The sequence below is a fragment of the Streptopelia decaocto genome (assembly GCF_964273445.1).
Source record: "Streptopelia decaocto genome assembly, chromosome: 6".
NCBI lineage: Eukaryota > Metazoa > Chordata > Aves > Columbiformes > Columbidae > Streptopelia > Streptopelia decaocto.
In genome coordinates, this window is record NC_138660.1 from 26,228,299 (window position 1) to 26,297,789 (window position 69,491).

At 50.9% G+C, this 69,491-nt stretch overlaps 3 protein-coding genes across 3 annotated transcripts; 1 reads left to right on the plus strand and 2 right to left on the minus strand.

The window, feature by feature from the left end:
* Positions 1-12,940: 12,940 nt before the first annotated feature.
* Positions 12,941-39,694, plus strand: SLCO2A1 (solute carrier organic anion transporter family member 2A1). The gene is made up of 14 exons (XM_082056941.1): positions 12,941-13,393; positions 25,280-25,417; positions 27,503-27,665; positions 27,902-28,117; positions 29,969-30,067; positions 31,630-31,763; positions 32,727-32,808; positions 33,674-33,838; positions 34,942-35,131; positions 36,911-37,064; positions 37,681-37,850; positions 37,990-38,054; positions 38,191-38,311; positions 39,023-39,694. Exons 1-14 carry the CDS (start codon positions 13,304-13,306, stop codon positions 39,141-39,143), a joined length of 1,908 nt encoding a protein of 635 aa, XP_081913067.1. The 5' UTR covers positions 12,941-13,303; the 3' UTR covers positions 39,144-39,694.
* Positions 39,695-41,794: 2,100 nt separating this feature from the next.
* On the minus strand, positions 41,795-51,858 carry SRPRB (SRP receptor subunit beta). The gene is made up of 7 exons (XM_082056942.1): positions 51,704-51,858; positions 51,512-51,606; positions 50,014-50,091; positions 47,847-47,929; positions 47,578-47,714; positions 46,647-46,701; positions 41,795-43,653 (listed from the first exon to the last, which is right to left on the minus strand). Exons 1-7 carry the CDS (start codon positions 51,822-51,824, stop codon positions 43,443-43,445), a joined length of 780 nt encoding a protein of 259 aa, XP_081913068.1. The 5' UTR covers positions 51,825-51,858; the 3' UTR covers positions 41,795-43,442.
* A 2,221-nt stretch (positions 51,859-54,079) lies between these two features.
* TF (transferrin) lies at positions 54,080-69,303 on the minus strand. Its single transcript, XM_082057229.1, has 17 exons — positions 69,145-69,303; positions 67,131-67,294; positions 66,806-66,914; positions 65,254-65,445; positions 64,927-65,062; positions 64,453-64,508; positions 63,006-63,175; positions 62,700-62,886; positions 61,515-61,669; positions 60,706-60,799; positions 59,427-59,462; positions 58,609-58,767; positions 57,309-57,453; positions 56,357-56,421; positions 55,582-55,766; positions 54,573-54,759; positions 54,080-54,321 (listed from the first exon to the last, which is right to left on the minus strand). Exons 1-17 carry the CDS (start codon positions 69,185-69,187, stop codon positions 54,284-54,286), a joined length of 2,121 nt encoding a protein of 706 aa, XP_081913355.1. The 5' UTR covers positions 69,188-69,303; the 3' UTR covers positions 54,080-54,283.
* Positions 69,304-69,491: the final 188 nt, after the last annotated feature.

Sequence of the window (69,491 nt, forward strand, 5' to 3'; positions counted from 1 at the left end):
GCCTATCCCCAGATTTTATTGCACCCTTGGTGTCTCCTCTGAGAGTTTTCTTGGCTGGCAGGGCAAGTCCATAACCAGGGTGGTTGATGTCCCTGTTCTTGGGTGTTCCCCCACCTCTTGGAGGGGCAGCAACATTCAAGGCAGGACACTGAATCCTAACCAGAGACTGTTCTGCCCAGCCTGGTTCAGGCTTTGGATGATGGTTCATGTGGACAGGACCAGGAACCAGGGCCTTGTGACTGGGCTGGAGCTCAGCACCAGGGGACTGGGACCATGCATGTGGTGGCCGGTTGATACTCCATTGACCAGAAATAGTCTCCTCTTCTCTTTCAGCAGGATGTTAATCTGTGTTTGTGCTCCCCACCAGCAGCCAGTGCCAGCAGCCTCTGCAGGGGTTAACTTTTCTTAGTTTTGGGTGAGTTGGGAACCTGCTTCCTGCTGCTTGGATGGCCTGAATGAGATCTACACTGCTGTTTGTGGAAGCAGAGAGGGGCCCAGCCAGTCTTAATTCCTCCTGGCATCTTCTCCTCCCACCACAGCTGCTTCATTTGTGCCTAGGCTGAGTTTAGAGTCGGTGCTGTTCATCTTAGAGCAAATCTCCTGGTGATGGAGATGGGTCTCCAGGTGCCTTTGGCCTTCTGTTGGCATCAGGAGTCATCGAAGAGGGCAAGTTGGGTCCCTGGAAGACCCCAAACACCAGGGCCTCTGGGGATGGGAGGAGGTATCCTCACAGCCTGAGTCATGCGAGAGAGGAACTGTTACTGGGCTCCACCTATTCCAGCTATGCTGCAGCCCCTGCCTCGCTCGGGCGAGCGGGGGACACGGCTCAAGCCCAGAGATACCGCCTATGAGCGATGAGTCAGTCATTGTCCAGAGAGTCTCTACGGGACAGACATCATGAGGTCTTCTTTCCTTGGCTGTCTCCTCAGCAACTGCGTCCTACAGCTGGCCTGGCCTCCCCTGCTTTGTTTGCTTCCTCCCGTCGCTGGAAGAGGAAGCATCGATGGTGCCTCTCGGTCTATTCTACCTAAATTTAAACCGCTATTTTTGTGTTTGCAGTCTGACTGTGTCTTGTTTTAAATTAGGAACAACAAAAGCCACACGAGGAAAGGTGTCATCTGACGTTTGGTGAGACAAGCCATCGTGTGATGAAGACCTTGTGCCAGAACAGCCCCATCCCACCCTTGGTTGGTCATCCTCTCTGCGAGGGACGAGTTTTTGTTTCGTACAGCAGCTCCCCAAAGGAGCAGGGAGGAGGCAGGAGCGGGATGGGATGACCCGTTTCTCTTCCCAGTTGAGCGTTTCCAGTCAAGAGGCTCTTTGAGAAGCGTGGCACAGATAACACAGACGGACGCGTTTCGGGAAGCAGTTCCCAGAACTGGGTTGACATTTCTCACTGCTGCGACCTGGACCAAGGGCCGTCCTTGCAAAAGAAAGAAAAGTGAAGGCCAGGGGTCAAACAACAGGAACAGGCATTGAGGAAACGATCCCTTGCTGAAATTAATGAACTTGCAAGGGTGAGATGCTGTTCGGCGTGAATCAGAGATTTTCCTTTCGCGGTGCTGAGCAGGAGGGTGTGGGGTTTCTGGCATCTCTTTGGCCTCATGGAGGAGGGGGATGAGAACTTCAGTGGTTCTTCATAGAAGGAAGGACAGCATGCAGGACAAACCCCACTCACATCATCCCAAAGGCTGTATGTGGAGGGCTCAACAGCTGGCCCCAAGAAATGCGTTGGTGTCCATGCAGACTTACATCATTCTTACCAGGCATTGACCAGCCCTGCCAGGTGAAGCTACTCCTTCTTAACACCAGCTTCATGAGGAAAACATGAATAAAAAAGAAAGCTACACAAGCACTGTGCAATTCTAAATACCCCCTTGGCCTTTGCCATCCCACCCATGTGGTGGTGGTACATGGTCCTCCCTTCAGGTCAGGAGCTTAAGGGAGTTTCTTGTCTAAAGAAGAGCATCTTGTGTCCCTCTCCTTTTGTTCAGGGTGCAGGGAAACTATTTAAAATGCCACTTGCAACCACTTCCAAGCGGGAACATGCAGTTTACTCCCTGAGCTGTCAGGTCACTCTTGAAATCACAGAATCACAGGATGGTTTGGGGTGAAGGGACATTCCCAGCTCCCCCAATGCCCCCCCTGCCATGAGCAGGGACATCTGCACCAGCTCAGGTTGCTCAGAGCCCCGTCCAGCCTGGCCTGGGATGTCTCCAGGGATGGTTCATCCACCACCTCTCTGCCCAACCTGGGCCAGGCTCTCACCATCCTCAGGGGCAACAATTCCTTCCTCATGTCTGGCCTAAATACGATTGACTTTGGGTGGTTTTCAGTGAACTGCCGTTGGCCTTCTACATTGGAACATACCTCCCCTTAGGATTCCTCAAGCTCCCAGCTCTGTGCTGAGATGTCAGAGGGCTGCAGAGGGGTCTCTGTGCGGCCAGCCAGTGTGGGTCCTCTTGGTGGGATCTCAGCCGTGCCTTTTGCTCTGGGGTTCAAACTTAATGGCAGGTCCTCTACCTAATGTTCAGCCACAGCTGTCAGATACAGGCTAGGAACACAATGTTCCCGATTCAAAACAATGAATTTCTAAGGTGAGAAAATTCAGCCCTGTCAGGAAGTGGTGTCTGTCTTGGCCAAAGGATTTCTTTCAGGTAGGAGTGGTCCATCATGGCTGTCAGAACAATTTACTCATTTCCCCATAAAAAAATAAATATTTATCTTGTGTTTTAGGGTGAAGTTAAGCAGCCATGGCAGAGACATACCTAACTGAGAAGTCAATCAGTCCTCCGATGGGATGGATCTGAAGCAAGCACCAGTGAAGTGTGAAGACGTGCTGTGAGTATCACCAGAGCTGACAGCTCTTCACCAGACGTGTTTATCTCTTGATGCTCAGCTTCCGTGTTTGTGTGTCAGTCAATGATTGTTACCCCTCTTGGAGCAGCTATAAATAGTCAAGTTTTCTCTGCTGATTATAAATCTAAGCTCGGCTGGTAGTGCTGAAACCCAAGAGGTTGTGTTGGCTGGACTCGGTCCAAGGATGCGGTGGCTGAGTCACTCGTGCCACAGTGGGACGGTGGTCCACGAGGCACGAGGTGGTCAGGGAGCAAAAGCAGTTTCTCCATCAGGCTGTTCCTGGAGGGATGTTCGAGTGTGACGCACCCGCCGTGGTTTTCAGGGAACACTTGGGGCAGCTTCTTCTCAGGGGTACTGAGAACTTCAGACGCTGGCCAAAAACCTCGGTCGTCTGCTTAAAAAAAGGAAAATGAAAGTGGGAGAGGAAGCCCTGCTGGGGCTCAGATCTCTGGTTCTTCACGAACAGCAGCACGCCAAGGCTCAGGTCCACCACTTCTGCAAACCCCGCTGTGATTATTCTCCATGGGGTGACACACATGGCTGTATCCTGCCATCAGCGTGCCCTCAAAGCATCCAGATCAAGAGTTGCTAAGGGGAGGGAAGTGCTGGCTGTGGCAACAGGCTGGTTTGGAGCCCATAGCAATAGACCCCAAGCATCTCCCCAGCCTGAGGTGCCTCTGGGAGCTCCTTAGCTTGTCCTCACAAGATAAAGCAGAACAGGAAAGAAAGGATCCTGTTTCCAACCTGTTGGACTGTGAAAGCCTTTTTCTTTTTTGTCTTGTATTTAAAAAAATAAAAAGGCACATTTTGTTTCAAATGCAAAACTTTTAGTATGTGGGAAATAAAAAAAAAAAAAAGACATTTTGGAATCATCAGACCATTTTTTAAAGGAAACAGTGGCAGATTAGTTTGCTCCGAAATGATTGTTTAGGAATGTGAGCTAACCCTACAGCACGAAAAAAGCCATGATGGAAAGGAAATGTTTTGATATTGTGAGAGGGAAATGTTGCAACTGACCTGAGATTGAAACTTCCCTCTGTTGATGAAGCTTTTCAAGAACAGGGTTTTTTGGTCTAGATTTGGAATGAGAGAGATTTGAGGTTTATCGAGCTCTCCAGGTACGAGAAACCTGAGACTACAGCAAAGCCGGACTCAGAACCTGAATTACTTTATTTTTTGCCCCCACTTGGACTAAACCGGATCTCACTGGATATCTTGCCCCTGCATTTTCATTAAAACAGGTTTTTTCCTGACCTGTATCTATGGTGACTATTAGGTTGGCACAAAAGTAATCGCTGGTTTGGACCATGAATTTTAAGTCATTATAACTAGGCTCAAACACATCTTTATTAATCAAAATAGGAACCATTAAAATCAACACCTTTTTGCCAATGACAAATAAGTTTATTTATTCCTGTAGTGTAAAAATCCGTGCTTCGGTGTTCAATGAACTCTTGGAAAGCATTTTCCGCATCCTGCTGGTTGTGGAAGTGTTTTCGCTGCAAGAAGTTGTTGAGATGCTTGAAAAAGTGGGAGTCAGTTGGCTTTTTGTTTAACATAATTTCCGTAGTTGAAAATAAATATAAAATAAACAGCAAGTACGAAGTCAGTAGCAAAAAATAACATAAAGCGAGAAAAGCACAATAAAAAGATGTATAACATAACCACATTTATTTAAGACTATGTTCCAATATCAAGCGGCAAATTTCAACAATGCAAAAACCGCAATTCCTTTTGCACCAACGTAATTCTTGGGTTGGTCTCCATCACCCTGGATGTGATGGTTGGGGGTCTCTCCATCCCTCTCGGTCCATCCATGTGTGTGCTCGGTGGCTCCTTCCCTGCCATGGGAGCGGCTTGAGAAGGATGGAAACTGTGATGGGATGAGTCCCATGTGCATCAGCAGAAACAAAATGTCATTTCCATTGGAAAATATTTCAAGGTGTTTCAGCCTTTCAAGATGAAACAAAATCTTCCCTTGCAAAGTGTCAGTTCCAGCCATTGTTCCATTTCGACTCGACTGTTCCAAAGAAAACAAACACATTTTGACTCGACATGGCTAATGCTGATACCAGCTCAAAACCAGCCCTTCCTACCACACAGTCAGAGTTGGGAGAGGATCTTGTCGTGGTCAAAAACCTTCTTGCTGCTTTTATTCCAGCTTCTCCAGAGTTTCCAGCACTTTTTGTAGGACGGGTGTTGCAGGTTTCCATCCTGCCCTGGGTGACGCCCAGGTCCTCTTCTTGGACTGCAGACTGACATGGAGCCAGAGGTGCCAGCAGGAAGGTATGGCCAAAACTTCACCTTAATTTGGGCTTCTATCTGTTAAATGCCAACGCTGAAGTGAAGCCCATGAGAAGAGGAACCCTGCAATGGTATTTTGGTGAAGCGCATGTGGCAGCGGACTCTCCTTGAAAATGAGGATGAGGAGGGGGATGAAGAGATCTGACCCTCTCTGGGCGCGTAAAAATGGTTCTGTCAAAGCAAATTATCAGTAGAGCTCCACAAAACATGTGTCAGCAGGAGCTGGGGGCTGCTCAATCTCAGCATCTTATTCACCGCCGCCCCTGCCTCGCTTCCAACCAGAGAAGAACAGCTTTTATTGGTTTGTTTTGGGTTGGCTGCTCGTTGAAATTCAGGCTGTTTTATGTAGTGGGTTGACCCTTACACGGCGACAGCCAAACCACAGGCACATGGCCTCACAGTATCAGGGAAATTTGGAAGATTTTGAACCAAACAAGGAGTTTTTATGAAAACTCTGAGTAGTTGGAAAAAAAAAATAAAATTAGATGATTATGCAACTTTATTGGCACTCTCGTTGCATCATCGTTAAATAAGTCAATATAGAGTATAATAAAAATATTTTGCTGCATATTAGCAGAGATGGAACAATCTTCCTTGCAAACACATAACTCTCATTCCGTATTTAATAGTGCCCAGAGCTTCAGGACTTGCAGTGGTATGAGCACAGTCTTGTGGAACGAGATGTGCTGAATTCACTCTCTTTTATCCTCTTTTTATTGAATTTAAACTTTTTTTCCAGAGGGAAGTGGACAAGCATCCAAACTTCATGGTTTAACTGTCCTTACCGCAGTGTCAGGAGGGATCAGATCGGAGCCATGATCTCTGCACAACATTTGGACCAGATCCTTTCATGTAATGGAGTAATATTCATTAAAACTTTTTAGTACTTAATTTCTTGTTTTAATTCCATTCAAATAGTGGCTCCTAGAGCCCTCTCATGTCTTTTTAGAGGTGGCAGAGCTGCTAAATGATTTCCAAAATGGTCAATGTATCCAACAAACATCAGCTCTTCAAGGAGGTGAAGATTTCCACTGGGACATGATGGATTTGGGTCTCCTCATCTCCAAAACCATGAAGCCTGTCTCGGTCCTTTTGTCCCATCACGGGGCTTTTGTGGGAACTCTGGTCGTGTTCATCTCTTGTTTGTGAGAGAGTAGAGACTCATCACCAGGAGTGAATAAGTTAAGAGGGTGTCTCATCGCTCATGGTGATGCATCTCACCCATCTTCTGCCAGAATTTCATAACAGAAGGAGGAGGCTGCAATGGGAGCCATCCACCAGCTCTTCTCCTGGAGGGCATGTTACGACAGGACAAGGGGTGATGGTTTTAAACTAAAGGAGGGAGATTCAGGCTGGACATGAGGAAGGAATTGTTGCCCCTGAGGGTGGTGAGAGCCTGGCCCAGGTTGGCCAGAGAGGTGGTGGATGAACCATCCCTGGAGACATCCCAGGCCAGGCTGGACGGGACTCTGAGCAACCTGAGCTGGTGAGGATGTCCCTGCTCATGGCAGGGGGGGGCACTGGGGAGCTGGGAATGTCCCTTCACCCCAAACTGTTGTATGATTGTATGGATTGCACCCAACAGAGCAGTTCTTGAGGTGGGTGATGCTGAGATGTTGCCTTATTCTTCTTCATGCTGGGATGTGCCACCATCCAGCAGCCAGGCCATGGGACATCCCTCTGGATGGGAGCCTCCTTGAGCTGCTCCGGATCTGATTCGGTTACACATCTCCCTCTCGTCCCTTAGGATGGTGTCTGTGTAGACCTGCTACCAAGGGTTTAACAACACACCTACGAAACAGCAGGATTTGGTGCTGCTGGACGGAGTACTTTTGGTGTGAAATAACAGATTTGCCCCGCAAACAATTTCAAGCCTGGCAAAGTCTCTCTCTCCTGGCTATGTACGTCCATGGAGGAACCAGGGTTAAGGAATTTTACAAAAATACTTGACTCTCTACCTTCTTAGGCTGCAGAAGTCTTGCTTAGGGGCACTGTTCCTGAAATATTTACCAACTGCGCAGTTTATTGGCAGTGGGCAGAGTTAAATTAGACTGTCTCATCATGATCACTCAAAGCGATTTCAAGGAAATATAACCCTGCTTTGAATGGCGCAGTCAGATCCTTGTCTGCCCCATTTAATTGCTTTTACTACAGGATACTGATGCTTTAGATTGCAAATCCTTCGAGGCAAGGGCTGTCTCTTTGTTCTGGGTTTGCAGAACACATCCTGCAGTGAAGGCCCAGGGCTCTGGCCTGACTACAAACATCTGGTTATCTTAAATTCTGTGCTCGGTGAGTGCCAGGAGGGCTTGAGGGTGGTGGATGGAGGGTGAGAAGGTTGCGGGGTGCTGGGTGCTGACCCCTGGTATTGCCCAAACCCACACGGCTCTGGGGGATGCACGTCATCTTCCACCCCTGCGGTTGCTCTGATTTATGGTGGGACAGCCCTTGTTGTGCGTGCAAACAACAGTAGCTGGAGGGGGGGTGTGTGTGTGTGCGTAATAAATAATCTTAATTCCAATCTCCCATCTCTTCCTTCTACCAACCATCATGGTTTCTGCGCTGCAACGTGATGAGCAAATGGCCCCAAACGTGACACCTGGGGGCTGGCGTCCCCAAAAGCAGTTACAGACAAAGGAGAAGGCAGGAGGGGTGGCTGGCTCAACAGCGACCCACCAACATAATCCACACGTTGGGTCAACTCCAGGTGAACTGGGGAGCCTGTGGTGTGTTACAGCAAAGATTCAATTGATGGTGAAACTCAAGTGGCTCAATTATAAACAAGACTCACTTAAAAAGGCAGAGGAAAGGAAAGGGGCTGTTTGAGTGATGTGATGTGATGTAAAGCCTCACCAGGGCTCATTTAAAAGCATTTCCTTGACTCCTCTGCTCGCCTATAGTGCTTTTAGAAGTGGAGGAGCTCTCTGCTTTCTTCTCTGAAAGGCTCAGCCTGCCAAACTCGCAGCCTCCTGCTTTCCAGGCTCTGCAGTCATCCCTGCAAGACTTGCCTTCCAACCTATTCCTCCAGAACGCACTTTTCTCCTCCTCTTGCCCTGCAAGAGTCTGGATTAACTGGGTTTGCGCATGGGATGCAGAGCACCACAGAGTTGCTTAACGCGTGAGCTAATCACCCACGCAGACAAATATCCTTCACTTCGGGTGAGCTGGTTGTGGGCTGGTTAGTGCTGACACGCACCTCTGCCATCATCCTCAGTGTGAGTTACCTGCTGTCGCGTCCCATTAGACCTCACTCCTAATCTCTGGGCACAGCTGGCTTCCCCGCAGGGCTGGCAGTGGCCTCGGACAGAGGGTGGGCAGCGTCTTGTCTTTCTCTGGGACTCAGCTTGCTTGTCCCAAGAACCCCTCTCCACTGTGGGAACAATGGTGTCCCCTCCTGAGGGCTGGATCACCTTTTTGGGTGATGGTGAGCCACACTCCATCCTGGGCTGTGAGCCAGCCAAGCCTGTTCTTCAGGTACGGCTGTGTACCTCCCTCTGACCAGTATTTCTGCTCCAGATCAATTATACCTTGCTGGTAAATGAAACCCGGTCTGTCATGGGCTATAATTTCCATCTCAACCACGGGCATTGGCAGGAGCCGCTGGTGCATGCTGCCCGTCCCATCCCCATCGGTTCCCAGCCCCGGCTGTGCCGCAGCACCAGCCCGGAGGGATAATTGGAGCTTCCAGGGGGTGGGTTTGGTGTGCTGGTCCTGCAGTCCCAGGGGCCGGCTCTGGGAACACGGGAGGGGTTTTGTTTTCCATCTGCATTCCCAGAGCGATGTTTGTACTTGCAAGTCTGAAACCCTCCAGGAGCCCTGGGGCTCCGTCTTTGCTTCCAGGACCAGGGTGCAGCAAGTAAACTGGGGCTCAGGTGGCTCTGGGAAGTTTGTTTTTAAGTGGTGCGAGGTTCCTTTCGCTCCCTTCCTAATCCTGCTTGCGGCAGAACATCTCAAGATATAACCTTGAGGGCTGCTGGTTTTATGAGCTGTATGTCTGGCTCTGATCCTGCCTTTGTTCCTTCTTCTCTCTTGTGAAGCCTCCACAGGTCTTCCCAACACGATTGTTTGTCCATCCTCACGTCTCCTCCCATGGCTGATGTCTGTGGTAGGATCTTCATCGCTGCTATGTTTGAAAAGACCAGAAATTTGCTTGGATCACATCTCCCTCCCTCCTTCTGCTGAGCCAGGGGGTCCTGAGGTCCAGGTCCCTTCTCCACCTTCTAGTTTTACCCAATAACAGGGTTTCCCAGGCTGGGGGATGATACAGGCTTGCTGTGGGCTTCCCTGTTATTCCTGCCACCAAAGGGTTTAGTAGGCAGCTTAGTCTTCTGGATCCACACCTTTGGATCTGGGGAAATAACTTCTGACCTAGCAGGAACCAGGTTCTTTGGGATGTCTGACCACACAGTTCACATTTTGCCAGCTCCAAGATAGGACAATGACTTCCTCAGCCCATCGTTCCCTTGGCTCCAGGCAGTGGATGGTACTTCAGGCAGGTCCGTCTGAAACAAAATACCGAAGGCAAAATTCCAAGTCTCAGTCCTAAGTCATTGATGAGGAGGCTGCTGGGAAGGAAACACCTTCCTTTAAGAAGGATCCGCTGGTCCAGCTTTAAACATAGCAGGGATTGTCCTACTGTGCATAGCACAGTGAGAAATCATCTTCCATGCTGGGATGCAATGTCTCTTCAACCAGTAACAAGCCTTCCCGGGATCCAGGAAGATCCCAGTTGAGCCTCAGTTGAGACTTAGTTGAGTCTCAACTCCCAGTTGAGTCTCAGTTGGACTTGATGATCCTTACGAGTCCCTTCCAGCTCCAGGTTTTCTTGATTCTCTGGTAGAAAGAAGGAGAATGGTGCGGGGAAAAAGAACTGTGGTCATGTTGAAAGAGTTTGACCCAATCACTTCTCCAGCAGAACAAAAAGTGGCTTTTGAGGGTTCTGATGTTCTGCGAACAAGGTGAGCATCCCCTGGTAGCAAAGAGGGACCTGCCCCAGTTCCTGCATAGCTACACGAGTGTAAGTTTGATCTGCCCGTGGGAAACATGCCCGGTGTCAATTGCTGGCTTGTTTTGGATGAGGTGGTGGGGTAGAGGAGGAACTCCTGATGTCCATGGAGACCCGTGGGCCTGGTTCAGCTTCGCTGGTTCCCAATCAGCTAGTGACACTGAGATCTTCTCCTTCCAGCCAAAGTCTCGGTCAGGGGAGCGTGACTACTGGAGGGGGAACTCATTTCAAAGGCTGAGAAAGAAATGCAGCACCAGGAGCCATGTAAGAGGAACCAAGCCCTGTTGATGTGTGATCTTTCCTGCCAGGCACATCAACCGTATCATCCTAACAGAGCAAGATGAGAAGAATTTAAAACTAAACTCGCCTCCCCTTGTCAGCGCCACCATAAATCATTTTCCTCGTGCACGCTCGTCTGCAGGACGAACCCTTCCTTGCCAAGGCTGTAACCCTGCGGGAATGAAAGTGCAGCAGAGAATCCTCAAAAAAGAGGCAAGAGTCCTGTTTTTTCATGTGCAACTCATTTTGTTAATCCCGTTGCACAATCTAGTGTCTAAGGTCTGTAATCTAAAAGCGATGTCAGTATAAGAAAGCTGGAGCTGAATTTGTGTCCAAGGGCTGGAATTTCTCTTCCAGCAGGATAAAAGCTTGGGAGATGTCAGCAGCGCTCGCTGATGGTCCCATCTAGGTGGACAGAGCCTGCTCAGGATAGACCTTTGCTGTTCTGCAAAACAAAGTGACTGTGCTGGCCACGAGGAACCTCACAGAGATGCTGCAGAACACCAAGTGCTGGAATTGTACCTTAAATTGTACCTGTCTTAAATAGCCAAAACCATCATGACTAGACTTTAAAATTCGGATTTCTCAGCTTTTATTTTATTGTTTACTACAGCTAGACAAGCTGCCAAACCTTGGGCAATGTTCCTTGCTTGGGAAAATGTTCACTGGAAGGTTATTGACCAAGACGCTGCATGGCGCAGGTACGCAAGGTGTGCAGCCCCATGGGGATGTCCCCAGCGCTGTGAGTAACCCCCAGCTGGATATTAAGTTGGTGTTCTCTTCCCTTAACTATTGCAAGAGCTGCAGGTTGAGAATGTGGGTTGCCAGCATGATTTCTTCATGCCCTCTACCAAATCGGCCCCGCTGGGGCATCTCTCTGTGTTGAAGCCCTAGGAGGGGTTTGCTGGGGGGTGGCCAGGTGTGGGGGCTGCTTGGAGACCCAGGTCCTTTGGTTTGGAGCACGTCAGGGGCTGCCCCAGCCTCTGTCCCTTCCCTGGCCAGCCAAGATGTGGGTCGGTTCCCACCAAGGACCCACATCCCCATGGGCCAGCCCATGAGGGTGTTTCCCAGAAGCTGCACTTTGGGAGCTCTGATTCCTTTTTGACTTGTAGATTTTTTTCTTCCCCTTGCAGGGGGGAATAACCCCATCGGCACAGGGTCTCCAGCCCCATCCATAGGATGTGGCATCAGGGCAGGGGCATTTCTGCCCGTCCAGGCACCACACCAGCTTGTCGGGCATCACGCCTCTTCCCCGCTACGTTTTGCTGCGTGGAAGATAAATTTGTATGGAAAAGTTGAAGTTAGTGGCTGAAACAGCTGCTGCGTGGAGGTGGTTGTTATAACAAAGTGAGCGTCATGGGTCTGTGCAGAATAAACTGAGAAGACAGGGATGTGAGCGAGTGGGTCAGGCATCGCCTGAAAAATGAGCTCAGCGGCACGTCGGGCTCACGGGGAGGACGGGAGATGAGCAGAGATGTTGGCTTGCTCAAGCTTTTCTGTCGGTGAGGCTGAAACTCTCTGTCTCTTGCTATTGAGTGGTGGATAAAAGGGCTCGGCTAAATCTGACAGGAGAAAAGGGACTTTTCACATCGCGTCCTTACCCCAAATCTAGGAAATTTGGGCATGGAGTGGAGAAAGAGAGATGGGAAAACAGGTTGCTTTTCATTTTTTTCTCCATTCCTAGACCAGTGATACCTATCTGTGCCTTCCAGTGGTGCTTCTGGGACAAGGTTAGGAAACTGGGAAGCTGACAGCCAACATCAGCTCTTTTTATCTTATCAAGGCTAATGGTCACATTGCTATCAAGACAGTGCTGGACCCCCGAAGATGCTGAGCTGGGGGTCCTGTTGCAGGACAGCTCAGCAATGCTGGAGGAAGGGAGCACCCAAGGAGCCTCTCCCATGGGTGCAAGGCACCCTCTCGTGGTGAGTGGCCCTGGGCAGGACACGGGTGTGCCCATGGGTGCCCATCGAGGGGGACTTGGCTCCTTGGCATCATACCGGGCTGTGCTGGGATTTGCCTTCTCCAGGTTCAGGGCAACCACTGTTTCCCATGGGTTGCCCCCACCTCTCTCTCCTCTCCCTGCTTTTATGCAAGGGAAATAAATAATTTTGACAAAAGAGTTGAAGCTGGCTTTCCCCCCAGCTGGGATCAGCCTGCCCTTCTCCCTCTGGCACTTTCCCTCCCTGTGAGGAGCCTGCAAGATAAATCAATGCTTTGCATAAACAAAGCCCCAGAGAGGTGTTTGTGAAAAACCAGCACTCAGGAGGTTTCACAAATGCTGGTATTTCCGTGAGAGGAAAGCAGGAGAAGGATTTTTCTCTGTAACCCCTTACCCCAGGGAGGGGTTTCTCTGTCTGGCCACCGAATTTCCCCCTCTCCCACCACCTGGGAGCCAAATCTCGGTTTGCTGAAAGGTGCCTCCCCTTCCTCTCGCCCCTCCAAGTCTCTTTTCCTGCGGGAAGGCTGCGCTGCCTGCGCCTTGTCCTGCAGCCTCGGATGCGAGCGCAACAGAGGGGAGCTGGGTGTCCCTACGGGTGGGCGAGCACTGTCACCCCACCACTGTCCCCATCCCCAAACTGGCGAGCCCCGGCTCCCACCTGCTCCCGGCATGCTGGTTTCCTGCGACTTTAAAGTTCCCTCGGCACGCAAAGCAAAAGAGGGAGGAGAAAGGGTTTCATCATCGCTCCTGGGAGCAGACTTATAAAAACTTTGCGCTCCGGCTGCCCGCCTCACTTGCGGGCTCGGAGAGTTTTCGGCACGGACCGTGTGTGCTGCCGGCGGTGGGACCGGCTGGAGAGGGACGGCAGCCCAAGCACAGCCCAGCTATTCGGGGCTCCCCAGGAAGCCGCCACAATGGGAGTCCACCCTGAAGCCAGCAAACCCCCAGCTGACATCCCCAAAAAGTCCAGCACCTGCTCCCGGAGTATCTTCTGCAACATCAAGGTAAGGAGCGGTGCCTGGCAGGGATGCACCACGGCCCCGGTGGGGAGCAGGATGCTCATGCAGGGAGCGACCCCCATCCCATCCATCCCACAGGTCCCCACATCCCCGGTACGAACTGCCAGTAAAATTACGGGTGTTTGCTAAGATGCAGAATTTGAATCCCAACTCCTCGGGCAGTCCTGGATAACGCTGCTGAGGTCCGTCCCGCTCGCTGGGTTTTGGGGTGGTACCCTGCGTGGTGCGGGGCTGTTGTGCCCCGTGGAAGCGGCGTGGGTGGCTCTCTGTGGGCAGCTCTCCGTGGGCTGCGGAGCTTCTTACCCACGGCGTCCGGTACAGAGTGTGCTGCTGCTTAGGGAATGATTAACCACATCCTGGTGCAAAAAGAAAGCACTGCCCTATAACAACACTGACCTTGCTTTAAAAACCGGGGTGAGCAGGGCATTTGGAGGGACAGAAGCGAAATCTTGGCGGGTTGAAGTGGGTTTTCTGGTGTTGGTTGCCCAGTTACTCACCTGCCCCTATTAGCAAGGCAGGAGTTGTCACCTTAAAACCGGTCCCTGCCCGAGCTCCAGGCTCCTGAGATCACCGCCTGCATGAGAAAACACCAGCCACCCAAGTTTTAAACCCTGCTGACCATTGCGCTCTTCACCGCATATTTTTTCCCCCATGCAGCACAGTTTGGCCCATTTTTGGATGGGCACCGAGTCTGTTGCGCATGCTGGTTCCCACCCCTGTGATCTCTGCCTGTTTTCACCAGGATTACCCAGGCTGGGGGCGATTTTTGTGCCTCGTTCAGCAGCACTGCCGCATGTCGGCATCCACAGCAGCCAGGCGCAGTTTTGGGGAGCAATGGCTCCCGGCAGCATCTGCCCATGGGCAGAGCAGCTTCAGCTGTGCCTGGAGCCAGGGTGTGATTTGCCATCGGTGCTGGTGAATGTAAGCCCGTGTTTGCCACCAAAGAGGGTTTGCCAGCGTGTCCCAGATGACCGAGTTTTCAGGAGTGTGCAGCATCGCTGTCTGAGGTGGCTTTGGAGTTCATCTGCCACCCGTCTTTCCTCACCGTGCATGGAGGACAGCACTGCCCGCCCCTCTTTGGGCTTTGCTTTCTTGGGCTTGGAGTCTGGCTTGGAGATGGAACAGCTCTGCTGGGAGGACAGGCTGGGAGAGTTGGGGCGTTCAGCTGGAGAAGAGAAGCTCTGGGGAGACCTTATTGTGGCCTTTCTGGACTTAAAAGGGGCCAATAAGAAAGATGGGCACAGACTTTTCAGCAGGGCCTGTTGAGCTAGGACAAGGGGTGATGGTTTTAAACTAAAGGAGGGAGGTTCAGGCTGGACATGAGGAAGAAATTGTTGGCCCTGAGGGTGGTGAGAGCCTGGCCCAGGTTGGCCAGAGAGGTGGTGGATGAACCATCCCTGGAGACATCCCAGGCCAGGCTGGACGGGGCTCTGAGCAACCTGAGCTGGTGAGGATGTCCCTGCTCATGGCAGGGGGGGCACTGGGGGAGCTGGGGAGGTCCATTCAACCCAAACTGTTCTGTGGACTGGATGATCTTTCGAGGTCCCTTCCAGTCCCTAACATTCTGTGATTCTGTGACTCTGAGCAAAAGTTTCAGTGAACTGTGTGGCTGCGCACTTCTGCTGGGTGGCTGGGGGCTGCTGAAGTCTACCATGGTGTAGCTCCTCCACACAGCATGGTGGGGTGAGCAGCAAAGCTTTGGACTCGCTGGGGTGAACAGGTGATATGGTGGGGTGTCCCAGGGCTGGGAACATCATTTCAGATGATGTCTTCCAGCCCTACATCCCTGCAGGTCCCCACTGCCCAGGCTGGGTTATGCCAGCAGGTGACCTGGTGGCCCTTTCTGGCTGTGAGCTCCAGGAGGAAGGGCTCAAGATTACTCTGGGTAATTTAGGGCTGCTTCTGGGCTACTCTGACATGCCTCTGGGGGAACCTGGTGACCTGACCCCTTCTCTGCTGGGGGTGCAAAAGGTGGTCCTGACCCTGTCTGGGCTGCTGCAGTAATGACCATGGCTCAGGGTGAGTAAAGTCACCCAAAACCAGAGCGCTTTTTGCAGCTCATGCGCTTCCCTTCAGCTGCGCGCTTAGAGGGCAGCATGCAAAAATACCCTGGAAATGCAAAAGCATTGCCAAACTCAATGCCTTTTTCAGGACATAAAGCTTAAACGTTTTAAAATGTCAGCAGATTTTTGCTAAATCGAGAGCAACGACACAGCCCGACACTGGCGCTGTTGAGGAGCACTTCGGGCTCTATCAACATATGCTTGTTAGCATCAGGTGGGCGATATCCACCCTCTGGGGTGATGGGGAGTCAAGACACCCATCCCTTGGTGAAAAATTCTTGCCTTTAAGAGCAGATGTGCATAAATTGACAGGCAATGACATCCCCCACCCTTTCCTGACCTGTTCGCTCTTCCTGTGCTGTGACATTTGTGTTAAAAATACATATACATTAAAAAAAACCCTGCTTCATGGTAGGAAAGCAGGATCCTGTGCACAGTTTTTAATCCTCTCAGTTCCCCCAAATTAGTAGCGAACCGAAGTGTCATAACTGGATTTCCAGGTTTGGGAAGTTGTGTTGCTGTGAATGTGTTGTCAGAGGGCAGGGTGTACTGTCAGGATCTCATTCTATACGGCTTTAGAGCTCTCATTTGTATGAGAAGCCCCTGGTGCTGCGAATAACAGATGATATAAAGTTTTCCTCCAACACTTAATTGTGTGGGAAGCTGCTGGCATCACTCCACACAGAGACAGGTACTACAAAAGGGTTTAAATTAATGAGACACAGCGTCCTCTTATAAGTGATGACAGTTTCTGGCCAGGACAGTATTTCCAACACAACAAAATCTCCTGGTTGCAGCTGGCTCCAAGTCCTAATTATGAAACTTGTATTCATTCCCTCTCACATACTGGGATCATTTGCAGGGCTGGGGCCAAAAATAACAAATTATTTTTCCATGCAAACCATCTTTCTCCTCCATGTTCCCCATGACAGGGACCACTGTCTCCCTGCACTGGTTTCCATTGCCCCTGAGGTGGCTTTCGGCACTGGCCCCATTACTGCTGATGTTTGGAGGTGGGAAGCATGATGGGCATCAGAGGTCCTGGTGGAAAGCAGTGGTTTTAGTGGGTCTACAGGGATATGAAGAGCAGGATGGAACCAGCAGGTCTGGGAATGTGTGGTGTGGAGGTGTTGACGGGATGCAGGAGGACCAGGGATGGATGGATGGATGGATGGGGGGATGGATGGATGGATGGATGGATGGATGGATGGATGGTGTGGAGATGCTGGTGGGATGCAGAAGGACCAGGGATGGATGGATAGATGGTGTGGAGGTGCTGACAGGATGCAGGAGAACTGGTGATGGATGGATGGTGTGGAGGTGCTGGTGGGATGCAGGACTGGTGATGGATGGATGGGTGGATGGATGGATGCATGGATGCATGGATGGATGCATGGATGCATGGATGGTGTGGAGATGTTGGTGGGATGCAGGAGGACCAGGGATGGATGAATGGTGTGGAGGTGCTGGTGGGATGCAGGAGGACTGGTGACGGATGGATGGTGTGGAGGTGCTGGTGGGATGCAGGAAGACCAGTGCAGAAGCAGGTTCTCAGGCAGGTGATGCCCTGCTGGCTCATGTCCATGCTCTGACACAGCAGGATTTACAGCTGCTCTCTGTATTCCGTTGGAACGTAGTTGGTAACAGTTCCGCATTGCTGCTGTAGCAGTTACTCCCTGTCATACGTGGTTATTACCGACTGTAGCCAGTCCTGCGATTACACTGGCCGGCACCACGGCTCTGTCTACACGGATATTTCAGGCACCACCTGGCTCAGCCGACCAAGTGTTTGCTGTCTGCACCGTATCTCATAGCTGGAATAAACCAGGTCATTGTGCTTGTGCTTGTGAGCGCCCTCTCAGAAGGGACAGGGTTGCTCAAACCCTTCCAGAAGTTGACTGTTTGTCTTGAATCACCTTGAAGTGAGAAAGCAGGATGCAGGAGGTTTTCAGTCTTTGGGGCTGGGAGGTTGCTGCTGAGCACTGTCCCCTGCGAGAAGCCTGGAGCATCTTGGTCATCCCACAGCTGTGGTGGAGATGGGTGAAGAGCAAGGACAACCCCAAACCCTGACATTCACCAGAGCTTGCAGGGTTGTGCTGATTGGCACTGGGAGGTTGTAGTTGTTCTGCTTGGCAAACATAGGATGAAACCAACCTTCAGGTGGATCCCAGCACCCACTGCCACTGGGGACACTGAGGACCTCACTGCCTAGAGGAACAAAACAGCTTTGGAAGGTGGAGAAGTGGATGGTTGGTCTTTTTGATACCCAAGCATGGCCGTGGATCCTATTGATGCCCCCAGTCCAGAGTCCTAACCATTGCCTTCAGTCACCATGTATATACCCATCTTGCCCAGACAGACACTGAAAAAGGATTATTTCCAAGGTGTTATATCTGTGTTGCCCAAAATGTTTTGGCTTCTTCACCTTTATTGTTTCTTTTGTGGTTTTATGCAATTTTCATTGATAGCTAATTGCTTGTTTGGGATCTCTGCAAACACGACAAGGAGGAGAGCTTTGTGAATGTTTTGTTGCTGAGTTGGACTGGTTTCAGCTGGAAGCCAGTTAGCTGGAGAGCGCAGGGGAGCAGCGCGTAATGGTTGGAAGCAGGAGGATAACAGAGAGTTATTGTCACTTATGTCAGCTGGAGGGAGTCCAGAAGGAGATTTAAAAGCCTTAGGGATGGATTTAACTTGGGTGCTGTATTGGGGCAGGGAGAGGGGTGGTATGGAAGAGTGTAGGGGAGGGGACAGCAAGGTCAGGAGGAGACTGTGGGCTCTCAGGGTGTGATCAGGATTTGAAGCATCCCAGGGTGAAGATGTTGGGGGCACACGGGCTGCAATGGCCAGGAGTGGGGAGCAGAAGAAACAGGAGCCTTGCCTTGGGGTCTGAGGTCACAAAGCATCAGGACAAGGTTTTTGTCTCTTTCTTTAAAGAGACTAAAGGAATTTGCTGAGAGGGGAGTGTATTTCAGAATCCCAGAGATGTAACAATTGTGCTCTCACATCCTGTTGGGAAAGATTATGAACTGCTTGATTTAGCTGGTAGCAAGATCAGGAGATTCAACATGTCAATGTCTGTAAGTTTGGAGGGGGAAGCACTGAGAAGAGACAGTCATTGTTGATTAGGACTATTGGTTTAAGCAAGAAAATCAATATCAGGCACTATGCGAGGAGAGATGATGAGCTGGATGAGCGTTTGTAGCAAAGAAACCAGCAGGGTCCTTAGGACAAGTGGGGTGGCATGGGGACAAGGACCTGCTGTGACTGGGGTCTTCCAGCATTTGTGGTGATGGTGCCAACATCAGAGAGCAAAGGTTGGGTTTGGATGGATCCATGGTTATGTCTGGTTTTGTTAGGATCCTGTTGCTAAAGGGAAGAACCACTTGGTGCTCACCAGCAGCACCAGCAGCGGGATGAGGAAGAAGATGGGGAAGAGCCAGACGGTAAAACGAGTTGGAAAGTTTAGTGGGATCAAGGTCTAGGAGACATGGGACAAGGCAATTTTATGAGGGGCGAGGTGGTTCCATGCCCAAACACAACCAAGGAGTGGTCAGCGTAGATAAGATTATCAGGAGGAGTGTCGCTGATAGGGAGCGTGCGGGAGGAGTGTGTACACACACTTGCGGGTCGCGGAGAACAGAGCCGAGCTGAAGGTACCTTCAAGGAAATCCTGATGCACCGCCAAGCCAAGAGAGCTGCGGAAAAACAAAGGAGCAAAGACCCAACCGCTCAGCACCGCTGCGCACCCTGGTTGCAGGATGAAGAAAGCTGCTTCACCGTGCGCATCGTGTTTTGCAGGCAGGAGAATTTTCTTAGCAGCTTGCGGAGCAGCAGACCCTCACACCTTACACACCGAGGGGCTGGTCTCAGCAATCCTCTGCAGCCAAAAACCTCCTTTCCTGCTGACATCTGCCACGGGCACCTGCACGTTAAGGCAGGGATAGGTTTTTACTGAGCAAAGCAGGGTTTGCACAGACCCTGCAAGGGCACAGGGGTAACTGCAGGGAAATCCCACGTGTACATTCATTGCAAAAAGCGCAAACATTGTTTTTGCAATTGGGGGTTGTAAAGCGAGGGTTACTCGGCAAGCAGACAGTCATCATTGCAAGTAATATTCTGGGCAGAGGCGTGCTTCAGGCAATCCCTAGCCATTTTAATTCTTTTATTAGTTTTTTGCAGTAGAAATAAAACTTAGGAGCCAACTTCTGCCATTGGACCATCCTCCAGGCTCAGAGGTTTTGTGCTAAGGGACGTGCTGCATGGCAGGGTGTTTGATTTCTTCTGTGGAAATGTTGCTTTTTTTCTTTCATCTTTCATAGCACGTTTTGATCTATAAATCTAGGCAGTTACGTGTAGGAAAGATATGCCAAGGAGGGATGCATTTCCCCATGCATGTCTATATACTTCCCATTTCCAGCTGATATTTTCCTTTTGGATTGAGTGATCTCAGCCATCCCTCTGCAGGAGAACCTCTTAGTGTAGTGAGTGTTGATCATATACCAGCTCCAAAATAAACAGCCTATCTTCTCCCTGACTGTTATAATTTTGGGGATACTCTTATTACTTCCTAAAGTTCCTCCTTCCCCTTCTTTTTGTCCCTTGCCAACTCAGGAGAGTAAAGTGGAAGAAGTCTACAGAGATGGGCAGGTTGGGGTCTCCTGCTTGGGGCCATGACTTTCCACCAAGGTCAGACAATTTTGCTTTGGCCCCCCAGAACCCAGAAGTCAACTCAAACAGTACTGTGCAGAGGGAAAGGTCTGACAGCGCGTCCTTCCTCCTAGTCCTTTCCAAACATTTACTCCAGACAGATTCATTTTGCATCCTCCTGCAACAACAGCTCAAGGTTTCCACCTTCTCTATCTCCAAGCAGGGCTGCCAAGGTGGAGATACTGATAAACGAGGTGAGGGATGACTTTGGACATGAGTGTGGCTGCCATAGCATGAAGCTGGGGAAGGAGGGCAGAGAGTTAACCCTTAACTCACCCCTCCGTGTGGCAGAGAGAACAGGGCAGTGGCAATGCCACACGTAGCAGCATCTTCCCAACAGAGGCAGTTCACTCCTTGGAAACTAAAAGAACTTTGTTACCTGGCCTTGATTCTGACCTGTGTCCTGCACATGCATGCCGGGGTTATCAAGCACTTCAAGTTTGGCTTTTTGTTCTTATTTAGCCCAACTTGCTGAGCATTTTATTATTGGCTGCCTTAGTGACCAAGGGATGGTCCCCCACTCTACCTCCTAAAAAAACCTCTTATGAAATAGCTCATCTCTCATAATAAACTTCCCTAAAGTCCAGTCTCTGTGTACCTTTAGGAACTGTTTGTTAAGGCCAGTGACAGTGGATGATCTTACCTAAGCAACAGTGGAAAGAGAGATAAGGGACTACAGATGCCCACAGCCCTGTCTGCTCCCGGTGCACCCATCCAAGAGGTGCAACCAGCAACCTCTCTCTGACTTCAAAAGCTTCCAACCCCGGGAGCACTCACCTCAAGGATGGTTTTCCCCCTGACTCTTTCTTTCTCATCCTTGTCTGTTTTTTGGCTCTAGGAGCCTCCCTCTCCCCTCCCAGAGCCTTATTTTATTCCCCGTGAGCTGGAGAAGGGTGCGAGTGGGTCTCGCGAGGTGGCTGCAAGGACTGAAACACCTTCTCAGCTGTTCCCCAAGAGTGGCCCAGCCATCATGGCCATACCTGGCATCTCACGGGGATGTCTTGGTGCCAGGAGAGGATCCTCGTGCCCGGGGACTGCCTGCAGCCCAGCCTGCCCCCCCTCAGCCCCACCAGCCCTCTGGGTCGACTATTTGTTGAATGTTTCCTCCAAAGGGGGTTTGGGTTGGTTCGATCTGATTGAATCTGGGAAGCATTGTCCAGGCCATGGAGGGGCTTCCCTGCAACGGGGTGGGTTTATCTTCCTTACAAAAAAGCCATTGCCCTGGGAGGTGTCAGCCTGTCCCCACGAACTGGGTGGGGGGACCAGCGAGGGACTTTCCCCCAGGCATTTGCTTCCCTTTTAAATGAAGTGGGTCTTGGAAAAGAGTCAAGTGTCTTGTATAAACAGCCCGGAGCCGGGATCGCTCAGGCGCTCCGAGGGAAACGTGGGGATGATTAAGAGGGGATTTGGTATGCGGGTGCGTGTGGGTGCACGCCTTTGGCTGCCCGGGACCGCTGCTGGCCTGCAGCTCCAAAAATACACCCAGCTCCGATGGGACCATCTGCTCCGGAGGGTCAGCGCTTTGTATTCGTGGGAGTGTCCCCGATTCCTTAACCTCCCACCGTGCCTTCGCCTTCGGTGCGTTGTGCCTGCTTTGCGTCAGCAAAACCTCCCTTTGAATGCGTTTGGCTCTTCTTTAAAACCTCCTTCTCCGTTCAGTGTTATGGAAGATGGATGACAGCAGCTCCTTCCCCTGCTGGGGCTGCTCGGTGGGTGTGTGGGGCCAGCGCAGCACATCTGGTGCTCTCTGCAGCTGGAAGGGACCAGCTTGGCGCAGGTTTCCATGGACCGGCAGGTTGTGGGTGGTCAGCAGGAACATGTGGGGATGGGGAAGCATGGGGAGAGCGACAGGGATGGGAGAGACCCATGAGGACCTCCGAGGGGACACGTGGTGCCCTTCATCTCCACCAGCCTTGGAGATCTGGTCTTCCCAGCTGGAGCACCTCAGCTTGTGCCAAGCTCAGGGGGTGCATGGGCTCCTTTTGGGGAGCCCTCTCCCAGCTATTTGCACTCAGAGCCTTCAAGGTTTGCGCCATCATTATTTTAGTTAGAGCTGAGTCTGCTGAATGCAGGGAAAGTCTGAGACCAGGCTCATCTCTCACTTTCAGACAGTCAAAGTGCATCTGGAAAAGCCGAGCTCCATCTGTACAAGTCCTGGAGCAAAGGCTGTTCTGCTTTGCTCAGGTTGTCACCAATGCTCAAACCCACCTCCTGCCAGCTCTGTCCCACCCTCCCTGTCCTCTCTGACCACAGCTTGTCCCTTCTCCATCCTTTCATGAAGCACAGTCAGTGCTGGTTCCCCATGGTCCATCCATGCCTTGACCTTCTCCCCATCCCCTGCCAACCCCAGCATTCTGGGGACTCAATCTGCCTGTCCTCTTCCCTCCCCGCCAGCACCCTCTCTCTCCCCAGCACGTCTCATCTCCCCGTCTGCCTTGGGATTACGCTGACATTTGCTGCGCTAAATTCAGCCTCGATGATCCACCCTCTTCCCTCCCGGTAAACAGCTCGGCTCCTCCGGCTCCCGCCTCGCGCCGGGAGGGCTCCCCCTCCAGCTGCTCCGCGTCTCGGGCGGTCCCGGCCCGCCGATGTTTAGCCAACGCTTCCTTATTGCAATGACTTCAGTAGGGTCTGGCCAAAGCTGCGGGAACAAAAATTAATGTTCTCTGGCAGCAAGATCCCCCCTCCACTTCTCATCCATGCTGGAGTCACCTCTCTGCTCCAGACCAGCCCAGCGGGACTAGTTACATGGTGATCCCAGGTCAGGACTGGGGAAGAAGGTGGTGGGTCCAGCTGTCGCCTGCAAGACCATATGCTGAGATGGGTGTTTGAATGTAGGAGCTGATAGCTGGAGGGTGTAGAGGTCATTCTGCTTCAGGAGTTTACGTTCACATGTTTCACTTCCACTTTGTCCGTCTGGGAGGGTTTCCCACGTTACACCCCACGTTGTCATTCGGCGGCTTTTTGTCGTGGCAAAGTCCCAGCCTGGGACTTCGTCCTCTCCTGCTCCATGACTGCAGTGGCAGATGTTTGGCTGATGTCAGCCCATCTGCTGACACCCCTCCAAGATGTGTCTGGAGACCCCATGATGGCAGCTTCCCTATTTTTTAGTCTTTGTCTTTCTACTGGTACTTTTCTGTGCTCTCCAAGTTGTTCCCAGCCAGTCCCCATGCTGCCAGGGCCCCACTTTCTCCTTCCCCTTCATCTTAGTCCACCTCTCCCCCACATCTGTCACCATCTCTCGCATCTCTTACACTTTTGGATACCCAGCTCTGGTTGGTGCTGTCCTCCCTTGCAGGAGAAGCTTCCCAAGAAGCCATCTTCTCGGCCGTCTTCTCGGCCGTCTTCTCGGCCGTCTTCTCGCCCATCTTCTCACCCGTCTTCTTGCCCATCTTCTCACTCGTCTTCTTGCCCATCTTCTCCTACCCAAATTCCCTTGCAATTCCTTAACCTGCCTCTGCATCCTCCCCTTGTCCCCAAAAAGCCACTCCACCCACCTCTGGCATTTGAATCCTCCATGTCGGGTAGACAATTTAATTCTTTTTCTGGTTTGGGTGGTGTTTTTTTCTTTCAGACAATGGGTCAGGGCTTCTGGACGCTACTACCATTTCAAAGAAATACTAATAATGAGTACTGCTGCTCTCCTAGCCAAGGACATAAGGAATTTGTCAGCCCTGAAGTACCTTTGATCCCTCATTCATCATCTTGGGCTTCCCGCCATTATCTTTGTGGGACACGCTTCCGGTATTCAGCAAATATTTGATTTCCTCTGAATTTAAATAAAAATACCTTTTCCTTTTTTTTTTTTTTTTTTTTTAAATGATTTTTAAATACTTTTGGCACCGTGTGGATGCATTCCATTCCAATAAAAATAAAGGAAAACTGTTCTCACTAAATATAGATCAAAAGACACTTGTGAGCTGCTTCTTGCATCCCCGGCTGAGAGCACTTTCCTCTCCCAGGCCACCCGGGCGCTTTTGACCACATTTCTGCCCTGCCCCATAGTATTCCCTCCTCTGCTCCAGGCAAGCTCTGCCTCCATTAGGCTTGGTTTCTGGCTCAGCTCATAACCTGGCTCAAGAGAAAGACGCTGTTTTTAGAATACTACAGAGGTCCTCCGGTCGTGAGACTACATTGTGCATATTTCATCTTTTCCCTCTGGGACTTTTAAAACCCTTTTTTTCCACTTTTTCTTGCAACACCCCTTGGAGCAGGTTCTGTTAATTGGCTTTACAGCTGAGTGCGTCCAAGGGGACAACTGGAAATACTGGATCTCAGGTAGTCTAAACCGGTATGGGTTCCTTTCCGCGGCAGGGTTGGCCCTAACATGGTCTGTGAGTGGACCAGCTGGGTCCATGCACAGTCAGACCTGTCTCATTTATCACCGTACAACTCCCAGTGCAACAGGTCCTGCTTGGGTTGGAGAGTTGCTTTTGAGGGTTGCACAAGGGTTGCCACAGTGCAAATACCAATTAATATTAGAACCATGGAATAATTTTGTTTGGAAGATCATTGAGTCCAACCATAACCCACCCCTGGCATTGCCCCATGTCCCGAGAACCTCATCTCCGTCTGTCCAACCATCCAGGGATGGTGACTCCAGCACTGCCCTGGGCAGCCTGTTCCAATGCCCCACAGCCCTTTGGGGAAGAAATTGTTCCCACATCCAACCTCAACCTCCCCTGGCGCAACTTGAGGCCGGTTCCTCTGCTCCTGGCGCTTGTTCCTGGGGAGCAGAGCCCGACCCCCCCTGGCTCCAAGCTCCTTTCAGGCAGTTCAGAGATCAGAAGGTCTCCCCTCAGCTCCTGTTCTCCAGGCTAGAATTAATAATGGTAAAGCAGAGGAAAGAGAAGAACAGAGCTCCTCGCCCTCTCTTCTGAATGCTGCATCGCTCATTTTGCAAAGCCAAGTTACTTAGGGATCCTGGACTGAGCCCTTCAGTAGCTCTGTTCCATGTCAGATGTGCAGCTGAGTTGGCCAACTTGAGTCCACATGTCTATGACTCTGAAATCCCTCACACTGGGCACGATCTCCATCAGTGACACATCAGCAGGGCACTAACTGGGTACTAACTGGGATGGCATGGCTTTTTTGCCCACAGGTGTTTGTGCTGTGCCACGGGCTTCTCCAGCTCTCCCAGCTCCTCTACAGCGCCAACTTCAAGAGCAGCCTCACCACCATTGAGAAGCGCTTTGGGCTCTCCAGTCTCTCTTCAGGTTTCATCTCCAGCTTGCATGAGGTAACTGGGTGAGACACTTGTGTCGGGGCCCTGAGGGGTGGCCACAATGTGGGGGACCTTTCCAGAAAAGGATCAGAATAGCCCAGTGCTTTCTCAGCCATGTCTATATGTGGACACCTCATCACACTTCACTTATGCTGGAAGGTTTAATGTAGGGTGATGTGGTGAGGACCTGGGTTCAGAGAGGACAGCAGCAGAAAGCAGGTCACTTCAGGGGAGACCTCTCCACCCTGGGTTGTCATACATCTCCAGCAGAGACTTGACTGGGAGACAGAAAACACACAATGCGATTCTTCTCCATTGATCACAGCTCTTACAGCTTTTGTGAAGAAGAAGAACATTTTATTACGAGTAGTACCCACACAACTACAGCTCTGTGGGCAATTTCTAATAAAAGCATCTATATTCATAGGTTTCTCATTGGCTTTAGGAATGACCCTGGGCTGTGTCATTCCAAGCTGCTCTAAAAGGAGACCCTGGCCAACAGTCCCACCAAGATCTAGCCATTTTCTCCAGTGCTTCCAGCTCCTGATGGCCCTGTGGCAAGGGACCGTCTTTTACTCGCAGCATATTGCTGAGCTGGCCAGGGATTTCTCATGAACGCCTTCTAATCACTTACTCCCCTGGAGTAAGTTTTCTAGCTCACGTTGTCATGAACTGTATCCTTCAGTTCATGAACTGGTAGCTCTTCAGAGCTAATTAGGAAAAGACCTGCTGGCAGAGGCTTCTTTTGATGGCACAGCCAAAGAAGTGCTTGCTGACAGCCCACCTTGCATAAAGCTGGTCTGCTCGTGTGGGACCCTCCACCAAGAAGCTGGACACTGGGATTCCTCCCAGATCCTTGGGGAAGGAGATATCCAGGTCTTACCTCAACCAGCACCTACATCCGAGGTTAAGATCACAGAATCACGGAAGGGATTGGGTTGGAAGGCACCTTCAAAGATCATCTAGCCCAGCCCCAAAATGACTGCTTCAAAACCTATCAAGACCAGAGAAGGACTTCCACTGATTGAGACCAGGTCCCAACCATGCAAAGAGACCCAGTATGGACAGTTGTTATATTGGTAATCCCAAACTGGTGTAATTAAGCCCTGCAGAGTATCTCAAAGCTGTAACCTATGTGCTCTTATGCACTAGAGGACTTACACTCATGAGACTTAGTCCTTATGCTCACGAGACTTTGTGTCTCAAGAAGTAATACCAAAGCAAACTTCATGTAAAAGTCTGTTACTGCAAGAATATAAAGGGAAAAAGATGAAATAGGACATATCCATGCTCTTAAAGAGTAACAGAGTGCAGACAACAGAATTATCTTTATTTCTCTGCTTTATGGGAGAGATTTCTGTGCTTTACTCGTGCTCTGTGTGAGCTCAGCTTCCCTGCCTGCCCAGGATCACGATCTTTTCTCATTGACGGCTGCAGCAATTCTAAGAACACAAACCACAGAGAGATAAACAAGGGAGCCCATGTAAACATATGTAAAAAGTGTTCTTAGACATACGTGCTGAGGGTAGAATAATATTTAGCTTGCCCCAGGCTGACAAAACCCATGTAATGGTAATTTTACGGTGTTCATCTACTTGCCTGAGTAAGCTGCATGTTTTCATATCTCTTTTAGCTAATCATATACGCACTTGCAAATGTCCAGAGTCACAAACATTTGCATTGAGCTGGACTTTGTATCTGGGCTCATGCCTGCTTAGAGTCATAGGAATGGAGGCCATATGCTTAATTTCTTGCTGTGTTTGGGGGAATGATTAGTTTATGCCACATCCTACGGGCTGAGGGGCATGTGTGGGTGCTGAGAAAAAGCCCCAGCCAGATGACAGGGAGGTTCAGAAGCCATCCGTGACAACAAAGGGGACAGAAGCCAAGGAGTTGGCTCGCTGGTTTGGACGAGGAGGGAGCACTGACTTGCAGGGTGAAGGACTTGCTGTCCCATTCCTGCTCTTGTGGGGGTCAAACGCCGCCTGATAAGAGACCCCTCCACCCACACAGACAAAGTCATGGGGGACCAGCTATCATGTCATAACTTCCTCCGTGATGTCTTCTAACATTCTCCCCGTTTCGCTGTGCCCTTTCCAGATCGGCAACGTGGTCCTCATCATCTTCGTCAGCTACTTCGGCAGCCGAGTTCACCGCCCGCGGGTGATTGGCGTGGGGGGGCTGCTGCTGGCGCTGGGCGCGTTCCTGGTGACCCTGCCCCACTTCCTATCAGACCCCTACGAATACACCACGCTCAGCACCGGTGAGTCCCACCACCCCTATCACCATCAGCTGGCCCAGCACAATGGCACTCTGGGCTGGGTTGCCTGTCCCTACCCAAAAAAAGGGGTTTTATCCAGCACACACACAATTTAAACTCAGTGTTTGGAGGTAAAGGCTTAAGGTTTAAGTCAGGCTTAATTTGCTATTTTAAGCCTGACTTCAGTACAGTTTCACAACCCCTTCTGAATGCAATGATTACCTTCTTCTGCCTTTCAGGCAACAAGACCCAGGCCCAGGCTGAACTTTGCTACGCAGATAATAAATTCATGTGCCCAAATGCCACCCAGGACCCCCAGAAGGAGGCCAGTAGCATATGGGCAATGATGGTCATCGCCCAGCTGCTGGCTGGGATCGGGACGGTTCCCATCCAGCCCTTCGGCATATCCTACGTAGATGACTTTGCAGAACCAAACAATTCCCCACTATATGTTGGTAAGTGGAACCGTTGCTTTATGTTGCATTGTTTCTTCCAGACCTTAGAGGTGAAATGTAGGGGTGCTTCATCTGGAGAGGAACTGGTGGACATGGGTAGAGCAGCCAGTGGGACTCAGATGAGATCCTCCCCTGTTTAAAGGCCGGTCCTTCTCTTCCCTTGATCATCAGCTGTTCTCCATAGGGTTATATTTATGGTGTGTATGTTAGGAAGCCAAAGAATCAGGGCAAGGAGATGACATGGATGAGCTGGGGCTTCTCCCTTGTGTCTGTGAGAAGTGATGCCATCCATGGCAGGGAAGAGTAGTAAGGAAATCTTCTCAGAGGCCATGTCCTGCTCTTCTTGAGCATCAGTTGAGCATGATTTAACCAGAGGTACGACAGCCTGAGGGAGCCATTTAACCCAGATTTTGCATCAAGGGTTCAAAATTGACATATTTTGCCATGGAATTGGTCCCTGACTGATGGGGGCTCCAGGCGCAGGAGGACTTGCTGATTGCAAAGAGAGAGGTGCTGGCTTCCATGTTAAACTGCATTTTTTAACCTGTGAATGGCAAAGCTGATCTGGTGCCGGCATGCCTACGTGAGCTTTGAGCTCAGCCCACAAGTTATTTAAAAACCTGATTTCTTCTGGTGCTGAACAACGTCTTTAAAGCAGCCAAAGGTGTCAGAGTGATTTAGGAGTCAAGGTGGATGTTCCAAAATAAGGTAAGCGCTGCAGGAGAAGGGAAAGCCTTGGGGATTCAGCTCCTGAGGACAGGTTTTGGACAAGCCCTGGAGTGCTTGGCAGGGTCTCCAGACCCACCCAGGTGTGCTCTGTTCCAAGCTCCTGCTGGAAAGGGCTGCTGCACCTCCTCAGAGCTCTGCAGAACGTCTCCTGTGAGGAGAGATTTGATTAAATACAGTAGTCTGGGCTGGCAAAAGGAGGGACAGAGCATCCTCATCCTCGTCTTCCCCCCGTGATGCGGGGTCACTCTTCCCTGAGTGCCCTTTGGATTCCCAAACCTGCAGACCCTTGTGATGAAGGAAAATGAGGCTGGCTTGTTCTTCATAATGTTGGTGGTCACTTTAGGGCTGTGGGAGTGTCCGTGGCAGGGGATATTGCTATGGCGGGTCTGGATTACTGCAATACAACATAAACACCATTGCTCTTTGGGTCTTGTTTCGGTTTAGGTCTCGGCATCCTTCTATGAAAGGGAACGCCACCATCTATGGTATGGGCTTAAATACATCCCTTAGAGAAGGATCTAAAGACCCTGCCCATCAATACTTAGGTTTATGTTGTAAAAACAAAAGTGCTGCCTTGCCTAACTGGAAAAAAAAAAAAAAAAAGGCAAAAAAAGCTTTTAAAATAGTTACACAGCTGAGGCACAGCAGAGGGATCAGGCAGTTCTGCGCCCAGCGTGCTCGCAAGCGTCAGATCAGCAAAATGCACAGAAATGGTCAACGCCGTGCAAGCAAACTGTCTCCTTTTGCACGTCTTAAAAAGGTTGTGCAAGGAGGTTCTTTCAGGGAGGAAACTGGAATCCTTTTTCATTCCAAAGGAGTCGAAAGGAAACATTTTGACCTTATGGGTTAGATCCAAGTTATCTATTTCTTGGACGGGATAGTTCAGCTGAACCGAGGGTGACCTGCTGGCCTCTTTGCCCTCAGCACCTTTCACCTCCCCCGAAGTTTGCACCAAATGCTTTTGCTTGGACCTAAGGACCTTCTCATCATCTGCCACTTGTTAAAAGACGGTTTATCTCCTCTGCATATTGTAACACTATTCCCAGCCCACGTGGGAAGACAAAAGCCATATCTGCGGTGAAGCTCCTGCTCACATGGGTTCCCTCTGCTCCTTTTTTTCAGCCATCCTCTTCGCCATCGCTGTGTTCGGCCCTGCTTTTGGGTACTTGCTGGGATCCGTGGTGCTGCGGCTCTTTGTGGATATCGGAAGAGTTGACGTTGGTGAGTATTTCTCATGTAGCAACGGTCTTCCTAAAAGTCTCCTGTGAGTCAGAAGGTCACTAGATTACCAGTCCTGTGACCCACAAAACTTGCTATCCCGAAAAGACCTGACCTGGAATGGCACCCCCAGTGCACTTCTCCACTCCACCTCCCCATGAAGAAGGCTACAGGTGCTCCTGAAGCCACCACTGAAGCAGAGACCTGCGGTAGGGACATTTCAATGTCCTGCTCGTGGTGCTGCACTGAAGCACTGGCGGTCATTGCTGGGGTCTGCCCACCACACTAAATATCACACTACCCCAGCACAGTGGGGAAGGGGAGCAGGGACACCTGAAGCATCCAGGGATGGAGAAGACAACCACAGAGCAACCATTGCATGGGAAGGCTTGAGTCTACCCATCCTCCTCCCCACCACCCTCCACCAGCATCTGCACAGTGAGGGACTAAGCCAACACCACCGCAGGGCTTATTTTCTTTATCTGCGGTGTGTGCTTATTATTTCTGGTAACTTAATCACTAAGGAATTCTTCCCAGCTCCATCATTAATGTGGTTTTTCCTGTGTTTCCTTAGGGAGATCAGAGCTTGCCTGACATTTTTGTCCGGTGCCTGATAAGAATAATAAATGAACTTGGGGCAGGAAATGGCAAAAAGCCTTGGCTCGCTCCCCATGGCGGCAGACGGATTTAGCAACCTCTGCCCGGTCGCTCCGTGATGACGTCCAAGTGGAGTGGTCCTGTTTGGGGAAGCGGGGCAATTGTTTCAGTGGGGCGTGGGCTCTTCTCCTGCCGCATCCTGGCACAGGGATCCCACCCAGAGGCTGCTGCTGGTTCCTTTCTCAGCTGCAACATCCCAGCCATGGGGAGATGTGGTCCCCATGCCAAGCCAAGCAATCTGTCACCCTCCCGTGAGCATCGCTTGGCCCAGCCAAAGGATGTCTGTGCTGGAGACGGAGCGGCTCTCACCTTCTCCTCCTTTTTCCGGAGAAGGCGCCCAGAGTTTCATCCACTCGGAAACCAGGCTCATTAACAATGTTCTTCTGCCGGCAAGGGTCCTTCCCTTGGTTTCTGCAAGCCTGGAACAATGGGAGAACACTTTTTCCAGGAAAGTGGCTGTGCCCTTTCCCGGTCCCTGTCTCAGCATCCCTGGCAGGCAGTGTGGTCCAAACCCACTGTATGCGCCAGGCGGAGGAGGATGGAGCTGGGGCCCCGTCATTGCCGCCTTGCTGGCTGGCTGAGCTGGGGAGCATTGAACCCAGGCCACCAGCACACTTCATGCCGACGAAATCCATCCCGCAGTCATTCGGCAGGCTCGGGGCACTTTGGATGGGGAGTGTCGGTGCAGGATCCTGGCTTAGGGGAAAGGACGTCAAACACAAACAGGGCTGGTCTTGCTACCAGCACTGGTGGGTGCTCCCACCTCCATCCATTTGCTCTAAGACACTTGGACTGTACCTATATGGACCCTTCATGCCCCAGCAGTCCATGTTTGCAGGGACTTTTGCCGCTTTCACCCTCAGGTGTGCAGGAGCAGAGCTCTTACCATGGCTCCTTGTGTCTTGCAGCAACAGTGGCCCTGACGCCGAGGGACCAGCGGTGGATTGGAGCCTGGTGGCTGGGACTGCTGATCTCCTCGGGCTGCTTGGTGCTCACGTCCATTCCGTATTTCTTTTTCCCTCGGTACATGGTGAAAGGAGAGGTGAGACCTCATCTCTGGAGGGCCAGAACATCTTGGTTCTGGGGCTGCGCTCAGGGAGGGAGAGGGGTGGGAGCCCAGCAACCCTTCTCAGATGTGGTTACAACTTCTCACAAGGGAAAAGTCTTCCAAACCAGCTCAGAACCTCTAACACGTGAAGGACCAGGCCCTTTGCTTCCTCACCACCAGCTGGAGAGCCGGAACCACCACAGCTCAGCAGACCAAAACCAGACCTTGTGCCCTTCCCACTGGCTGTGCCGACAGCATCTGTTGGGATGGTTTTGCGTAGACCTATGTCTTCCCTGGGACAGAACAATGACCTAGGAGGGGCTGATAAGAAAGATGGGGACAGACTTGTCAGCAGGGCCTGTCGTGATAGGACAAGGGGTGATGGTTTTAAACTAAAGGAGGGAGATTCAGGCTGGACATGAGGAAGAAATCATCGGCCCTGACAGTGGTGAGAGCCTGGCCCAGGTTGGCCAGAGAGGTGGTGGATGAACCATCCCTGGAGACATCCCAGGCCAGGCTGGACGGGGCTCTGAGCAACCGGAGCTGGTGCAGATGTCCCTGCTCATGGCAGGGGGGGCATTGGGGGAGCTGGGAACATCCCTTCAACGCAAACTGTTTTGTAATTCTATTACTGTGTGTCTTCTTGTGGTTTCTGCACGCAGTCCTCCTTGGTAGAGGTCTGTCTGTGGGGACTCAACCCTTCCGGGGTGTTCTGCTGGTGACGCTTGTATCTTAACCCCTCCACTGCAACATCCTCTGCAAGGTGACACTCCCCTGATACCTACAGTGTCATCAGCAGTGACAACTTTTCTACAACAGGCAGAAAACCATCATGCTTGGCTGGGGGTCAGGGGCACTTGGGACAGACTCTGCTTCCCCTGAGCCTCCCTGAGTGCCAGGAGGGTCCTGGTCCCGGTGCTGACCCTCACCACCTGCTGCTCTGCTCTCCCTCCCCAGGACCCAAAGGCAGAGGCTGGGATGCTGAGGAAGATGGAGAAGGGGACGGCTGAAGAAACCTCCCTGCTGGAGTTTGTAAAAAGTAAAGAGTTGGCACTGGATGATGGGGGTGATTGGGAGCACCAGGCTGTGCTGGGTGGGTGGAGAGCGGCTGGAAGGTGCCTGGTGGAAAAGGACCTGGGGGTGTTGGTGACAGTGGCTGAACATGAGCCAGCGTGTGCCCAGGTGGCCAAGAGGCCACCAGCATCCTGGCTGGTACCAGCACTGGTGTGGCCAGCAGGCCCAGGGCAGTGACCGTCCCTGTGCTGGGACCTGGGGAGGCCAAACCGCCAATCCTGGGGACAGTTTTGGGCCCCTCACGCCAAGAAAGAGCTTGAGGTGCTGGAGCGAGTGGAGAGAAGGGAACAGAGCTGGTGAGGGCCTGGAGCACAAGTGTGATGGGAGCGGCTGAGGGACCTGGGGGGTTCAGCTGGAGAACAGGAGCTGAGGGGAGACCTTCTGATCTCTGAACTGCCTGAAAGGAGCTTGGAGCCAGGGGGAGTTGGGCTCTGCTCCTCAGGAACAAGCGCCAGGAGCAGAGGAAACGGCCTCAAGTTGCGCCAGGGGAGGTTGAGGTTGGATGTGGGGAACAATTTCTTCCCCAAAGGGCTGCGGGGCATTGGAACAGGCTGCCCAGGGCAGTGCTGGAGTCACCATCCCTGGAGGGTTGGACAGACGGACATGAGGTTCTCAGGACACGGGGCAGTGCCAGGGGTGGGGGAACGGTTGGACTTGATGACCTTGAGGGGCTTTTCCAACCAGAATGATTCTTTGATTTTCCTATGGCCTCAGACGTCCCCTGCATTAACTCACTGGGAACAGCCTAAATGTGGCTTTTTTTCACAGAGCAAATTGCTGACCTGAGGCCCACATGTCTAAAACACATTTTTCCTGCTGTATCGCTGTAGAATTCCCAAAGATCTTCCTCCGGCTACTCCTCAACCCCCTCTTCATCCTCCTGGTGCTGGCTCAGTGCAGCTTCTCCTCAGTCATCGCGGGTCTGTCCACATTCCTCAACAAGTTCCTGGAGAAGCAGTACGGCGCCTCCTCCTCCTACGCCAACTTTCTCATAGGTGAGCACGACTGGGTCGAAAAGATCCATCAGCCAGGAGCCACCTGCCCGTGTGCCCCAAGGGTTTTAATTCTGTGGGAGAAAGTCCTTGGAAACTCATTTTCAGCTGAAACCTCAGGGTCACCTCAGTGGTTGGTGATTTTCCTGATCTGAGATGCCTGCAGATGGCCAGGCTGTCTTGTCTCAGCTACTGTCTAGAATTGTTTGCTCACTTTTTGGGCCAGCAACTGGTCTTGTTGCAAATGTGCAGTCCCACCACATAGGTGAAGTGGGTCTGGATCACTCAGATGATTAATGAAGGGTCAAGAGCAGGTGATTATGCACCAAGCTTGATCTTGCATCACTAAGCCAGACTACTGAGGCTGAGGTTTCTCACAGGTACCAGCTGCCTTGGGTTTTGTTCTGTCTTGGGTAATGGTAGATTGAGAGAAGTTCTCCTGCCCCTCTACTCTGCCCTGGGGAGACCACACCTGGAATCTTGTGTCCAGTTGTGGCCCCTCAGTTCCAGCAGGACAGGGAACTGCTGCAGAAAGTCCAGCGCAGCCACCAAGATGCTGAAGGGAGTGGAGCATCTCCCGTGTGAGGAAAGGCTGAGGGAGCTGGGGCTCTGGAGCTGGACAAGAGGAGACTGAGGGGGGACTCATTCCTGGGGATCAATATGGAAAGGGGGAGTGTCAGGAGGATGGAGCCAGGCTCTTCTGGTGACAACCAGTGACAGGACAAGGGGCAATGGGTGCAAACTGGAACACAGGAGGTTCCACTTAAATAGGAGAAGAAACTTGTTCCCGGTGAGGGTGGCAGAGCCTGGCCCAGGCTGCCCAGGGAGGTTGTGGAGTCTCCTTCTCTGCAGACATTCCAACCCGCCTGGACACCTTCCTGTGTAACGTCATCTGGGTGTTCCTGCTCCATGGGGGGATTGCACTGGATGAGCTTTCCAGGTCACTTCCAATCCCTGACATTCTGCGATGCGATCTGTGGTTTCTCTCAACCACCACAAGGTCCACAAAGGTCCACAAGGTCCACAAAGCCACCACCTCCAGCCCCTGCCAGCAGTGAGGTGCTTGGCAGGCAGGACACCCAGCTGACGCCTTCATTCCTCCACAGGAGCTGTGAACCTGCCAGCAGCTGCACTTGGGATGCTCTTAGGAGGAATCATCATGAAACGCTTCGCCTTCTCCCTCCGGGCCATCCCCCGCTTTGCCGTGGTGGTGCTTGTCTTCTCCATCCTCATCTGCCTGCCTCTTTTCTTCATGGGCTGCTCCACGGGGCGCATCGATGGGATCTACCCCCCCAGGTAACGCTGGCGCTTGGGTTATTTCCAGCTCCTTGACCCGGTTGTCTATGCAGGTGGGTCCCATGCAGGGATACGTGCAGGTGGAGGGGAAGAGGCAGCAGACATCGCCACGCTTGCTCCTTGATCCCACCTGCCTGGAGGAGATCTAAGTGCTAGATATGACAGAATTCTTAGAAAGGCATTTATTGCTGATTTTCTGTACCAAACATGCAGGGTGGACTTTTCATTCTGGATTTCCAGGGGGAAGTAAGTAATATTAGTGCCCATGTCCACATTAACCTCACACGTGCACCTCATGCACTCCCGTTTTTCCAGCTGGACATCACCCTTCTCCTCACCCAGGTGGAAACTTTTGGCTCTTACCATGTCTTTTTAAGATTAAAACAACATTTAGGCTCCACCCCAGTCTTACTGTCAGGTGCATCGTGCCCATTTCCCAGCAAGGGGCTCCTGGACAGATGTTTCCCTTCACCAACAACAAGCCTCCTGTCCCAGGGGTGTGATGGGTGGGTGAGGGACAGGACAGCACATGAGCTTCTCCAACTTAAATAACTGTGAGGGAAAGCAACAGCATTCTGCAAACTCATGTGTGAGTGACACGTTTATATTTTGCTCTGAGATCTGCACTGCAAATTCAGGAGCGTATGGAAGTCCACCAAGGCAGGGGCACCTCAAGCTTTCTGCGTGAGCCCAAGGGTCCAAATGTGAGGAGATCTCTCAGCTCATCTTCAGGTGCTTCAAGTGCTACATTTTGGGTGGCACCTTGGCCTCACTGCATTCACCCCTTGCTGTCACTGTCAGGTCTTGGTTCCTCTGGGACACACCAGTCTTGCTGGGCTTTGCTGGTGTAACTGGGGGCTGCTGGAGGGACTTACATGGGGAAGGAGACCAGTTATTTGGGAGATCTCCCCACCCAGGCAATGTCAGCAGTACAGAAATGACTTTTGCCTCAATCCCTGGGTAGCTGTGGGCTACATGGATGGCTGGACATGAGCTCTGCCCCATCCCACCATGGCCAAGGGCAGGTCCTTGGTGTTGGCTTCCACAGGAGACAGAGAAGCCCCATCCCACCATAGCCAAGAGCAGGTCCCTGGTGTTGGCTTCCATGGGAGATGGAGCAACCCCATCCCACCATGGCCGAAGGCAGGTCCCTGGTGTTGGCTTCCTGCAGGATATGGAGCAACCCCATCCCACCATGGCCAACAGCAGGTCCCTGGTGTTGGCTTCCATGGGAGATGAAGCAACCCCATCCCACCATGGCCAAAGGCAGGTCCCTGGTAATGACTTTCATCAGGAGATGGCCTGTGCCCCTCCAGCAGATGAACTCCCTTAAGCAGTAAGGCAAGACAGGACAGATAATTGGGTTTGTCCTCTTGACTTTCGCGATGTCGTCAGGCTTGTTTGGAAATGATCCCGCTTCCAGTTTCTGTCTGAACGGTGTTTCCAGCTCGGGCTGTTCGCACATCTGTTTGTGCAGCTCTGGATGGAGCCCAGATGTATTTCTCCAGGCATTTGGCTGATTTGTTCTCAGCTGGGGGGGCTCGAGGGGAGTAAGTGTGTGAGTACTTGTTTGCAGACATAACATAATTACTGTTGAGTTCCCCGTACACTTGCAGAGGTACCTGCAGGCATCAGGGTCTGGCCCAAGGCCAGCCTGCTGCTGGCAGTGTCCCAGCGCAAATAGGAATGGGGAAACTGGCTAACGACTAAGAGGGATTTTTCTTCCCCCTGTCCTATTTCTTAATTTTTTAAATTTTGTTTTCTCCTCTTTTTTGGCAGTACATTGAGTTCCCAGCAGCAGGTTAAGGCTCCGAGCGGGTGCCACTGCTCGCAGCACATCTTTCACCCCGTGTGTGGAGAAAATAATGTGGAATACATCTCCCCCTGCTTCGCTGGCTGCACCAACAGCACCACTTCCACTCCCAAGCAAGTGGTGAGTAAAACGGATGGTTTGCACCTCGCTTGCTGGTGACGGTGCTGTAGGAACCTGACAAATGCAATAGTGTGGAAGAGCCTTTTTGATGCGGGGAGGTCAACCAGGGGTGCTGGAGTCCTGAGAAGGTGCCATGGAGAATTGCTGCAATGCTCAACAACAGACCCCAGGGAACGGCAGAAGACGTGCCAGGGAGGGTCAGTGGGACATGAGGGAAAGGCTCTTCACCCAGAGGTGCTGGACACTGAACAGGCTCCCCAGGAAGGTGTCACGGCCCCAACCTGACAGTGTTCAAGAAGAGACTGGGCAACGTCCTCAGACACACGGGGTGACCTATGGGGTTGTCATTGCAGGGACAGGAGTTGGACTCCATGATCCAGTGGGTCCCAACTTGGGACATTCTATGATTCCATGAGGCTGCTTGGGGAAATGGGGACCCTGACACATCCCATTGCAGGGTCCAATGGCCACGCCTTAAAATTGGAGCTGACACTCCCGTCAGTCTTTTGCAAAGTGATGTGGTTTGGTGCATCGCTAAAAACCCTCCTTTTGGATTTGGGTGGTTTATGTTTTTGTTGTTGTTTTGTTTTATAATTTTCCTAAACGTTTCCAACAGATCTACAAGAACTGTTCCCTGATCCCTGCTGGGAAAGGGCTGTCCTCCGCCAAGACAGGCTCCTGCCCGCTCAGCTGCTCCCACATGCTCCTCCCTGCCATATTCCTCATCTCCTTGGCCGCACTGGTCGCCTGCCTGTCCCACAACCCCCTCTACATGATGGTTTTACGGTGAGCAACGGGGCGGGAATCACAAGGCACAGTGGGAAGCGCGATGTGATGGGATCAACAGGGCCTATTAAACGTGCGACCGGGCCAAGACACTTGGCCAAACACAGCTCTCACCCCCCCCGTGGCCTCTCCCCCGCAGGGTGGTGAACCAGGACGAAAAGTCGTTTGCCATCGGAGTCCAGTTTTTACTAATGAGGCTGCTGGGTGAGTGTCCATCTCCTAAGGAAGCTGGGGAGAGGCGGTGGGTGCTCAGAGCTTTGCTGGAGCCCCGGGAGGTGTCGAACGCCGTGGGGATGGCAGGCAGGGCGGGCAGCCTGACCCCATCCTCTCTCCCGCACAGCCTGGCTGCCGGCCCCAGCCATGTTCGGTGCCCTCATCGACTCCTCCTGCATCTACTGGCAGAAGCAGTGCAGCCAGCGCCGGTTCTGCGCCTACTACAGCAACGATTTCCTCCGCAACAGGTACCCCTGCCCTGCGTCCCCACGCCCCCCAGGCAGGGATTACCACTAAGTGGTGACCATCCCTGGAGGGGTTTAACAAACATGGTGAGACCAGATCTGGAATCTTGTGTCCAGTTGTGGCCCCTCAGTTCCAGCAGGACAGGGAACTGCTGGAGAGAGTCCAGCACAGCCACCAAGATGCTGAAGGGAGTGGAGCATCTCCCGTGTGAGGAAAGGCTGAGGGAGCTGGGGCTCTGGAGCTGGACAAGAGGAGACTGAGGAGAGACAACCAATGATAGGACAAGGGGCAATGGGTACAAACTGAAACACAGGAGGTTCCACTTAAATTGGAGAAGAAACTTGTTGGGGGTGAGGGTGGCAGAGCCTGGCCCAGGCTGCCCAGGGAGGTTGTGGAGTCTCCTTCTCTGAAGACATTCCAACCCGCCTGGACACCTTCCTGTGTAACCTCATCTGGGTGTTCCTGCTCCATGGGGGAATTGCCCTGGATGAGCTTTCCAGGTCCCTTCCAGCCCCTGACATTCCAGGATTCTGTGAAACATGAAGATGAGGTTCTTAGAGACAGGCTTTAGTGACAGTGTTGGGTTGATGGTTGGGCTTGATGATCTTGAGGGCCTCTTCCAACCAAAATGATTCTATGTTCCCCATCTCATCCTGGTGCTGGCCGGAGGTGCCACCTCCAGACATGACATCTCCCTGCTCTTCTCCCCACAGATACCTGGGGCTGCAGGTGGGCTACAAGGTGGTGGGCACTGTCCTCCTCGCCCTCATCAGCTGGAAGGTGAAGAGGAGCAAGGAGTACAACGTGCAGGAGAAGGCGGCGGGGCTGGTGTAGCCCCTGAGGACTGACTCCGCACCCCATGTTACCAGTACTTTGTCTTTTTTGGGTTTGTTTTGCCTTCTACGGCAGTGACTTTACCTCGGCAGCTCCAAGCTCCTCTCCTTCAGCCCGTGGCACCGTCGTGCTCCTGGCAAGGGACATTCTGTGCCAGCCCCATCCTGGCACTGGTTTCTCCGTCGCTTTGGGGAGGGGGCGGCCCCCAGCACCTGGAGCACGAGGGAGATGGGGGCTGGACCACAGCCGCATCCCATATCCCAGAGAAGTACCTGCTGCGGGTGACGGTCCCAGCTCTGGTGTGACGGTCCCAGCTCTGGTGTGACGGTCCCAGCAGGGTGATGCCCTCCAGCTGGGACAGGAGCAGGGGGACAGCTGCCACCCCTGTGGGGCTGCCCTGCGTCCCCCTGTCCGCTCCCCTCGCAGAGGTCAGCGTGGACATCGCACACGTGTTGTGACAAGTTATCACCAAGGGTCTGGTTTTTATTTTTGCAGAACATTTGGGGGGTTGTTGCTTTTTTTTTTTTTTAAATAAAGGTCACTTTTCCAACTGTGGGGCTTTGCTGGTCTCCCCCCACGCTGAGAACTGTCCCCACAGGCAAAGCAAGGTGGGGGAGCTGCCTGCAGGTCGCATTGTGACGTTGTGTGTGTCCCTCACCGCCAAAGGTGAAGAAATAGTGGCAGAGGGGATGTGTCCTCTTCCTCCAGCCCCATCAGCCATGAGGGGCTGCATAGAGTGGGCAGGTGAGGCTGGCTTGGGGGTCCCTGCCTGCACTCCCTCAATCCTGTTGGCAGCCCTGAGCCTGCGGTCCCTGCACCTGCCTGCACTGGCAGGCTGGCAGCTCCCTGCATCGTGCTGCGCCCTGCCTGCATCACCCTGCCTGCATCCCCATGCCAAATGGTGCCTGCACAATTCAGCAGCCACGAGAAGGGAGTTGCAGGCAGGGTGCAGGGGGCTGCAGGCAGGGGGGTAGAGTGGGCATCAGCATGGGGATGCAGGCAGCAGATCGCAGGCAGCGTGCAGGGGCCTTTGGGCTGCAGGGAGTGGGCAGGGGGTTGCAACTGGGGTGCAGTGGGCTGCAGGTTGGGGGTACAGGCAGGGGGTTGTGGGCAGGGAGCCCAAGCCAGGGTTCAGGGGGCTGCGGGAAGGGTCTGTGAGCAGGGGCTGCAGGCAGGGGACAGGTTGTTACAGGCGCAGAGCTGCAGGCAGGGGACAAGAGAACGGTGTGGAATTCTTGGACAGGATTGCAGGCAGGGTCTGTGGGCAGGGGGCTGCAGGTAGGATGCGGTGGGCATCAGCGATGGGGGAACCTCTTGCACATCTAAAGGGAGCGCAGAGCTTCTCCCACCCCCTCACACCTCCCCTGGGCCTCTCCTGCCCTGGCAGGGTGAAGGCAGCTGCTAGAACAGGACCAGAAATGTCACCTGCCCAGCACCTCGCAAAGGACACGCTGCTCATCTCACCCAGCTGGAGCGAAGGGCAAAGGGCTGGATGTAATCTCAGAAGGTCCCATCTCCTCCACAGTTCCTGGAGGACAGGAGGCTGCTGAAGCACATTTGTGGCACATAGAGGACCATGGCAAATGAGATACCCTGAGTTAGCACAGAGGGAAAAAAGGGAGAGGAGGGGATGCCCTGGATTTGCTCCAGACCAGCAAGTCTTCACAAAAATCACATCTGTGCATTCTGTTCCTATTCCCTTAACACCCACATGGCCTTCCCTAAATCCGCTTTCCCCACCATCAGCGGTGACATCAAGCTGGATGAGCCCCAGGAGGTGCCATGGCCCAAACGAGGCCAACGCCAAAGCTCCTGGCCCCAAAGGTGTCGAGGTGGCCAACAGCACAGGAGAGGTCGCACTTGCAACACCTGGTTTTGGGAGCCCCAAAAGCCACCACCCCTGGGAGGCCAGGGTTCAGACGTCATGCTATTTTTGCTTTTCGTCAATGTTTCCTCCACTTTCATGTACTTTCTGCTATCCTGGATCTCACTGCACTTGCCCATCTCCCCCAAAAACACTCTCCCTTCCCAGGGGGACAATTGGCACAACGCATAGCAAAAAAACATTGACTACAAGAGCTTTAAAGTTCAGTGAAAGTCTCAGTCCCTGCGGGGTGACCAAGCGCAAGGTCAGGCAGCTGGAGCAGAAGGGACTTAGTTTATTGCATCTCGCGGGCTTGCCAAAGTCATCTGAACACGCTGCCTGAGGAGCAACGTGCCCAGCAAGGTCTATACAGAAGAACAAAAAAAACAAAGCTCAAAGCTGACTGGGGAGAAAAAAACCCGAAAACAACACTTAGAACTTTCAGTTCTGCCCTTTTCCCTCAGCCACCAGGGAAAAACAGCTCCAAATATTTAACAGGCAAGTGACGGAGCACAGCCCAAAAATCCCGTGCAGGCTTCGCTGGGGAAGGAGTCAATATACACCCCCAAAAAAGAGCAAAACCAAAGGAGTCAATATACACCCCCAAAAAAAGAGCAAAACCAAAAGTGCTGTGTGTGGAGGAGGTTTTTGACAACACAGACCTGGCCACCGAGCAGGAAGGTTCATCTCCAGAGCTGTGTTGAGCAGAAGCGAAGCCCCAGGTCTGTGCAGGTTTGACAGCGCTGAGAAGAGGCCAATACAGACATCAAGACTTGAGAACAAGCACTTAAGCAAAACAACTTTATTTAAGGAATACTTTTGAGAAGAATAACTTAAAACCAGCCACGGCCTCATGCTACCTTAGCGCAGCAGAGGCCGGTGCTTGGCCTCTGCTTGTCAAGGCGACAGGTCTTTGCAAGCAGAAAAACCACCCAAAGAAACAGCAATATTCTCACTTCAGCATTCCGGAGGCAAAGCAGGCAGCCTAGGAAGGAGCTCCAGCTAAGGGGGGTTCAAAGCGCGACAAACATGTTCCAACAACGCTCTGGCAGCAGGAAATGTAAGAATATAACTTATTTTTGTAAATATTACCCTCCCCACCTCCTGCACGGATGGGAGGAGAGCCACAGGGTTCCCAAGGCGAGAAATGCAAGGCCCAGCACAAGCACAGGTCTTTGTGAAAACTGTTCTTGCTCTTCCCAACGCTACTAACACTTGGCAACACTACAACAGGGAGGCAGAGGATGCCCCGGATGGAAAGGAAAAAGCCACAAAAGATCAGCTGAGCGATGAAGGAAGAATCAAACCAGAGAGGAGATGAGCCTGCAAAGGCCAGAAAAGGTCTCCCACCCCAAAATAAAAGGAGAAGAAAACAAAAGAAAAAATTGAGGAAGCTGAAGCCCCAGCACAGCATTGGACAGACAAGAGCAAACCGAGAAAATCTCTTTTCCTTCCTCTCTTCATTGAGCATCTTCCTCAAGGAGGAGGAATCACACTAGTGCCAGCAGCGCCTTGATTTGCCCTCACACTTGGCCACAAGTGCTGACTAATTACACACACAAAAAGAGCTTCTTGCTGTCACCGGAGCAAGGGACGACACAGCAAGTACCTGTCACGTACGTACTGTAGGTATGAACCTAAAACCAGGCTTTCCTCTCAGTTTCCAGCTCAGACGCTACTGTAACTTTACCCCTTGGAGAGTGTCTGTGTGGAGAGTGTGTCTGTGGGAGAAAAACCTACAAGCAGAGTGAAACAAGCCCTTGGTTAAAGAAAACCCCCCCAAGAACTGTCCAACAGTGGAAATCACCCAAATTCACACCAGAGGACACAGGTACAACAGCCAGCCTGGGTCTGGCATTTAACACACCACTCCAGTCCCACAGAAATGGGGATAAACAGATTTTGATGTTCACCTCAACGATTGCCCAACAGAAAGAGCCTGTGCGCTTTGCTGGAGCAGCACTGACGATGTGCACAGCGCTGCCCAGCAGCAAGAGGCTGCGGAGACACGTGGGAACTGGGAGGTGACCTGCAGCTCCAAGGGTAATGGGGTTGTAAAGCTAAACCAAGGCAGAATACAACATGCAGACCTGATCTTTACAACCCTGCAGCTCACTCCTTCCTAATTTGCCTGGCAGCTATCGAATGAAAAGCCTAAATATTAAGGAAAATGCAGAATTCCAAAGGGTCAGCATCCCAGAGGAAGACAAAAGAGGGGAGAGGGGAAAAAAGAGAGTGCGACAGAGACAGGCAGAGGGAATCGCACCAGTAGTTGTTATGTTGCTCCCAAGCCCGTGAGCAGCAGAGGAATAAACCACAACGCTGGTTTCCAGCTTCAGTTTCTTTTTTCTACAGCACGATGAGATTTGAGTGCTTCAGGCCATATTTTTCCTTTCCATCTCCGAGTCTCTCCCTCCAGCCCTGCCCTTCTCCACTCAGGCCACCTTGGCCAGCCATTTCTCCAGGCCCTCAAAGTCGGCGTCTCCCTCCTCTCCCTTGCTGCCCCGAGCGCTGCACTCCACGAATTCCACCTTCATGGGCAGCTGGGAAAAGTCGAAGTCCTTCCCCTTCTTCCCCAGCTGGGCTGGGCCCCCCGTGGCATCCAGGCTGGTGGGGGCTGCAGAGCGGGTCACGCGTAGGGTGTTGCTGCAGAGAAAGGAAAGAGTCAAGAGCTGTGAACCAGGGGAACGGTACCTGGAGAAGAGAAGCTCCAGGGAGACCTTAGTGCAGCTTTTCCATAGTTAAAAGGGGCCAATAAGAAAGATGGGGACAGACTTGTCAGCAGGGTGTGTTGTGATAGGACAAGGGGTGATGGTTTTAAACTGAAGGAGGGAGATTCAGACTGGATGTGAGGAAGAAATTGTTGGCCCTGAGGGTGGTGAGAGCCTGGCCCACGTTGGCCAGAGAGGTGGTGGATGAACCATTCCTGGAGACATCCCAGGCCAGGCTGGATGGGGCTCTGAGCAACCTGAGCTGGTGAAGATGTCCCTGCTCATGGCAGGGGAGGCACTGGGGGGAGCTTTCACAGTCCCTTTGGTGATTCTACGACTCTACCTACACCAGGACTGCAGGGGTGTGCTGGAGCCAGCTCTGTCAGCAAGGACAGAAGGTCCTAGAACCACATGCATGGCTTTGACCTATGGGGCACAAGCACTTTGGCCACTTCTCTTAAATGTGTGCTGAAAGGCACAACTGCAGAGAGACTCAAGAGAGCAAGACAGAGAGGAGACCACCCAAGGAAACATGCTTAACCAGGTTTTGTTCTGTAATGAACAGCACAGTGATGTCCTCCATCTGAACTCCCCCAACATCCCCACAGGAGACACCAGGAATTACACATGGTTTAGTACCCAGAGCTCAAGACCTGCACTAGTTTTAATGGGCTAACTGGGAAGAGAGATGCACCATGATATCAGGGACCGTGCAGTGGCTCACCCCACGGCCACCTGAGTGCACCAGACACCTCTGGGGACTGAGAGGGGGATCAAGTAAGATTTGCCCAAGGACCACGCTGCAATGTCACTGCTATGCCTGCCCTTCAGCTTTCCCCAGCATCCCAGCTCCCTGCCAGGTGCGGGATGGAAGGACAGAATCATAAAACCATTTTAGTTGGAAGAGACCCTCAAGATCATCGAGTCCAACTGTTCCCCCACCCCTGGCACTGCCCCATGTCCCTGAGAACCTCATCTCCATCTGTCCAACCCTCCAGGGATGGTGACTCCAGCACTGCCCTGGGCAGCCTGTTCCAATGCCCCACAGCCCTTTGGGGAAGAAATTGTTCCCACATCCAACCTCAACCTCCCCTGGCGCAACTTGAGGCCGTTTCCTCTGCTCCTGGCGCTTGTTCCTGGGGAGCAGAGCCCGACCCCCCTGGCTCCAAGTTCCTTTCGGGCAGTTCAGAGATCAGAAGGTCTCCCCTCAGCTCCTGTTCTCCAGCTGAACCCCCAGGTCCCTCAGCCGCTCCATCACACTTGTGCTCCAGCCCCTCACCAGCTCCGTTCCCTTCTCTCCACTCGCTCCAGCACCTCAAGGCCTTTCTTGGCATGAGGGGCCCAGAATTGCCCCCAGGATTGGCGGTTTGGCCTCCCCAGGTCCCAGCACAGGGACGGTCGCTGCCCTGGGCCTGCTGGCCACACCAGTGCTGGTACCAGCCAGGGTGCTGGTGGCCTCTTAGACACCTGGGCACACGCTGGCTCTTGTTCAACCACCATCACCAACACCCCCGGGGTTCTTTTCCTCCAGCCACTTTCCAGCCACTCTTCCCCGAGCCTGGAGCATTCACGGGGGTTGTTGTGACCCAAGTGCAGGACCCAGCACTTGGTCATCAGACATGCAAGGCAGAGGCAGCACAGGGAGCTGGAACAGCCCAAGAGATGCAGCAGCGCTGCAGTGTGACTGCTTCCTATATCCCAAAATGCCAGTTCCAGGAAGCCAAGGGGCTGCAGCAGGCACATATACAAACAACCCTTGTTCCCCAGGTCACTTACAGAGCCTCATGGATGGGCTACTCCATCTCTCCAGGAGACAGAGCGCTCCGCCAGTACTTGCTTTCTGCCAGCCCCAGCTGCTCCTTATTCTCACAGAGGAGCTAAATTCACAGGGTCCAGGGGAAGAACAACACTCCCCAGAGGTGTGAGTTGAGGAATGAGATCATACACCTCCCTGGGTTCTCCACACAAAGACATCCAAGCACAGCAGCGCAGGGAGAGGATTCTGCAATCCTGGGAATAACATCGCTTGGCAACCCAACTTCTACACACAGGTAGACACTAAATCCTCAAAATCAGAACCAAGGAATGCTTTAATTTCCTGGAGAACTTCAATATGCAGCAACTAATTCCTCCTGTAAAACGGGGAACGTCAGGTATTCAGCCTAGAAGAACACAAGTAACCGTGCTGCCGTCTGCTGGCCAAGGTGATCGGTAACAAGACGGACGTGTCCCGTGAACGTGCATTTGTTTGGAGAGCAAAAAGCTCCACTCCTGCCGCCGAGAGCGCCAGCAAACAGGCTCCACGGGTGAAATATCCAGTTCTGAGCATGTGCTGGGAAGTAAAATCTCTGCTAAATTCACCACAGCACAAGAGCTGCACGGGTCTCTCCCATAGCTGATCTGATCCAACTACAATTATGGGACTCAAAGGCAGAGTCTTCACACAAAGAGATTAAATACAGCTAAAAAAGCCCCAAAAAATAATCTTCTACTTGCCCCCTCCCCAGATGGACTTGCCAGCAGCTCATTCTGCTGGCAGCTTCCAAAGTAGCACAACCTACAAGCCACTTTCTCCTCTTCTGCTTAGAACTTAAAATTACCAACAGCTCACACATCATTTGTCATCCCAGGGGAATGTCCTTCCTAGGTGGGGACAGGGAGCCAAGAGAAGGGTCCCACACAAGGACAGGATTGGAATGTTGTTCCTCCAGCCCACAGCTTCTAGGAGGAAAGACACCATCTGTGCCTGCTGCTTTTTTGTGTACTTTAGCAAGGAGTGATCTTCTCTCATCCTTTCTACACCTGCACGGACAAAACAGGCTGTTCTTTTTCTACAGGGAACTTGGATGTGGCTCAAGGGAGCTCAAACAGACAGAAAGGAGAAGGGAGACAAAGCTCAGAGGGTTTCAGATCCAGTTTCATACTTACAGCTCCTTCTCCAGCTGCTGTTGAATAAGTTTTGCTGATTTTGCCATTGTGACATCTAGAGAGAGAAAAGAAAAGGAAATGAGCTCCCTGGTGTCATGTCAGAACCTGGTTCCCTCTGCTAAATGCAGTCAGAAGAGTTACTGGGACAAACGCATCCGTGTCTGGAGCTTTGGGTGCATGGGGGCAACCCAAAAATCTGATATAACATGGGGAATTTTATTCTCACAGACAGAGCAGGGAGTCTGACATCCCAGCCCCTTGGGCCTCTCCCCCTCCAAATACCTGCTTGCTCCATACTCAAAAGACACAAATACATCAGCACTCTCCTGGCATCACCGGGTGCAGCACCACACTTTGTAACCCAGGGCACGTGGGGCCAGGAACACCTCGGGCAGCTCTTAATGCACCACAGGAAAGAATTACAAAAACCAAACATCGTACTGCCCAAAAGCTTCACATTGTTACACAGGGATCCACTCTTCCACTGCAAAAGTTGTAGGGATCTGAAAATCTACCTTTTTCTGGAACTGGATGTTCTTTCTAGTCCAATCAAGAGAAAACACAGAATCTCAGCAGCTGAACAGCTGTCTGATTTTAACACTGAAGCTACCAAGTGTGAACAGAGTCCATTATGCTCAAGCTGATCCTGTTTTCTGCTGCCTGCAGATTCAGAAGACAGTTCTGCACAAGCAGAAAGCTGCCTGCCTCACTTCAGCTCCCCTCCAAAGCTGCAGATCTCCCAAGCACTGCTTCTCTGCAAAGGTACTTGACACACCTGACCTAAGAATTCTTCCAACGGCTGCCAGAAACGCTCCTGCTGAGCAGTCCAAATTTACAGCCAAACTCCAGCCTTTGTTTTGCTGAAATCCCAGTTCTTAAGAAATTCAGCATCCCCTATCGCTCAAGGACCAAATCCCCCAGCACACGATACCTTGCTTATTGCAAGCGATCAGCAGCGAAGGCGCATTTTTGAGCACGGTGCTGTCAACCAGCACCTGGTACAGGAACTCAGCCACATCCTTCACCTCGCGCTGGAAGGCAACGCTGTCCACCACAAACACGATGGCTCTGGGGGAAAGAGGGAAGAACATGGGCTGGGTCTGGAGCTCTGCAACCATCTTCCCAAGCACCAGCAGTTGGTTTATCCCTCTCCAAAACACCACCTGTCCCCTCTTCCCCTGCCAAACTCCTCCAGGTTACCTGGCTGCAGCCTTGAACCTCTCCAAAAATTGAAGCCGCAAACTCTCGTGGCCTGGAAGGTCGATTAAGGTCACATTAGTGCTCTGGGAACAGAAGCGAGAAGGAATTAGCAACACCTCATCTGGGGGTACCCATGATCATGGAAAACCAGTCTGGCTTCCATGGAAAAACAGTGGATTCCAGTTAATCTGGTGCTGGGGCAGAAGTGGGGCCGAATCCCCACTCTGGGAGGAGCACATAACTCTCCCTGCGGTGCAGCCCCTCCAGCAGCCCAAATAATTCTGCCCAGCAAAACAAACACCAAGGAACGATACTACTGACCAGGAGTCAGGAAGGAGGTGATCAACACCAGCAAACCACTTGAGCTGAGGACAGGGCACAACCGCAGAGAAAAGAGAACCATAGAACAGAATCAGCGGATCATTTTGGTTGGAAGAGATCCTCAAGATCATCGAGTCAAACCATTCCTCCAGCCCTGGCACTGCCCCATGTCCTGAGAACCTCATGTCCGTCTGTCCAACCCTCCAGGGATGGTGACTCCAGCACTGCCCTGGGCAGCCTGTTCCAATGCCCCACAGCCCTTTGGGGAATAAATTGTTCCCCACATCCAACCTCAACCTCCCCTGGCGCAACTTGAGGCCGTTTCCTCTGCTCCTGGCGCTTATTCCTGGGGAGCAGAGCTTGACCCCCCCTGGCTCCAAGCTCCTTTCAGGCAGTTCAGAGATCAGAAGGTCTCCCCTCAGCTCCTGTTCTCCAGCTGAACCCCCCAGCTCCCTCAGCCGCTCCCATCACACTTGTGCTCCAGCCCCTCACCAGCTCCGTTCCCTTCTCTCAACTCGCTCCAGCACCTCACAAACCTTCTTGGCATGAGAATATTCAGCCCATTTCTCACCCGCAGTTCCCTCTGCAGCCACTGCACACCAGCACATTTACACTGTTCCTGACAGCAAACCCACAAACTCCCATCCTCCAAGTCCCTGTCGCTAATCCCACCACCTCTGAACCAAGTTATCCAGTCAGGCCCACAACCCACCCAACTGCAAGTTCACCCTAACACACAAAATTTTGCTGGAATAACACAAAAATGCCTTCGCAAAATACTTTAAGGGAAAGCTGCCAACATTTCCCTTTCCACAGCAGTGACATTAAAGAGAACAAATGGCTCTCACGCTCCTGATCAAGTGAGGCCAAAGAGTGACACGTCACAGCTCTCACAATAAGGGAATCTCTTGAGAGGAGAGAACGCTATACAAGGTCCCATCCTCTCACCGCTCCTGGATTTTAATGGAAACCTCACCTACAATTTAAATAAAGAAAAGCAGCAATCCACACTGCATTATGCCAGCGCCTCTCCCCCTTCAAATACCTGCCCGCTCCACCTTAAAAAGACACAAATACATTAAAAAAAGAGAAGGTCTCCACTTCCCTTCAAGTTTATAGCATTTTTTAATAGTTTTATTACTGGAGATTGACATAAAGAAGCCACATCCTCTACTTCCACAGCTCCCCAGCACGTACGGTGCTGCTCTCACTGCCATGTGTGCACTCGCCACAAGAAAAAACTCTCCTGAAACTAAAGAGATCACCACAAACTGAAAATAACCACATCCATGGCAGCCCAGGAGCTGAATGTAACCAAATCCTTTCTGGGATCACATGAAGTTCAGCTGGAGGCTCTTTTCAAGCCTGCTAAAGCTCTTAAATTCAGATTTTCTTGGGAGAGACAGAAATTACTGCCGAGCAAATAAACCAAACAGGACAGAACAACGTTCCCTCACAAACCTCCCTTCTGCTCCGAGCCGCACCGCTCTCCCCTCAGTGCTGGGTCATTTTACTTGACTTGTAAAAGCTGCTCCTTTTTTTCTGCTACAGAAAAAAATACCACGTGCTACCCAGCTTTCAAAACCCAGCACACAGACGTGGTTTTCAGTCAAAAAAGGTTTCACAATTTGACAAGCAAAGAAAAAACAAACCACACAGATGATAAGTCCGTAATACCTCTCAGTATTTTCCTACTTTCCCAGTGTGAACTGCCTGGAAAAATCCCGTCTCAGTCCAAACTGGGGGCTGATTTCAGGCTGGGAGGACTCAGCAGCACAAAAAGCATCAAGGAAAGTTTAGCACAGGAAGCAGAAAAGCAAAGGTAGAGCGAAAATCCCCTGCTCACCTTGTCCCTGCTGACTCTGTAAACTGCGGAGCTGTCAGTTATAGAAGTCTGGGTATCGCGGTATTTGCCTGTCAACAGCTGTGGGAAAAAAATAAAATAAAGTCATTTTCAGAAAAAGGACGCTGGAGGAACCCTGGCATCATGTTTCCTCCACCTAGAAACTGAAATGCTGGTAGCAGACTTCAAATACCTGATTTCAGCTCTGACATGCACAAAACAATTTCATTTTTTCCCTCCACAGAAATCGAAAAAGCACTTATTAGAGAAAAAAAACATAGAATGGTTTGGGTTGAAGGGTTGTTCCCAGCTCCCCCAGTGCCACCCCTGCCATGAGCAGGGACATCTGCAGCAGCTCAGGTTGCTCAGAGCCCCATCCAGCCTGGCCTGGGATGTCTCCAGGGATGGTTCATCCACCACCTCTCTGGCCAACCTGGGCCAGGCTCTCACCACCCTCAGGGCCAACAATTCCTTCGTCATGTCCAGCCTCAATCTCCCTCCTTTAGTTTAAAACCATCATCCTTTGTCCTCCCACAACAGGCCCTGCTGAAAAGTCTGTCCCCATCTTTCTTATGGGCTCCTTTTAAGTCCATAAAGACCGCACTAAGGTCTCCCCAGAGCTTCTGTTCTCTAGCTGAACACCCCAACTCTCTCAGCCTGTCCCCCAGCAGAGCTGTTCCAGCCTCGGATCATTCCTGGGGCTCCTCTGGCCCCTCTCCAGCAGGTCCATTTGTGTCCTGTGCTGAGGACTCCACAGCTGGATGAGCCATCTATAAATATACTAATACAATACAAAACCACATACCATCTATGGGTATATGGAATATCCACGTCACTAAAAATAAAAAGGAAGAGAATACGCGTGTAGGAAACAAAATATAATATGCTCAGGCAGGATCTTTCAGCAAAGCAATTTTTTTTTTAATAATGATATTGCAACACCGGGTGTTCTACCTAAAAGTCAGCACACACAACAGGGCCCCCCAAAATTCCAGCCGCTATTTCCCTCCCCTGTTCCCTACTGGTTGGTACTGGAGGGTTTACAGACCACCCGACCTGCCTCAGTTTACATACAACACCCTTCCCCTTGTCAATCTATTTAAAGTGTGGATTCCTTGTACTTTGGCTACCCTTCCCACTAAATTAACTTGTAAATACACATATCAGTATGCATACAGGTATCAGTATACATGCAGGTATCAGCATATATTCCGGGAAGAGTCTGTGTTTTACATTAAGGATTCATAGCCCTATGTCTCTCGGTCCTTCCCCCTAAACTAACTTCTGAATACGGGTATCAGTATGCATACAGGTATCAGTATATACTCCGGGAAGCGACTGTGTTTTACATTAAAGATTCATAGTCCGATGTGTCTCGGTCCTTCCCCGCTGCTGGGCTCAGGCATCAGTTCTTCGTTAAACGTTCCTCACACACCTGCAAACGGTTCACCTCGCAGCACAGACCGCCCGGGGGTCCCCCCACCCCCGGCTCCCCGCTCACCCGGGCGAACAGCAGCGTCTTCCCCGCGTCGCAGAGCCCCAGCAGCAGCACCGCCCTCCGGCCGCTCCTCCTGCCCTGCACGAACCTCCAGAGCACTGCGGAGAGAGCGGGGAGCGCCTCAGCCCGCCGCCCTCCCCGCGGCCCAACACCGCGGGGCTGAGGGAAGCGGTTCCCCCGCGGGCCGCGACTCACGGATGGTGATGGCGACGGCGATCAGCGCCAGCAGCACGGAAAGCACAGCGGGGTCGGGCGCCAGCAGCTCCCGCCGCAGCGTCTCCATGTGCGGCTCCAGCGCGCCCGCCATGCCCGCCATGCCTGCACACGTCGCCGCTACGGCCACTTCCGCTTCCGGCCCCGCGGTGTGGCGGGAAGGGACGGCGGGAGCGCGGGGGCTCATGGGAGTTGTAGTTCCTTGGTGGGGAGAAAGATGTGCTGTCCCCACCCAAAAATAAGCCCAAACATGATTTTTTTATTATTTTTGAGCGTGATCAAAACATAAGCCCTACTGCAAAAATAGCCCCTAGTCACAGTTAATTTAAAAAGTCAATTTAAACAATGCCCAAGCAGCTATATTGAAACGGACAACTACACTTCACAGCAGAGTCAATTACACTGTTAAGTGTCATTCTTTATTTTATCAGCACCGGGGATCATCCTCCATAAGTGCTCCAAACACTGGACACTCTTGCGTTGCTTATCTTCACATAACTATTACATATGCATTACAATTTTTGAAAATTTTGACATATATCTATACTAAGAAACAAATTATGACGTTAGTTATAATTATTTAGTTTCTTACTTACGATACACCTATTAATTGTTAGTTAAATGTAAGCTAAGCACTCTGCTTCTAAACAATGTTATTACTTAATCTTCTGTCTCCCTCTTGTCATGGAGAAGGATCTAAAACTTGAAAAATATCCCCTCGTTTTTTAGGTGGTCAGAAAGCATTCATCTCTTGTCAATTGGTTAATGATGGGTATGTCTTTTATAACTTAATCACAGTGTGCATTAATTTGGCAGCTTCTCTTCGATACATGTAAAAAAATATAATTAATTGGCAATGGAATGCAGCAGGACAGATGGGGTTTGGAGAGTTATGATGATGTTCCAGAAGATGTCGACATGACTGTATTTGAATAAGCGTTGATTTTTGTTCATGAGTATTGTTAAACGTAGATTGTTGTACATGGAAAAAGGACAAATCCACAAATTCATGATGGAATTCAGGGTTTGGAGAGTTATGATGATGTTCCAGAAAGTGATATTTGAATAAATTTTGATTTTTTTGTTCAAGAATCAATGTAGATTATTGTTCAAGGAAAAATAAGACATCCCCTGTTAATAAGCCCTGACACATCTTTTGGAGCAAAAATTAATATAAGACCTTGTCTTATTTTCGGGGAAACAGGGTAAATATGGGATCGGCAGCCGGTGTTCAACCAGCCAAGCTGCACCCAGCGCTGATATTTGTGTTTATTTCAATCCTGAAGAATCGGGGACAAATAACTTATTGCAGCCAGCACCCCGTGGGCCCGATTCTGCTGATATTTGTGATTACGAGACACAGCTGATCCGTGAATAACAATTTCCTTTGCCACCCACGATTACACTTCGTGTCCGTGCATCTGGTATCACATTTTAAAAATTTAGGGAGGTTTCCTAATTAGCATGCTCATTACTCGCAAGGAAATGGTATATTTTAATATTATAATTACCTACGATTAGTTAAGGATTCGGCTCACACAGGGTCGCGTCCAGTGGTTTCTATTCACAATTTCCACCTTACAACCACTGTATATTTTTTGTTTGGTTTGGTAATTTTCCTTCTCCACCTGTTAGGGCATGGACTGCCTGAGCTTATGGAATTATTGGCTGTGTTGCTTCTGATGGAATTTGGTCAGAAACTGCTTGTGTAGAACCCACTTATCCTAAGTAAGTTTGCTCAGCAGAACTTCTTCAAGCTGTGAAACTTTGGAATTTCTTTTTCATTGTGTAAAAAAGGCCTCAGAGCCTTCAGGCTGGAAGACCAGGGGAGCTGCAGCCTGGAGATCAGTGAGGGGACAGGATGGGCCTGTTTGCAGCTGTGAGATTGGGGGGTAGAATTGTCCAAGTCTTTTCCTGCTGAGGGTCTCTGTCCAGGAGGCACCAGCTCGAGCTGCTCTACGCTACGCCTTGGGAATAAATTACTTATTTTAGAGGAATTTCTGGATTCCACGCCTGAATGTCTGCTGTGGGAAACCTGGGGAAAGGAACTTGCCTCACACCACCCTCCAGCTCCCCCGACATCAACGCTCTCCCTCCTCCTGTGTCCCAACCACACGGGGCAACCGTCACCTGCTGGGGAGAAAACGGGATGAGCTGGGCGAAGCAAAAGCACAGAGAGTACAAAACATCTGTTCATTAGGCTCCAGGGCGTATTTAATCCATTTTGCTTTGGCAAACATTGAAACAAACTTCTCTAATGGGTGGGAAAACCTTAAATGCAACCACCAAACCTGGCATTGTCCTCCAGTGAGAGATACCCAGGAATAAGGACCGTTTGGAAAAACCTCAGGACACCCCTTTAGATTTAAGATTTTATTTCTTGCTGTGGTGGCAGCAGAGAAGGGTGAAGTCTCCGGCAGCCGCTTTGAGAGCGATGAGGAAGGGCAGAGAAAGCAGGGGAGGCAGAGGCCCCTCGGCGGGCGGGTGGTGGGTGCTGAGGGCGCGAGAGGAGTCGTGGCTTGAAGTTTCCTCCCCTTCCAGCAAAGGGTCCTTCCCATCTCGCTACTTGTCCTCCAGGAAGGTGCACACCTGGAGGAGATCTGGAAAGGGACGGGGAGAAGGTCAGATCCTGCTTTTCATCCCACCCCGCCGTGCCAACAACATCGTTGCATGTGAAATATATTCAGGGTGTCAGGGAAAAATGTGTATTGAGTACAGATTGCACTGTGCCCTGACAGTTACCCTCATTTTGGTTTAAAAAATTAAATGGGCAGCTACAGAAGAAACTGTCCATGCCTGCGAGGCTGAGAACTGCAATTCACGGGGTTTGTCGTGGGGCTGTTGCCGTTACCTGATGGATTGCAGGTGTTGAGGCTGGCGACTGAAGCGTAGTATTGATCCCCGAGGAACTCCTTGTACGTGATTCCCTCGCGGAGTTTGACCAGACACTTGGTCAAGTCTTTAAACAGAAGGTCCTTGGTTTCAGACTCAAACATCTTGAACCTGTCCGTGTCGACTCCTTTTGTCCCAAACAATTTCTGAAACAAAGGCAAAGAGTGTGTAAAAAGTAGAAAGCTGGCAAGATTCAGCTTGCACAAGCCTAGATCTTGGTCCTAGCTCTTCACCATCATCCTGGAGAGCCCCCAGCTGAGCTCCAGAAATTTAGGACTGAATCTTCTGATGGTGTGGTTAGATGAGGAGGCTCTCAGTGGTGACATGACCATTTAACGTCACTGCATGGAGAGCCGATCGGCAAATGCTGCCCACAGGTCCTGTGCCTTAACCATGAGCTGGAAGCAAAATAAGGTGACTTCCCAAGGCAGCAAACCAGACAGTGGAGCAAATATTGACATTTTCAGGCTGGTTTAACCTGGCCACATTTACAGCAGTAGCTGTGGGACTGTGTGTGTGCTGGAGGCTGGAGGGCATAGTAAAATATAGCTTTATCTTATTTTGTGAGAAATTCTTGAAGTAAGTGCAAACAATTGATGTGGGGTCACATAAATCTGCTTGTGACTGAGTGAGGGGAGTTCTGAATATGGGCACCTGATCATTTATATTCATAAGACCCAATGGAGTCTTGCTTCTGTTGTCAGAAAAAACAGCAGTGGCGCCAAGGTCTACTACACTAGAGTTCTCCAGAAAGTAAAGTTACTGTGCATTGCGCCCAATATTAAACAATTTAAACAATTTTTCATTTTAGAGACCAAGTGCAAGGGCAGGGCCAGAGGATCTCGTGTCACACCAGTGCAGTGTGACAACAGCAGCCAGTACGATCCAACTCGGTGAAACTCCGAGCATCATTACTCTCAACATAGAAGCAACCCCAGAACGTTCCTTCCGCTGCCAGCACTACCAACCTCCTGTCTCTCCAGCAGCTCGCGGACTTTCTTTGCTTTCTCGGGACGCGTGACCACAGCATGGGTAGGAACTTTGGCCAGGTGACACTCCCTGTAAGCCATGACATTCGCCCGTCGCCCATCAGTGCACAGCAACTCAAACTGGTCCCTCTTCAGATCTTTGGCCCAGTCTTCTTTATTTTTGCCTTCAAAGAGAATTGGTTTAGAGGTTCAGAGCCCTCGTGGAGCAGAAGAACGTCGGCCTCCCCACACCTATGTGAGACATTTGTCCTGCCTGTGTGTGCCCTGGTGCTGGGACACTCGGCAGGTATGAATGAAGCTGTGAGTAAAACTCAGGAACAATCAACGGGACGAGTCAAACTGGGAGATTTAGTTACATTTCCTTCCCTGCATTTTTTTTCACAAATGAGTGGAAAACTTCAGCCTCTGCTTTCAGAAATGTCAACTGCACCTTTAATTTTTGGGCAAGCAGGGAGCCAGGGTGCTGCACAAAGGTGTGGAGGCAGGCGGCTGGGGTTAAGAGACCACCTAAATAATTGTGCAGCTGAAATTAAACAGTAATTAGTGGGGAAGCCTCTCTGTAGAAATGCCTGGGAAGAGGCATCCCAGGCAGACAGCACCTGCTGATGTTTGAATTTTGCTTCTCCTGTAAAAGGGTTGAGATTGAGAGGACGAGCAGCTAAAGTTTGCTATTGCCTTCTGCACTGGGAACAAAAATGATGCAGATAGGGAAAGGCAGCCCTGCCAAGTCTCGTGCAACAGAATAAACACGTACCGTCAACATTCTCCTCGACAATTGAATGTTTAATAAAGGCCACATCTCCCTGCTCAACCAGACACCTGGAAAATGCAAAAAAAGGCAAGTGATGTGGGTGCTTGAACCCTGGCCCTTTCCCGCAGGTTGGATTCTGATCTATATCTTATTTTGTAAAATTAATCTCCAAGGCCAGCCAGGTCTAGCAGTCCTGCCATGAGTATTTTAAGGGTGTCTGAAACATTTTAAGGGTGTCTGAAACACAATCTTTTAACACATGCTGGAAAAAAAACATGTATCTTTCCCACAGGATAAGCAGCCCATTCATTTCATTGTTTGGCCGGGCTCAGAATTTGTGTTACTTTCTGCAATGCCTGCACATGTTCACAGCTTTGTAAAAACACCAACTTGCACCAAAAGGACCGCAAACCCTGACATGGGGTCTCTGCTGTTAGAGGTAAATGAAACAAGATTCATTCTCTCTTTAAATTCATGCAAATCAAATCAAATCTGAATTACTTGGACTTGAGCTGACTCTGAGTGGGTGAAGATGGCACTGGGCCTGATCTCCAGTCTCTCAGTTTTTTAAAGGACGGCTCATTTCAACTAAGGCAAGTGGCATTTTTAACAGGGGGTGTCTGGTGCCAGCATTTTTTGTGAGTCCCCATCATTTAACACTCCTTATTTGCGTTAAAAGCCTCGCACTGCTGCCATTGTGGGATGTCTGACCAAACCCTTGTGTCCCTACGGTTTTGCCTGGAGACACCAGGATATTAATTTTACAGAACATGAACATTTTGCATTGTTTTGCAAGAGGCTGCATAAAGAAAAAATGTATAGCATGTGTTTAAGTTACATATATATATACACCTTCAGCAGTGGAGAAAAAGCAAATTAGCGTCAAGATGAGGCTGTACTTCCTATCTACTCTGTGATTAGCCCCAGGGTACTTGAGAGTGTTGCCACCACCTACCGGAGAGCTCCAGTATATCCGTAGTATTTCTCGTGGCTGCTGGCGACGCATTTCTCCGGCGGGAGCCCCCCGGAGCCCTGGCACAGCTGGCACAGGCGGGAGTTGGGAGGAGACCCGGGAGCGCAGCCCTCACTGAAGTATTCATCTGAAGGCAGAAATAGGGGAAAAACAAACAAACAAACATGAAAAGAAGGATGTTTTTGTGCTGCAAACCATTCCCAGCTCGCACAGCGCCAGCCCAAGCGTTTGGCAGCAATGGCAGAGCTCTGCGGGACGGGGGGAAATACAGGCAGGAGGATGGAGAGGCTGCTTGTAAAACTTGCTAATGTGTATCTTCTCTTGTGACTAGAGATTTCTTTTTAATAATTATATGCTTAATTTGCCTCGGTTGATAATATTTCCAGATTATTTCTGTTGGACCCTAATACCGATAGAAAGTCGATTTTCTGAACAATCTCTGACTCGCAGAATCAATGTAGACTTTTACCTCCTTATTCTCAGGTGGTCAGATCAGTCCCGTTAAGTTTCGTGAGCAAAGATCGGCCTCTGTCTTCCCTTCCCTTCCCTTCCCTTCCCTTCCCTTCCCTTCCCTTCCCTTCCCTTCCCTTCCCTTCCCTTCCCTTCCCTTCCCTTCCCTTCCCTTCCCTTCCCTTCCCTTCCCTTCCCTTCCCTTCCCTTCCCAGATTCACAAATGCACCTTTTACCCCCACTCCAAACCCTGCAGAAGCATCAGGGCCCCTATGCCTGCGGCAGCCTGCATTCCCCTTTCTGGCAACAGCTTTTGGATTGCTGCAAATCCCAGAATCCCAGAATGTCAGGGGTTGGAAGGGCCCTGGAAAGCTCATCCAGTGCAATCCCCCCATGGAGCAGGAACACCCAGATGAGGTTACACAGGAAGGTGTCCAGGCGGGTTGGAATGTCTGCAGAGAAGGAGACTCCACAACCTCCCTGGGCAGCCTGGGCCAGTGCTGGCTCATGGTCACCCTGCTGTCCCCAGGACCCCCAGCTCCCTTTCCCCTACACTGCTCTCCAACAGCTCGTTCCCCAACTTACACTGGAACCCAGGGTTGAAGGGGAGAGATGTGAAAAGAAACCAAAGTCCCCCAAAGTAGCTGATGCACCATGTCTTACTCCAAAACGCTCACCAACAACCTAAAACTTTGCTCAGTAAAACCTTAAACAACAGAGTCTTCTCCATTTCCCACCTCCAGTTGGGAGGCACATGAAACTTAGAAGAAAAAAGGAAGAATGGGAAGATATTTTTGCAAGCTTGGGGAAATGGATACACGACTGGACTCACCAAAATTGCAGTTCCCCGTCTTGTTGTGAATCAAGCCCATGGGGATGTTCCAGCCGGCTGTCCTCCCGACAGCCGTGTGGCACGACCTCTTGCCCTGCAGATTGTTCCACGTGATGTCGCCGTCAGTTTTCTTCACAACAGCCACGGCAAAGTAGGAAGCTTTCAGAAGGTAAAATAATACGGAAGAATTAAGGACTGACCTGAGGATCTCACTGGGAGAGGCCACCTATGAACAGCGCAGCAGAAATACTTCACACTTATAAATTACTTGCCACCCAGCGACAACAGAAGAATTTACAGGTGTGATGCATCTACTCCCACTGTGCTCCTGGGAAATTATGATACCTGACATTTCTCCCCAAAACTCTGACACTTGGGTATGCAAGAAGCATCACACATGATGATTTATTTAGCCAAGGGCAACAACCTTCCCTCCTCTCCTGCTTCACATTTCTATAAAGAACAATTTCCTAGCGCTACAGCCCAGACCCTCTTTCCCTGTTCGCAGCCCCGGCACCATTATGGTGTGACCGCAACAACTAAACACAAATCTCTGCTGCTACCATATGCTTTGCCTTGATATCTGCTTGCAGACCCAGACTTTCCATCTAACTACTAAATTTGCCTCCCAAATTTTTAATATCTACATTGGCCACAGAGGATTTTGTGTGGAGACCAGCCATTTATTCTCTATTCATGACTGCATGTATATTTTATATCTATAATTTCTATTTCTATTTCTATTTCTTATATATATATATTTATATATATTTATATGCACCAGGACTGTTTTCTATCCCCCTGTTGGTAGTAATTACCTGGTTCTCCGGCTGCTTTGCTGCATTCGCGCTCATCTGAGGGAGGGAAAAATAAGAAGATATTACATAAAAGATATGGCAAAACCAAAAAAGGATCAAGCTGACTAATTTCTGGAGAAATTAGTGCATCAGCAGAACAAAGCTCAGCCTCCATCTGCTCCTCTGAGTTTAAACAACTAATTTTACTGAGACTGGTGCTAAAGGACATGGACATCACGATTAAAATGAAGAAGAAGAGCTGGAGGTCACTGTTTTCCTGACTGTCGATGCCCCCTGTCCTGGGGCTGTCCCACTGCTGTGGGGAGGAGAGCCATGTGAGCAGAGCTGCCTCCAAGCACAGCGTGTTTTCTGCAGGATGCAGCACTGAGGCTGCTTTATGTATTTCAGAATAAATCACAGAATCCCAGAATGTCAGGGGCTGGAAGGGCCCTGGAAAGCTCATCCAGTGCAATCCCCCCATGGAGCAGGAACACCCAGATGAGGTTACACAGGAAGGTGTCCAGGCGGGTTGGAATGTCTGCAGAGAAGGAGACTCCACAACCCCCCTGGGCAGCCTGGGCCAGGCTCTGCCACCCTCACCCCAAACAAGTTTCTTCTCATATTCAAGTGGAACCTCTTGTGTTCCAGTTTGCACCCATTGCCCCTTGTCCTGTCACTGGTTGTCACCCAGAAGAGCCTGGCTCCATCCTCCTGACACTCCCCCTTTCCATACTGATCCCCAGGAATGAGTCCCCCCTCAGTCTCCTCTTGTCCAGCTCCAGAGCCCCAGCTCCCTCAGCCTTTCCTCACACAGGAGATGCTCCACTCCCTTCAGCATCTTGGTGGCTGCGCTGGACTCTCTCCAGCAGTTCCCTGTCCTGCTGGAACTGAGGGGCCACAACTGGACACAAGATTCCAGGTGTGGTCTCCCCAGGGCAGAGCAGAGGGGCAGGAGAACCTCTCTGACCTACTGACCACCCCCTTCTAACCCACCCCAGGTACCATTGGCTTCCTGGCCACAAGGGCCCAGTGCTGGCTCATGGTCACCCTGCTGTCCCCAGGACCCCCAGCTCCCTTTCCCCTACACTGCTCTCCAACAGGTCATGCCCCAACTTACACTGGAACCTGGGGTTGTTCCTTTCCAGATTCAAGACTCTACACTTGCCCTTGTTCTGTTTCATTAAATTTCTCTCCACCCAACTCTCCAGCCTGTCCACGTCTCTGGATGGCAGCACAGCTTCCAGTGTCAGCCATTTGTCCCGTGTTTTGAATCCGGAGGGACAGCCCAGGCCGTGCTTACCGTCATAGCTTTCTCCAATCACCGGCACCAAGCCGCACACTCCGGCCGTGTAGACAAAACCTCCATCCAAGCTGATCGCATCTGCTTCACCTTTCTGCAATGAAAAGGGCGCAGCAATGATGCTGTATGTCCCAGAGCAGAGATGAAACAACGTTGTATGTCCCCAGAGCAGCGTTTTTCAGAAATCAGGTTGTAAATGAAGCAATTGGTTAAGGGAGAAGGGCTTGGGGCCAAGGGGACATTAAAAGCCACTCCTTAGTGTATGGACAGGCAATGTCTCACTGATGCAAAGGGAGTTTTCAAATTGTCCCTCCCCAGATACTTGGAGGCTCTGGCATGTGTCTCTCCTCACCTGTTTCACTGTCAAACAAATTTCCTTATCTCACCCGTCCTTCCAAATTTGCATTTTGTGCTGTCTTGGTGGTACCGACCCAGCTCTCTGAGCTGCCACCTCCTCATCCGCGCTACAGAACCGCTCCTCTTCTAAACAGGCAACCGTTTTACTCTGCCCTTTTCAAAACCTGTATCTCGACTTCCTTTTACAAATAAAGAGTTACTTCACTTCAGAAAAGTGCTTTTTATTTAGGAAACTTCAATAATTTTTTCTCTGAAAAATGTTAATTGATGAAAAACTAGTCGAGCCTTTTCCCTGTGATGAGGTTGTTTTCTGCCCACTGGTCTTTCTCACAAAACTCCCAGTGTTTTATTTCTAAATCTTCCCTGCTCCGTGCCCAATCTATTCCCAGGCTGAGAGAAGAAATGCCGAAAGGTTCACAGGGAGAAGAAAAGGAGGAAGACACCAGCCATACCATGATCTTCACGATGCAGCTCTTGGTGTCGTCCGCCACGGTGCACTCCACCTCCCCATTGCTCACCACGCTCCAGAGGTCACACTTGCTCTTCTCGTTCTTGCCCACCGCGCACCACCGCAGCTTTTTTTCCCTGTGGTTGGAGCTCAGCTGGTCTGGAAAACCAGAGGAAAAATAAGCCCAGAGAACAACAAGGCCACCAAAAAACTGAGTCATGAAACCATCTGTACACACAAACCCACTGCTGCCCCAAGTAAGATGTTCATGTTTAATAAGCTGGCGTGAATAGAAGAGATGATTCTTAAGCTGAAGGATGCTCAAAAAAAACACCTTACAGGTCAGAAAGGAGACTTTCTGCATGAGACAAGCTGTTCACTCAGATTCATGTTGGCTAAAATATCGCAACCACTAGACCACCATGTGTTAGTAGTACTTGGTATTGATGCCTATAATATATTTGGTGTTTCTCCAGACCTCACAGCCCAGACAAACCATGAGACTAAGACCAGACTGAGCTGGAAAAATACAACCTAGTTATGTTTCTGTGAAGTGATGTTTAAACAATCCATTTTTGTGCTACATGAGTTCACGCACTCCTTTCTATAAATGCCATAGCAGCTGAGCCTACCACAGAGATCTCTGAGCAATCATACATTTTAAGTGGATTTTGGAGGTTATTTGTGGAACGTTTGACTCTCAGAAAGCCAGCTGGGCATTGGTAAATGCTTGATGGGTCCAGATGGAAAAAAAGGACACTGTTTCCCTCAAGTGGCCAATCCTGGACCTGGTGTCCTAGTGTGTTCTTTCCTCTTAAGTCCCACAAATGGCTTTTCTAATCAGCAGTTTTGACCATGCCCAGTCCCTACCGCTAGCTGAATAACCATGGCCAATTTTTGTGGTTGTAATCATGGTGAAGGGACGGGGGGTGGAGTGTGTGTACATTTTCCACCTTTGTTGGTGACGATGTTATTTTGACTTTGGAATCAACTAATTCATTTTGTTGATGTAAGTGAAGGCTGTGAAGACTGTGTGATTTTTAAAGCTAATGCCTTTTACAGGAAATATTTTGCAGAGAATAGTGTCTGTGTTTGAAAAATTGCTGTTCTTTCCCTAGATGTATTTGCTGATCCACCTCTTTGGTGCAGCTCACACTGACGCAACACCAGTATTTCGTGTCCCGCCTACCTTTCTGAAGGCTCTGGATGGCACTGTAGTACTCGAAGCCCAGGTAGAGCTGGGAATCCATCAGTGACGGGATACGCTTCAGCCCGATAGCAGAGTCTTTGAAAAGCATGTCTTTGAGGGCTGGTTCCTTCTTGCCAGGTGGCCCAAAGAGATGGAAGCTGCTGCTTGTGCCCACGCCAAATCTTTCCTGTCACGGGGGAAACATAATCAGGAAATGGTTGTATCAAAGCTCTTGGAAAGTGGGAGAGAAGAGGGAAAGCCAGAGAACAGAAGAGAAGGAGGAAGGGGAAGGAGAGATGATGATACCTGTGCCTTTGAGAGGAAGGTCCAGATGTCATCAACCTTGCTATCGTCCCGAGCCACCACAGCATGAGCAGGCACCCTGGCCCAGTGACAGGATTTGTAGTTGTCCACTGGCTGACGGGTGCCATCCAGACACAGCAGCTCGTACTCATCCTTCTCCTCTGGGGCATTTTCTGGAGGAAGGGAGGAACCGTGAGTTACATCAATATTAAAACAGACAATAAAAGAGACAGTCTGGGTTAGTTTTGTAATTAATTTATTTATGAAGAAGTTCAGGGGATAATTCTTTTCAGAAAACAGGTTGCACACACCCGCTTTGCACTGGCAACAGGGTTGTTGTGGTCATATGAAGGCGATGCAGAAAACATGTGCCAGTGAAAGAGAAATTATCGCTGCCTCTGTCATAACTAACCCAACAGTAAGAATATTTATGTGGCAGTAGTGCTGAGACATCCAGGCACTTACAAATAGATTTACAATTACCATGCAAATGGGTTGAACAGGTGAGAGCTGCACATGGTCTGTGAAGGCCAGTAGGCAGCCAGTGTCACGGCTAAAAACAGAGCCCAGGCCAGAGATCACAGGACAATTCAGGTGGGAAGGGACCTCTGAAGATCTCTGGTCCAAGTCCCTGAGGTCAGGTTGTTCCTGGTGAATCTTGAAAACCTCCAAGGATGGAGGTTGCACAGCTACCCTGGATGACTTGTTCCACTATCTGACTGTCCTCAGAGGGAAAAAATATTTGGTCCAGACCTCTCTTGCTTCAGCTTACGATTACTGTTTCTCGTCTTTCCACTGTCCACCTCCATAAAGATCTTGGCTGCACATTCTTGCTAAGCTCCTTGTAAGCACAGGCAGGCTGCCCTGAGGTGCCCCCAAAACCACCTCTTCCCCAGGCTGATGAAGCCCACCCTGCTGAGCATCTCCTCACAGGACAAGTGTCCCTGCTCCATGGCCATCTTGGTGGCCCTTCACTGAGCTCCCTGCGTGTCCTGGGTGTGCCAGGGCATCTTCCATCCCTGAGAGATGCAGAGCTGGGGAACTCCTGGGCTGAATTCCCTCCAGAAACCCTCCCAGAGGGATGGGTGAGCATAATTACCTGCACAATTTCTCTCTTTGCCTTTGCTGCGGTAATGTTACAGCTGGCTCGGAGATATAGCATCAATGGTAATACCATTGAATTTAAATCAAGCAGGTTTTCCTTCTTCGAAGAAGAACCCAAAAATAAAAACTAAAAAAAAGTGGACCCCACCACAATCCTGTTTTTCAGTAACAGGGATGAGTCAGCCCACAGTGTGCAAAACATGTTTATGGAGATGAAAGGAGAAGAGGTTTGGGGCAAACCTGGAGAGGATGGAAAGTCTGCATGGTGTAGACTAATTGCAGGATGGAGTGGAAACGAGAGGTCGGACTGGAAAGGAGAGAACCAAAGGAGATCTCGCGGGCCTACCTTGGACAGTTGTGTGCTTCACAAAAGCGATGTCTCCTTTTCCGTCTTTCAGACAGCTGCAGGCGGGAAGAACAGAGGAGATGTTAAAATAAAACCAAAACAAAACCATAAACCAGATGTGTCTCCTGCTTCAGCACAAACTGCAGCCATGGAGCAATAGTCTTCCCAAAAAAAAGCTACACTGGCAGGGAAGGAAATGCCACGGCAGAGAAGTGATGCTCAAAAATCCCAGCTGGACTTAGCGCAATGCTAATGCTGTGTAGACTTCACTCTGTGTAAAACTGTACAGCCCAGCTGCCTCTCTCATCTCCCATTAACTGCCTGCCTATTGTGCTAATTGGATCTTTAATTACCAGCACTCACAGTTGTTCTATCAATTCAGTCTCCTTAGGACCCCTTGGTTACAACACAGCCCTCCCTGGTGTAACAACCCCTCGTGTATGTTCCTTTCCCAAAGGAAATATTTTCACTCACTGAAAAGCTCCAGAATATCCAGAATAAGGTCCCGTGCGGGAGCATTTGGTTTTGGCGTCCCCCTTGCACTGGCGGCACAGTTTTTGTTCAGTGGTGGCACCAGGCACGCAGCTGGCAGAGAAAAAATTGGCCACGGCTATGGATGAGAAAGAAGCAGCAGTTGGTCTAAAATTCGCTTTTACTTGGAAGGGAGGGGATGCCCAAAAAATGTCGGTGACGCAACTGCTCTGCGAGGCACCTCTGGACCTCTGCAGAAGGTCGGCCAACGTGTTTTTCACCAACCGCGGGTGAACATCAGCCCATCGATCTCCCCACTTCCCACATCACCTTGCTCGATGGAGCCCGAGTCTGTGCCGTCCCACTGGATGTCTCCCCGGCGGATGAGGGTCCCGATCGGGACATTCCAGCCCGCAGACCTGCCCAGGCCCGTGTGGCAGGAGGTCTTGCCCTGCAGATTGTCAATTGTGAAGTCTGTTCCTTTCTTCACAAGGGCCACGGCATAGTAGCTGATTGTGGAGCCTACAAAGCAGGAAAAAGCAGGAAAGCAACGGAAAAGCAGGAACATTTCAAATTCAGGCAAACCCCTCCTTTCAGAGAATAAAGTGTCGCATCTCCAAATAATTAGTAACTTTGCTCGAACACCCACGTTTTTCCTGTTTTCTTAGGGAAGAGCTACACTGCCAATATCAAACCAACGCTGTGCATTACAGCTTGTAATGGCAAATGAACTGAAAATACTGTTACACACGAAGTGCTTTGCCACTGGACAGACGTCAGACGTGCCCATGGTTTTGTAAGGATGCTTCAACGAGTCTTTTTGGCAAATCTTCTTTGGCAAGTCTTTTCTCAAATGCCGTTGCCTACTGAAACACACATGTAAGCCTTGCAAGAATGAAATTCCACACTAAGTCTTTAAAACTATACTTAGTCCATCAGATGCTACAAATGAATAAGGTGACTTAGTTTTATGGGTGGTAGAGACCACAGCCTTCCATTTAATATCTGTATTTTCTTAGCTACTGTGTTGGGAATGGCTCTGCCGTGTTGCTTTGATCCTGAATGTTGTGTACAAAGAGGATGAACTCCAGGGCAGAGGCCAGAAGTGATCGGGAGCTTTGAACGTGGTGGGATTACATGAGGCAAGAAAGACAAAAAAGGAGAAATATCATCTGTTCAGCTCCCAAGAGGAAGATGAGGGAGAGGAAGCACCATACAGAAAGTGGCCAGGGATGGAGCAACAGAGCAAACTCTTCTCAGCAGGTTTTGCCTCAGACCACTTTCTATGCTTTTCTTCTTTTTTCTGTGCATTGCCTGCATCTGATGCCTCAGTAATCTCAACTGGGTGTTCCCTCACAACCACTAATGGCAACGCTGTTTTGCTGTTGCCCGCATAACAAAAAAATCTTTTTGTTTTGTTTTGTTTTGTTTTGTTTTGATGATTGCACAGGAAGATACGCAGGTTATCTGTGCCATCTAGTTCAGTGTTTTACCGACATAGTCCAAGGTCACTGAAAGCAGCAGATATCTGGGACCAGCACGATTTTTATGCCACACTTTGGGATGACCATGATTTCTGCTCCCAGCGCCCTCCTCCCTTGGCCACCACATCATCATGGGATCAGTGGCTTTCATTGCAGCTAACGTCAGAATTGGGACACTGGCTCTTCCCCCTTCCATTGCAGTGACTCTATGGCCATGGGTGATGATTCACATTTTGGTGTAACTTGCCCCCACCCCTTTCCCTCTGGGATCTGGAAACCAGGGGCAACATCTCGGACACCCAACAGAAATAATGTGGCAGCTCTGCTTGGAAAGGCTGGCCTGTGCACTACCAGTTTGTTACCACCACTTGGATTAAAAATATTGCATGAAGATGTACCTCCGCTTTGTTCGTAGACCTCAGCAGCAATGGGCTTCAGCTTGTAGGGGGCAAGGCCAGCCTCAAATACTTGACCACCGTCCAAGCTAATACCATCCGCTTCATTATTCTAAACAACAAAAAGATTTCAGTCAATAAACAAAGAGCGGGGACGCATGAGGGAAAACGCTTCTCTGGAGTCTCTCCCGGATCCTTGTGGATGAGTCCTTCTCTACAGGGGGATCACAGGTACCAACCCGTGACTCAAAGGAAACCCCAACCTTCCCCAAGCTGCTGAAACATCCCCAGTGCCCAGCACAGATATTAATATTTGCTGCCCGCTCACCGAAATGGCTTTTATGCAGTCAAGGTACGTTGATTTCTGCAGGCAACTCAATGCAACGCTCTCTTGTTGCATGAGCTCCCGTAGACTATTGCATTTGTTCTCTTCTGCTGAGGATATTGTGCACCATCTGACGCTTGCCTTCTGGGGAGCAGCGAGACACAGAGCTGTAGAAAGAACCAGAAATAAATAGTCTCAGAGAGAGAAAGGCACCATGTGGAGAGAAAAAACATCTCTGTGAATACACGGTCTCTGGTTCCCTGCAGTCCTGGCCTCGGGGGATGGATCTCCCTTACACATGTAAGTCATGCAGAAAGGCTGTTTCTTTCTTGTCTGACATGTGGACTTTCAGAAATCAGAGAATCATACAATAGTTTGGGTAGGAAAGGGCTTTCAAAGGTCACCTAGTCCAACATTTGGGAGGATCATTCCTGTCCCTGGCTAATGGATGTCACGGCACCGTGATTCAAGCAGCCTGAGCTCACAGCAACATCCACAGGAGCAGGAGAACAAATCCAGACATTTCAGTAGAAATTGAACTCAAGAATTTGCAGAAATGGAGAGAAAAGGCAGTCTGCTGAAGCAGTGTCTCTGCAAATAACCACCGAGGGAGAGCAGCTCTGACCTGGCCAGAATATATCCAGTACATTGCCACACATGAACTCCTTGGCAGCTGGATGATCTGATCTATTTAACTGTCTCTTTACATGTCATCTCCTCCACTACACCCAGTAACAGAGAAGCCATAGCACCTCCACAGCCCTCTCTCCTCAGAGTCCCCCAACCAGAAAATGCAGCTGACTGGCTGCTCTGGGCGACTGTAACAAAACAAAGACCTCAAGTGGACACAGACTCACGTCTTCTTCTGCAATCTAAGCACCAGAAACTTTGGAAACTTGCAGTTAAAGTTCCACCTGTGCTGCACAATTCACCTTAACCCTGCCCCTTCCAGGCAGGACTGTACGCACAGCTCGCTCCCTCCAGACCCTCAGTGGCACATCTCATCCAGACATCTCCAGATTAACTTGTGCTGTTTCCACTTTCTCTTTCACCTCTGAAATATTCTCTCATACTCAATTTTTGAGCCGCAACTCTGCCAACCTCTTGGCTCCTTCCGTGCAGGGGAGGAGAAGGGACTCTTCGCTGTTAACAAGACATCCTTGTGTGCTAGCGCTCAGCAAAGGTGCTCGAGGACTTCCAGATGCCGGTGGCACGGGGAGCACTTCCCACCCAGGACATTAATCACCACCACGCTTTGTGGGGGATCAGAAGAGCCCCGCTGCCTCCTCCAAGAATGGGAACCCTCTTTCCTTTCCAGGGCGCGTACAGACAGCAGCAATCTCTCTACCTGTGCATTACCTGCCAAAACCATCAGCAGAGAGAGAGGAGAGAAATAACCCTTTCAAGCAGAGCCAGCTCTGGAGAAGCACAATTCAGGCATAAAATACACAGAAGACCAAGCAAAGTGCAGCCGCAGCAGCAGGACGGAGCAATGCAGGAGGGGAGAGGAGAGCATGCAGAGTCTTTCATTATTTAAGCTCTATTTTATTGTCATTGCCTTCAGGTCTAACCCAACGCATGCAGGCTTGGCAGCGAGGTCTTGTTCTAGTTTCTCACCCCGTGGCTGAGCCCCAGCTCCTCTCCAGGAATTTGCGGGAGGGTGATTTTTGCCTTCACCCAATGGCAGCAGGAGCAGGGACCCTCCCTGGTAGTGGGTACCGAGCATCCGTCCTCCTTGCCAGCCGGGTGCTCAGCAGCTCGGGAACTGCAAACCTCCCTCCAGCCTCCACGGGCTGCCCCGAGTGAAAAAATGCTGTTAATTCGTGCTCCGAACACCATCCTCAGTGACAGAAATCCACAGCAAGCATCTGGCAGGAGCTTCTTGGCTTTTGCATCCTTAACAGCTGCCTGGGTCTGGCACAGGGTGCAGCTCTAAACCAGCCCGGTCTAGGGGGAAAGCCTGGGGTCCTGGGTGGTTTGGACTCTTCCCCCAAAACTGCTTCCAGCAGACACTTACCCACTATCCCGAAGGACAGCACGGTGGAGAGTATGAGTTTCATGCTTGAGTGGGGAGGTGGGTGCCGAGGAGGGGGTGCAGCAGCCTTGGTCACAGACTGTCCCCTCCAGGTCTGTGATGCCTCTGGAACCGCTTTCTCTCCCTTTTATAGAGGAATAAGCCCTGGCTGTGTTTGCAGAAGCAATGACCTAACACTATTTGTCCTTCCTCGTTTCTCAATAGTTCCTAAGTCGGCCCCCTGCCTGGATCAGCCCATTTTTAGGAGCCTTTCACTTTGGCACTGAACTCCTCCGTGGGCAGGAGTCAGAGCAGGGCAAGGTGCTTTTCATTTTACAAGGTACTTCAGA

Bases quoted from the DNA above. Each gene is read 5' to 3' on its own strand.
- SLCO2A1 (XM_082056941.1), top strand. From the start codon at position 13,304: ATGGGAGTCCACCCTGAAGCCAGCAAACCCCCAGCTGACATCCCCAAA. The intron at 30,068-31,629 runs GTGAGTATTTCT...TGTGTCTTGCAG, and splicing joins TATCGGAAGAGTTGACGTTG to CAACAGTGGCCCTGACGCCG. The intron at 37,851-37,989 runs GTGAGCAACGGG...TCTCCCCCGCAG, and splicing joins CTCTACATGATGGTTTTACG to GGTGGTGAACCAGGACGAAA.
- SRPRB (XM_082056942.1), bottom strand. From the start codon at position 51,824: ATGGCGGGCATGGCGGGCGCGCTGGAGCCGCACATGGAGACGCTGCGG. The intron at 47,930-50,013 runs GTGAGCAGGGGA...TTCTGTTCCCAG, and splicing joins ACAGAGTCAGCAGGGACAAG to AGCACTAATGTGACCTTAAT. The intron at 46,702-47,577 runs GTATCGTGTGCT...TTCTCTCTCTAG, and splicing joins GATCGCTTGCAATAAGCAAG to ATGTCACAATGGCAAAATCA.
- TF (XM_082057229.1), bottom strand. From the start codon at position 69,187: ATGAAACTCATACTCTCCACCGTGCTGTCCTTCGGGATAGTGG. The intron at 61,670-62,699 runs GTAGGCGGGACA...CTGGTTTTCCAG, and splicing joins CATCCAGAGCCTTCAGAAAG to ACCAGCTGAGCTCCAACCAC. The intron at 55,767-56,356 runs GTACGTGTTTAT...TTCTCTTTGAAG, and splicing joins TGTCGAGGAGAATGTTGACG to GCAAAAATAAAGAAGACTGG.